This window comes from Furipterus horrens, unplaced genomic scaffold (genome assembly GCF_987537825.1).
Source record: "Furipterus horrens unplaced genomic scaffold, mFurHor1.1.pri manual_scaffold_2, whole genome shotgun sequence".
In the NCBI taxonomy this organism is placed as follows: domain Eukaryota; kingdom Metazoa; phylum Chordata; class Mammalia; order Chiroptera; family Furipteridae; genus Furipterus; species Furipterus horrens.
This window is the reverse complement of record NW_028327172.1, coordinates 40,109,390-40,181,478: the sequence shown is the minus strand read 5'-3', so window position 1 is coordinate 40,181,478 and position 72,089 is coordinate 40,109,390. Positions and strand designations below refer to the sequence as shown.

The following is a 72,089-nucleotide window of genomic DNA, read 5'->3' as shown; positions in this document are numbered from 1 at the left end:
AACATGCCCTACTGGTATGTCTTTCGGGTATAAACCACATCCTATGAAAGGAGGATTGACAAGTAAATGCAGAAGAATGAATAAACAGAAAAAAAGATATAAGCAAGTCAAAAAAAACTTATGGTAGAAGAGAAGAACAAAACTAATCCCAGTAATGGAATGCTTCCTCACAGTAAATATTTAATAAAGAAGTAAATAAAATTTACAAAAGGGCAGATACTGAGTCTCAAGAAGATGAAACAGACCATCATAATGACTATGCAAGTACAGAAAGTAAAGAAATAGTAAAAGCATAAGGTTCATACTAAATCAATGAAGAGATGAATACAGGTCAATTTACAGTGAAACTAACAAGGAAAATCACAGTGCCTATATCAGAGATTTATTGAAAGTATTAGTCAGTACATATAAAGCATATAGCATGTACTCAAAAATGTTAGCTATTATCATCATTATTATTATTTCATAACAATAAATTCCAGATTGAGTAAAGATTTAAGTTAAAACAATGACATCATAAAAGAAGTGGAAGACTACATACTGGTATTTATCTTAATTTTGCTGAGGGTAGAGTATTCTAAGAATGACACCACAGGTAAAAAAATTGTTTAAGGCTAATAAATTTCACTGCATTACATTGTTAAAAATGTTTATATGTGGAAAACAATAAAGTAAAAAGATAAATCACAAACTGAGGGAAATATATGTAGTGTATATACCATGAGTTAATATCCTTAATATTAAAATAATTGGTAAACTAAACTAAAATATGAAAATACATAAACACAAAAATCACAAAAGAAATATAAATTAAGTGGCATTAAACATATGAGAAAATATTAAATTTCAGTAGTAATCAAAGAAAGGCACATTAAAACAGCCATGCAATACCATTTTTATCTCATCAGATTTGCAAATACTTTCATTCCTTTTAGTTTGGCAGGATGGCTAAACTCAGGTTCTCTCACTCACTCTAGCGGAAGTGTACACAGGTTAAAGACCTTCTGGAGGGCAATTCGACTAAGCACATCAAAAGCCCTTGAAATGGTCACATCTTTCATCTGTCCATTTTACTTCCACAAATGTATCCTCCAAAAACAATCACGGAACGGCACTAAAATACAGACATAAGGAAGTTCATCACAGTGTTTTCACAATAGGAAAAAAAGGGGAAAAAACTAAATACAAATAATAAGATAAATATTTAGTATTTTTGTGAATGTATATTTGTTTGTTTTCCAGTGTTGGTATTTATTTTCGAATATATGTAAAACTTGGTCATCTCTGTATAGTGGGATTGTAGCCGATTTTTTCAGTTTGTTTCTGTTTCCTAATTTTTCTAGAAAGGACATGACTTGCTTGTGTAAAAATTCAACTAAGAAGGGAAATATGCCATCCATAGTCTCTTAAACATGATGAGGAGGAGAAAAACACTTCAGTAAGTTCGATAATAATCATGCCTCCAGAGTGCACAGAAGGGCCTGGCTCAGCCTGGAGCTGAGTCCTGAAGGATGAATTTGCCAGGGACTGAAGTCAGAAGGCCAAGAGAATATCAAGTACAAAAAGGCGGGGGTGGGGGGGGTTGGCTATTGTATTAATAACCAGCCATGCAATGTCACCAAGGCAGGAAGGGCAGGCTAGTGTGAAGGACTTGAAGTAAAAGCCAGATGACAAAGATTTTTGAATGTCAAATAAGTTGGGGCTTAACCTGTGAAAAAAGATTCATTAAAGAGATTTTGTGATTCATTTTATATGAAGATCAAGAAAAGGCACAACGGAAGGTAAACAAAGCATAGTTAAGGATAGGACTGCAGATACTACCTGGGAAGACACATAAGGCAACCTTCTGGGGTGCTGCCAATGTTCTATACCTTGATCTGAGTGGTGGTTACACAGGTGAATACCAATGATGAAATCCTTTAAGATCTATGCTTAATATTTTTGCACGTTACTGTATGTTATTCCTCTTAAAAAAAGGAAAAAATTACGGCCCTTGCCAGTACAGCTTGGTGGGTTGGAGCGTTGTCCCGTGACCAAAGGGTTGTGGTTTCAATTACCAGTAAAGGTACCTAACTAGGTTGCGAGTTCAATCCCTGGTCCGCACACTGCACATGTGCAGTGCAGGGTCAGAGGGGCACCAATTGATGTTTCTCTCTTACATCGATGTTTCTTTCTCTCCCTTCCTCTCTCTCTAACAATGCAAAAATAAAGGTCCTCGGATGAGGATAAAAAAATAAATAAAAAGAAAGAAGCACGATGGTTAAACTGCTCACTCTTGGGAGCAGCCTAGGAGATTGACTGAAGAACATGCAGGGGTGGACATGCTGACACATTAAAGCTGCATTCCAGGAAAACGATGGTCAAGGGCTTTCACTGGGTGGGAAGCAACAAGACAGTAAGGAGGACTTTGGGGCCATGAAACTGACAGGACTTCATGAGGGTGGTTACTGAGAGAGAAGGAGAAATCACAGATGACTCTGATATCCTTAAAGGAGCTGGTGAATAAAAGAGAAGAGAGAGCAACTTCACAGAGGTAAATATTGAACATGGAAGGTTTGAGGTGCCTGTGGATCATCCAGCTGTCCAACAGCAATACTTACATATACTAACAATATGCCAGGTCATCTTCTAAGTACTTTACATATATTAATTCATTTAACCTCACAAAGATCCTACGAGGTAGGCACTATTATTACCACATTTTACAGTTGAGGAAACTGATGCACAGAGAGGTTAAGCAATTTGTCCAGGATCACATATCCTGGTGAAAAAGGATTTAAATCTTGGCTCAAGAGATCACGCTCTTAAGATACAGGTGATGTATAAAGGAAATAGTTGAAGCTCTGGGGATATCTGAGGTCCCACAGGAAGAGAGTATACAAAAATAAAGAATACTAATGCGTGCTTCTCAGTGTTGTTGCAAGGATTAAATAAAATGACATGTATAAACCCCTTAGCAGTACACAGGTCACAGAGTCAACACTCAACAGTACCTATTACAGATAATTTTTCAACAAGACAGTATTGTACAAAAGGGACTGGATTGGATGAAATGCGGTTTAAGGGACATAACACCCAGATATATACATGGTTGTAGGTTCAATGTTGGTGTGGAAAAAAACAACAGTAAGGACACTTGGGGGAGGTCAATGGGAAATCTGAAATATGGTCTGAGTGTTAGTTACAATAAATATTAACTGAACTGAAAAAGTGGAGATAATTTTAAAATAAGATAGAATGAAAAACACTATGTATAGTATGATCCTGCTTTGGTAAGTAAAAGATTACAAATGTATGCATAGATATGACTAGAGAAGGAGCTAGAAGAGGGTGCACTGAGATATTAATTATGATCACTGATTGCTGGGTGTTGGGGAAGTGCAGCTTTCTACTCTTTATAAGTGTACTGTGATGCATAAATCAGAATTTTAAAAGAACCGATTTGAAGTTGAACATAATTTTATTTTTTGTAGTTTTCTACTAGAGGAGTTCACTGACACAAATAAAGCATAACAGACCTCAACCAGTGTACAAGCTTGTGCCAGGTGCCAAGCAATGGAGAGGGAAACAACCTCACTCCCGTCGGCAATCCAAAGGCTCAATGAAACACTCTCCTCTATATTGGTCTTCTTTCACTCTTTTGTTCTAAACAGCTCCCTTCCTAAATGATAGGAAAACTCACCCTGATTGCCTCCCTCTCATTTGTGTCATTCATTCTAAGAAAACAAGACACTGCAGCCTCCCAGTATCCCCGGAGAGAGCCAGGGAAGCAGGCAGAAGTGAAGAGCCAGAGGAATACAGATTACTGCATGCCCGACATCCATAGGGTAGGCAAAGCAACCTTCAGAGGAAAGAGGAAAGCTCTCATGGAGAACTCTTTGGGATTACACAATCAGGAGAGATTCTCCCAGAAAGGTTTCAAACTTAAATGTTTCATCAGGGAAGTGCTGCTCTAGTGGAACTTCCCAAACTTAATGCAAAGGAGCTAATTTTCATTTCTCTGAAATGTTAAGATAGAGCCCTAACTGGTGTGGCTCAGTGGGTTGGGCATCATCCCGCAAACCGAAAGGTCACCAGTTTGATTCCCGGGTCAGGGCACATGCCTGGGTTGTGGACCAGGTCCCCAGTTGAGGGCATGCAAAAGGCAACCGATTGATGTTTCGCTCCCTCTTTCTCTCTCCCTTCCCCTCTCTCTAAAAATAAAAAAATAAAATAAAGTCTTTTTAAAAAATTTTTTAAATGTAAAGATGGAGTTAGGGGACAGGGGTCAGGGCTCAGTGTGGGCAAAACAAGTAAAGGAGAATACATACATTACTGCTGACTTCACTCTCCTCTTGGCTAAACCAGAGAGCTGACACATATACCTGGTAGATTCCAATCACCAACTCTTACTCATCTTCAGAACAGCCTCGGCCTCAGTATATGATCTGATACACAGTGAACATTCAACAAGGGAATGCAAACCCAAGTCTGAACTGAGGATTTACGGATCAAGCTATATAACCTTTGGGGCCAAAAAACCTTAACATGGAAAAAAAACAAATGTTAATAATAATCTATTAACATTTGCTGCAATGCAATCAAAAGATTAAAGTTCCAATACTCAGCACAGTATCTGGTATTTAGTAGGTCCTGCTCTAAAATAAGCATTTGGTGAATGCTCCAGGTTTTTACTGCAACTCAACTTTCTGATCCACTGTAAGATATTTAAAGGTCCATGTTCTCACTCTCATGCTGACCTTTAGAGATTTTTCTTAGAGATGGAAAAAAATTCCTAAAGATGGAAACAACTTTCATACCTTGTACCAATTAACTGGTCTTGCAAGGGCTCTATCAATCTATTAGCATATGCACTGGTTGAAAACTTACATGGACCACACACATCAACTGCCCTGGCTTTAGCTCAACCCATCTATTCAAAGTATTTGTGGGCCTAGGAGACAGGTTTTACTTCCAGAGGCCTTGTGTAAAAAAAAAAAAAAAAAAAAAAAAAAGTCGGTGCATGATGACTAGGGTCCTGGATGCTTGACTCCCAACCACCATGCAGCTCCTGTGACAGAGAAGTCCTCTTTCAGAAGCTGCTCCCAGTCATTATCCACCTGTTCCACTGCCCTTCCCCAGCCCCTCCATCACTACTGTCACACTGGTATGGTGTTATCTTCTATCCTTACTTTCCTAACCTGCCTCAGGTTAGTAAAATCCAGGAACTAACATTTGGATACTAAAATGTCATTTGCAGAATTAAGGCAAAATACCAGTTCTACAGCTTCATACTCCAAAACTCTCTTAGAAATCTGGGTACACACAACTTACCAGAGAATTATATGTCATTTTTAAAACCAGCACAGATTTCTAAAAAACAAGCAAATGACACTAGCCCCCTAACTACATTAATATCTGGATTGTTACAAGGGCCTCCTAACTCCTCCAAAGCTCCAGTTTCTTCCTCAATTCTAATCCATTTTCTAAATTACTAATTATATGTCACCTTCACTGGAGAGAAAAGACAGAACAGTATTTCAAGCATTTCTACAGGCATCCCTGTCATTCCAAATTTAAAGTCTTTAAGATAACATTCAAGACCCTTCAGGATCTGGTCTTCACCTTATACAGCCTACTGTATCTACCATGGGTCTCTTCCATTAACCCGCTGATTCAATTAGGACAGCCTAGTTCCCATTCCAGTTTCTATAGCACACAAACCAACATCTTTTCTGCCTCTGGGCCTTGGCTCATGCTACTCCTAGTCACTTCCCACCTTGCAAAGTGGCCTCCTCGGTTCTGAAGGCAGCATTGTATTGAGGACAGAGAACTGACTTAGGAATCAAAAACCTTAATTCTAGACATGGTTCTGACAGAAACCAGTTGTGTGCCTTTGGACAAGTCCTTTGTCCCTCTAGGCTCAGTTTCCCCATCTATAAACGGAAAGACTGAACTCGACCATATTTTTTTTAAGTATATTTTATTGATTATGTTGCTACAATAGTTCCAATTTTTTCCCCTTTGCTCCCCTCCTCCCAGTACCCCCCTTCCCCCAGCAATCCCACTCCCCCTTAGTTCATGTCCATGGGTCAGGCATATACGCTCCTTGGCCTCACCCCTTCCTATATTATTCTTTTTTTAATTAATTAATTTTTTTATAACAATTCCCCCCTCTCAGACTTAAGACCCTTTATAATCTTATAAAGGACAATGGGCAAAGGTCTCGTGCTCCTCTAGCTGCTTCAAGCTGGTTGTCATCCTACCTACCTTTGGGTCCAGAAATCCCTAATGAACTAGACCATCTTAATAGTCCTTTTCCGGGTTAAAAAGAAATTACTCTCTGACTCCTATATGCCCAACAAATCCAATCTGTCCTTCAACATCTACAAGTCCTCCACAAATTTCCTCTAAACATTCCAGCCCAAAATCCTAGGTCTGGAAGCCTGAGCAAATCACATAGTGCATTTATTCAACTAAGATTTTCTGAACATTTTCTTGGCCAGATATTATGACAAATCTTTGGTAATAAACATAAAGCCAAGTAAGATCCACACCTGTATATATCACCTGTGTATCCATTTCATTTCCACTATTTTTATCCAAGTAAAGTCACGTGAAGCATGAACATCAGATGCAATAATATCATTTATTCATTTAACAAATATTTATGAAAACTTTCCAAGACTGTTCTAAGAAGTAAAGATGCCAATAAACAGATGGATCAACTCCTTAACCTTCATGGAGGAGAGAGGAAAAATGCACAAACATGTATACAATTTTAGCAAGAAAAAAAAGCAAGGATTAAAGACTGATGAAGGACAATAGTTTTACAAAGAATGGTTATGGAAAGCCATCCTGAGAAGGTGCACTTGAGCTTATACTTAAATGAAGTGAGGGTACAAACTAGCAAGAGTCAAGAAGAGCATCCCAGGCACAGGGCAAAGGCTCTGAGACAGAAGAGATTGGGACAAAGGTGGAGAGGTAAGAGCACTTAAGGACTAGGTAGTAAATCTGGATTCTAAGTATATGATGGGTGGGATTCCATGAGGATTAAAGTAGGCGACAGATGTAGAACTTTGGTTACTATGTGGAGAAGGGACTGTGAAGGGACAGGAGAAGAGGAGGCAGAACAAGTTAGAAGGCTATACAGAACCATTAGGAACTTGGCATCCAGTCTCCAACTGCCTATGTTCATATCCTGACTCTTCAGCTTATAAGCTATGTGATCCCAAGAAAGTTCATTTCTCTGTACATATTTCAATTTCCACATATTTAAGTAAGGATAATCATACCTAAATCATAAATTTGTCTGCAAGATTAAACTAGGGTACTAAAGCCCTGAGAACAGAGTCTGCCACAGAGTAAACACTCCGTGAATGCTAGTACTTTGAAACCATGAGATCGCCTACAGAAAGTGCAGACAGAAAAGAAAAAGGCTGAAGCCTGAACCCTGGGACACCCCAACACCTCCAAAGGCCTCCATTCATCCCAAGATTTTATCATAAGCCTGTATGTCCTAAGCCTTGACTGGGGCCCCAAACACCTTTTATGTAACTCACAGTTGAAAGCTTGATAACATAATACTTTATGTAGTTCTTTAGGCAACAATTATAGGTTCTAAGTTCAGGGTTTTTCTTCACATATTTGTCTTGTATATCTACCACCATGCTTGGCATAGAGTTAAACACACACGTGGGTGTTTGCAGACACGCACTGTGGACGTTTTGTAAATTTTTTCTAAAAACCAATGTAATGCACCATTATTTCTCTTAAGAAAAAATAAAATTATCTTCTCCTTTATGGAATCACATAAATTATAAAATATCCTCCGCACTTTCCCATCATGCAACTATCAGGCCCATCTTGGCAGAGTGTCACACTGGCCAAAGCCATTACACTACAAGCCACTTTTCCTTCTGACTTCCCAATCCTTATGCATTGCATATAACTTCTCTGTCTCTTCTTCCTGGAGACTTATCTAAATGCAAAAGTCTAATATCTGACAACATGTCACACACTCAGTCCCCCTCCGCCAGTCCCCGAAGCCCTAAAAGAATCTAAATACTGAAACCAGAATATTTCTTTAAAAAAAAAAAAAAAACAGCATCAAAACTTTGCAGGAAATGAGGGAAACAAAATGGGCATAACCCAAATACATATCCAGAGGATCATCTAGGAGGGCTCTTCCCACCACTGTACAGAAGTCTCAGTGCCTTCAGTTAGTTACTGTATTTATAAAAACAATATTGAGAGATAAGACTTTCCAACAGAACAAAGATCCAAGTCACTGAGGAAGGGAAAAAAAAAAAAAAAAGAGTTCTAGCTTTTTAATTCCTCTACTCAATTTCCACAGAACTAAATATCCTCGTTTTTTTGTTTTTCTTCCCTGCCCCACCCACCCATCTCCCACACCCCACCCCCAATCCTGGTGACGATAAACCACAGAAAATGATGCTGACCTACCAGGACCAGCTCTTGATGGGGCTTCTACCAAGTCTGAGCCTCATATCCTGAGATCTACCCCTAACCCTCCAGGGACCAGTAACAGTGACAAATATATGGGAAGTATGTAGGCGACTTGAATGTGGGTAGAACTGGGAAACTTGCGTTTCCCTTGGAACTGGTACTAGTATTAGGACCACTATGGCTTGTGTGGAAGCCCTTTGGGGCTAAGAACCTACAATCCACCCATCCCTGGCTCAAGTGACAACACCAGACTTTCAGGAAAAACTTCTCCAGGCAATCCTTACTACTAACCATGGAGTGCTTTCTAATGCTGGGGAAATTATGTTAAGTGGAGGTCTTGGCAACAATAAATGCAATCTAACACAACTAATAGGAAAAATAACTGACTGGGCTCTGTTCACTCATTAGAAAATAAATCTCCACATGTTGAGCCTTCTTATCAGGGGTTATTTCAGCACCTAGAGCAAAAGCCAGAGTGATGTATAAACAGCCACTTCCCAACAGCAGTACGTGAAACAGGTGGTATCCAACAGTCATATCCAAAAATCATTTTTCATTGAATTTTTTAACACTACTCATTAATTTGCCAAACACCTAATATTAAGTATGTTTACTAAAAAAAAAGTAGTACGAGAACAAATAGATGCTTAAAAGAACTAGCCCAGTTCTTTTTCCACAGCAGATATTCAATAAATGTTGCACAAGAAAGAAAGGAAGGCAGGAATAGTGTAAAAATAATAGAAATACAGAGTGCTTCCTTGGAGACTAGTGTCTAACAGAACATCTCAGGACACTGACTCCTTGATTAGAGGCACCTGCTACCCCACTCCAGTTAGCCTTAAGGAAGAGAAAGAATAGGGAGAAGGGGGAAAATATCCACAAATTTCTAGATTCAAATTTGTCCTTAGCTAAATTAACATCCAAGATCCCAACTTCACATCAAAGAAAGACAAAAAGCCACCAATAGTGACACTTGCCCATTCAAAGTAGTTTCCAGAATACTGACAACCAGGATATGCCTAACAAGCATACAAGTATTCTAACCACCATGGCCCTTTATCACGAGGCCCATTTATAAAGGTTTTTTTTCTTATGCTGTTAACAAGGGGTTAAGCAGACTATTTCTATCATATCTGCTTGGAGATCCTGAAGTCCAGTTTAAACAAATAATTCCCACACTTCTAGAAAGGCCTTAATTAGGCTAGACTGTTACTTTTAGAGCAATCTTGCAAAGGCTGGATTCTTTCTGTGCACTTAAAGCACTGGGAAAAATTCTTTCAATGACAATTTTTTTGGAAAAAAATCATCTCTGGAGTTTACATTTATTTCACAATTATTCATGCTGATTGGGGGAAGGGCTGTGGGGGAGTGTGCATATTTTATTTCCAAATGGATCCCTTCAATGTGAAAGCTCTAATTGCCAGCATATCTGATATTGACTTTCTGCATAAAACACAAAACAACAAGTATCATCACAAGTCTAAAAAGGAAGATTTATATAGAAAAACAGGTCTGTTTGTTTAGCCAGAGGCAGGGAAGGAAAGTACAGGAATGGAAAGGAACGATCTATATTTGTGGTGTAGCCACTGAGATCCAGGAAAAAGTTTGTTTACTCTGTGAACATCTGTGCATTGAGGAGGGATGGGAAAACAGTAAAAGAAAGAAATACTAAAAAAAACTTAGGATGACTACAAGGAGGTAATTTGTGATCATCAGTCTGCAAAACTCAGAAACTGTTTCTCAGGCAGGTTGTGAAATCTCTTGTGAGAGATTTAAGGATATCTGGAGGTGGAGTAGGTTCACATAGTCAAATGGTTCTACTACACTGGGAGATTACATCTAGCAAAAGTATATTCCAGTTCTATTTTTCAAAGCTATCTTTTTACTAACTTAGAAAATCAAAATCACTCCTTAATAAATCATAAAAGTGACAAATGCTTACCAAATATAAAAACATTAACAACTGTATGAGTAAGCAATGAGCCAAAAATTCAACCAAACATCTCTGACATTTAAGTAGAATTGTAGCCCTGGCTTGTGTGGGTCAGTAGATTGAGTGCTGGCCTGCAAACCAAAAGGTCTCTGGTTCGATTCCCAGTCAAGGGCACATACCTGGGTTGCAGGCCAGGTCTCTGGTCAGAGGTGTGTGAGAGGCAATTGATCAACGTATCTCTCACACACTGATGTTTCTCTCCCTCTCTCTCCCCTCCTTCCCCTCTCTCAAAAAAGTGAATAAATAAATAAGAGAATTGCAAAAGTCTCTTTCTGAGACACCCCCCTCCCCAACTCTCCAAACTAAACTTGAAAGCACTCTCATGGGAACTCATAACCAAAAGCTCACCAATGGGCCAATAACGAACTATGTCATTCTCTGGAGGAAACCCTAGACGGCTACAGATGAAACAAAACGGCTTTTAGGTGATACCACATACAAAATGGAAAAAGGAACCAGGGGACTAACCAAGGCATGAACCCATATGGTCCTAGTGGATTACCCTGACCTAGAAGAACTAGAAAAATTGAGCTAAAAAGAGTCCTCCAACATCGAACTCCAGAAACTTCTAAAGAAATGGCAAAAATGGAACTTTAACCTCTATCTTTGGACTCTTAAGTCCCTTACACTGAGAGGTCACATTCCTCAGAGGCCCAAAACCCAAACTGAATCATCCTGACACATTTAGAGGTGCTGGTGAGAATTTCACGTATCAAAGCACCATTCAATAGGGATAGCTCTCCAGTTAGTGGCTCTTAAGGGTAAAAAGGGGTGTGAAAAACTGGGGTCATATTTTGGTTGTGCATTTTTTTATTTTACCAAAAAAACCATTGTTGACTCTAACAGTAATTAAAATAAAAGCTCTCTAGTTGGTGCACTTGATTTTTATGCCTGTCCCCTTTTTGTGCAACTTTCTACTACCTGACATTCCTTGGCCTAAGAACCAAGTCTTCAGAGCTCTCACAAGTTCAGAGGAAAAGGCCTAGAGGCTGCACAAGGAAAAGCAAGAAATCTAGATTGTACACAAAGTGGGAGACAATTCTGGTAAAATGGCTCCACCCACTGCTGTCCTTCCTGAACTCATTATCTGCAGGGAATCAGAGAGCCTGGCTATAAACTTGGGTATTCAATGGTCCTGTAAGCTCTCTAGCTAAATATATATGTAACAACACAATTAACTGGTAAGATATGTAGAAAGGTAGAAAGAGCTTTGCACATCTCTAAATCCTGGCTTTCATATCCCAAATTCCCACATAGTAACTCCCTAAAGGCATCCATCCTATTGCTTGTCCATAACAAAAAATTAAATAAATGTACATTTTCTCCTAATTATTAAGAAAGGTAATCTCAATTATTTTTACCTTGCCAGTACCAAGTGTTCTTTTAATTTATCATTTTTAAGAAACAAGGGAATGTTGGGGGGAAAAAAGAGCACCTCAACTTAATGTTTAGGGCAGAGGCCCTGGTCTGAAGCTCAACTTTGCCACTTAGTAAAGACTCTTAAACAAATTATAACATTGATCGATTTCCCACAGGTCCCAGGGTAGTCATGAAAGGAAATCACTTTCACAGAAGCATTGTGAAACATGTGGGGAACATAAGGACAAACCACCAGTTGTGTGGCTCCACATACACATTCCACGTCCATGTCTGCCTGATCATGTCAGCTCTTTTCTAATCCCCAGTAGCGCTATGGTCAATGTGACTAGGTCTTACCCCATGAACCAAGCCACTGAAGGATAAATGGGGCAGGAATTTAAACATCTAGATATTTTGGCTACGTCACTTTTTCTTAAACCTCATTAAGAACTACATCTACCTGTGATGAATGTGTCACACTCCTGAACACAGATGTCACATTAATCTTCTAAAAACATTGCTTTGCCCATCACTCCTTCTCCCCAAAATCTTTAAAAACTAGACAATGTGTGTAGGATAAAGTTCCAGCTCCTGAGCCAGAATTCAAGCTGATCACAGTCTGCTTGCTTCAACTGAACCTCCCACTGCCTGTTGTGGAGGGCAGGCGAGGAAGGACAAGCTTGAGAGTCAGACCACAGGGAGCTGGAATTCTAGCTCTACCACTTACTACTTGTGTGATCTTGAGCAGGTTAGCGTGCCTTTCTGATCTCCTTTAAACCAAGAATTCCCTCTCTTTAAAACAAGAATAACAACGCCTACTTCACAACACTGGAAAATGAAAGAGAGAGCATGGTATGTGGCACAGAGTAGGTGCTCAGTAAGGATTACTTTCTCCCTCACTCTAATCCAAGTGGTCCACTCTTCTCCTGAAAACTCTTCCCAGCAGCTCTCCACTAGTTACAGAGAACCACACTTTGCTTCAAGGCCTAATCCCTTTTCTTCTACGAAGCCACCCTCACTCCTAAAAATTTTCTCCTCTGAGCTTATATAATCTAAAACTGTTATTCTTCTTTTATGTCATTCCTCTTTCCCCAATGAGTCCACAAACCCAAGAGCAAAATTTTCACTAATTATCAAGCCAATCACAACCTAAGTGTTCAATAAAAAAATTCTTTGAAGACAGAGTTGCCTCAGAGTTGTTTAGCTAGGGTGCAGAAAACCTTTAGTTCACTCCATGCATTCAACAAGCTCTTCTTGAGCTCTTGCTTTGTGCTGTCCTTAATTCAGCATGGAAGACAGATTATGCACAATTGGCCTCTACCTCTGATTAGCTTTCTGGAATCTAGACTATTTCTGATCCTTTAGAAGGCCCTACTTCTGAAAAATCCCATCAGTGAAGGGATTCACCTTCTGAGAGTATTACTTGGAGGGGAAAATAAATAATGCAACCACTCGGGTTTTAACCTTGTGGCCCTATCCTAAGATTGCCAGCTGAAGAGTGTGCATGTAAAAGATAGCTCAAAACAGTCCTGAAAACAGGATAATGACCTCCTCACCCTTCCAAAGACCCTGCAGTCCAAACAGCCGAAACACCTGCATGGGGATACCAGCAAAAGCTGAACTAACGCAGCAACAAGGCAGATTCTGTCACTTAGTGAAGTTGTTTTATTCATATTCAGGTAATATAAACCACATTCAGGTAAAGATCCCAGGAAATGCAACACTCTCTTTAGAAACACTTGAAAATGTTCAGTCTCTTGAACTCTACTAAATTGCTAAATTCTTGGATAAGGTAGCATAAACGCTGGCTAAATAAAGTGTGTTCCTTTGGTCTTGGGTCACTTAAAAATATATCTTTAATACTTAGCACACTTAAGAAGAAAGGCAAAAAAGGAAAGGTAATCATTCCCAATAAACACAGTTCAATTTGTTTAGAGTACAAGGTTAATTTTTCTTTGTTTGAGGTGTGTGTGTGTGTGTGTGTGTGTGTGTGTGTGTGTGTGTGTGTGTGTTGTGTTCTTTTAGGAGACTGCAGAGAGGCCACCATAGCCGCTGCTGCGGAGCAGCTTGGGCATGTCCATGTCTAGGGGACAAGGCGGCTTGCAGAGCCCACTTTCAGGGCCGCCACGACTGCAGTCATCTCTTCGCACACCATAGCTCTGCACTTCCCCAGACCCTCGTCTGATGTTCTCCACCGCCAACCGCAGCCCCAGCCCGCGAGAAAGCAGAGCTGCCCAGATCCCCAGGAGGGCAGTCCCCTCCAGCCCAAGGAGCTTCCCACCCGCCCTGTTCCTTGGTGCCTACAGAAGCCCCCAGAGTCTGGGCGCCAGGATGCAAATACTCACAGCGCTGGAACAACGCCGCCGCTGAATAGCGGGAAACCAGCTAGGGATGCAGCGGCAGGCAGGGCAGAGCCGGAACGGGCACCCCTCCGGTCCGCCCCCGGCAGGGAGCAAAGGCACTGGGAGAAGCAGGATACCTCCCTGCCGCTGGGCTGGCAGGCGGTGGGGAAAGCCGGCCAAGTACTCACCTCTGTGCTCCCCAGCCAGGCTGGAGGCTCGCGCTGACGGGGGCTTGACTGGAGCCTTGTGGAGCCCTGCAGCCCAGAGGAGGAGCTGCGTCTGGAGGGCGGGCAGGCGGCTGGCAGGCACCCGCGGCTGGGGGGAGAGCCCAGAGAGGGAGCGCGGACTTGAGTGAAGGGGCGTGGAAGAGGTGTGCCTCCTCCCCAGACAGAGAGGGTGGGCTGCCGGAGCCTGGCGGAGGGGTGCGCTCCGATGCAACCAGAAAGCCCGCGGAGCGCGCGAGGGGCGGAACCGGAGGGGTGGGGGGCACAGAAATGAAGAAGATGGGAGCTGGGAGTGGGCAGGATGAGAAGTTGGCCCTCCAACTGAACGGTCCTCACCTCGGCACCATCCATCCAAGAATTGAGTGGGCCTGGAGCAAAGCACAAGGGGGTCTAAAACTTTATGTCATTTTCTCACACACACGTGACCCCCCTGCAGTCCAGATGGTTTCAATCACTGGAGGAAAAAAGCGGCTCTGCCGGTATGCAAGAAAAGACGGAGCTGGGAGAGTCTGGGAAAAGTTGCCTGGACAGCCTGCTTGCCTTCAAACAACCCGATGAGCTCCTTCCGTTCCCCCAGCCCTCGGCCTCGGGGAGCCCTGCAAAACCCAAAAAGACATTGAAAGAAGCTTCCTTTGGTGCTGCAGCGGTAGCACAGGGATTCTGAAAGCTCCAGGGTCGCAAGGAGTCTGGTCTGGACCGAAAGTTCCAAGGACATTTGGACAATCTGTTTTAAATACTCCGTTAGCATGCAAAACCCAAAACTAGAAAAGGATGACACTAAATCATAAGCAAAAGAATACCTCATTGGGAGCAGTGAGAATCTGGGACTTATTAGTGGAATTATGACATTTTAACCCAGTATAAGAATCCACTCGAATAGAATACTACTAATCACTTAAATCTAAATCCACACATACTTAGTGGGATATTAGGAAGCCATGTAACCCAATTTCTCCTCCCATAAATCACTATAAATAGAACTTGATATTGAAATGTACAATATTGACTTTCACAAACCTAGCTACATTTTGAAGGAGCAAGTGTGTATGAATGAACATAAACTGGTTCTAAGGCCAAGACATGTTTAAAAGCCCAAGCCAATTCAATTGTTACATATCCTAATGAGGTACTTACTCAGCTGCAGGGCAAGCATCAAAAATAATGAGGAGTTTAAGATACATCCTAGAAATAACTTAACTTGTTTATGATCGAACAGAAGTAGTTGCAAGAACCAAACTGATAGTCTGTTGTTCCTTTGCCAAAAAAGGATATTAACATGAATTACTAGTATTAACTCTATCTCAATAATATTGATGCCAAAGGATGTTTGGTGTTTCTAGAAGACCTTACATACAGTGTGACACAGTGGTCTGTGTGTGAAAAATAAATCAATTCTTGGTAAAAGTGACTTGGTCTACATTAGGAAAACCCAACATTTCAGTTGCTGTTGAGGCACACTGGGAAACACAGAAGACAACATGAAACCAGGCAAATTAGAACAAGTTTTATTTCACATTCCAAAATCCAGCAGTTAGTTTCCACTCTAGTTCATTGAAATGCTTAAATCTTTCAGGAGACCGAGGCCATATTTGCATGGACTTAGCCTTCTCCAATCTTCTCCAATTTCAGGAGGGTTCTACCCTCCACACACAAGAGAACTTATGTACAAGAATCTTTAAGGGACACAAGCCACAGAATTTAACAATGCTCCAGGCAACTCCACCTGTAGCTCCCTAAGCTCTGCAGGGAGGTTCTTAAGTTTTTCATTTCCAAAACTATTAAAATTTCTATTAAAGTCCTGCTTTTCTTGTGAGTGGCATCTGCAAAGAAAACCAGCTCTAGAGAACACATCAAGATTTTCTCTGTTCAGACCCAGGACAGTAATTGTTTTCATCTCTGGCAGCTATAATGAGATACAAATAGTTCTTTTTGTTTGCCAATTCCATTGCAAATTATGCATGGAACTTTTTTAATTCCTAAAACAACAACAACAACAACAACAAAAAAAAAGAAACAGAAAAACCTTAATTAGATCTGCTCTTTCAGAAAATTAACATCCCTTTAGCTTGCTAAATATAGTCTTGAGTCCAAATTCCACTGATGTCTGTACTAATCTTAATACTAGTCAAAGATTTACTAGAGACACTGACATCTGAAATGTTTTTAACACTATTTTAAATGGTGCTAATTTAGCAATTTGCATTAACCTATTCCCACATCACTTGACAAATAAAGCCAGCTATGTATAAAATACTATGGGAGATGTAAGTTCTATGGGGATAGGGACTGGGTCTATCTTGCTAATAATTACAGCCTATGTGTTCAGCACAGTGCCCAGCATGAAATAGGTGTACCAAAATCTATGCCATCTGAGTAAATGAGAAATAAATAAAAACACTTCCCATAAGGTTATGACCCTGTGGGGGGCATGTGACTTGTAAGCAACAGGATGAACTAACAGCTTTAAGAAGGATACTAGCAACAACAAAAAAAAGAGTAAGGGATAATTAGCGTTAGATAGCTTTGGACTTTAATCACAATATATATTCAGAGATGTGTAGAAACTGCTGCAAATAAGAAGTGCTCATAGGAGGAATTTGATATATTTAGCACTGAATTTAGGGATCTCAGAGATATACTTTCCCATGTCCCCTCAACACAGAGCCAAGACAAGATTTGAGCATAAACATCCTGGCTCTAATTTGGATAGTATGAATACTGTTCCTTTCATCCTCTCTCATACATCTTCTCCACCCCCAGGCCATTTCCTCTGTACTGTCTTCTGTCAGCGTAATGAAAGTTTCCTAGTCTTTAGAAGCAGTAGCTTTGGTTCTCTTTGTGTGAAGAAGTACAATATACTCTGATTACATGGTTATTATTCCATACAGATGCCTAGCAACACATTTTATGGCTCAGGGTCTGTTTAGTATTTTAACTGTGAGGGACTTATAATTCAACTATTTTTTTATATACCAAAATAGCTCTTTACATCACAGAGATGGGCTTTACTTCCTTTTGCTATTTTAAATACTGCATTTAAGCGTGGTGAGTAGTTTGAGTTTTCTGATTCATGGATTTTCCTTTGCATGTTTTTTTTTCTTTGAGGGACAAAGGGGTTAAGTCTTTCAGGTTTGCAAGTCTAGTACTCATGAAGCAATCATTTCCTCCTAAGTACGCTGCCTATAATATTTTATGTCGTCATTTAAAGGGCTTATTTATGCCTCATGATCCAAATAACAAGACTTCTCTAAGGTGGGCAACAGACAGGGAAAGATGGTTGACCCAGATAACCCTTAAGTTTTATAGGTCACGCTTTTCCACATTTCAGGTTTTTTATTTTGTTTTTTTAAATATTTTATTTATTTTTAGAGAGAGGGGAAGGGAGAGAGAAAGAGAGGGAGAGAAACATCAATGTGTGGTAGCCTCTTACACACCCCCAGTTGGGGACCTGGCTCGCATTCCAGGCATGTGCCCTGACTGGGAATTGAACCAGCAACATTTTGGTTCACAAACCAGCACTCAACCCACAGAGCCACACCAGGCAGGGCCACATATCAGGTTTTTAAAAACATTTTTAATAAAAACAGTATGTTTTATTTAAACAGATAAACATAAATGATTAAGACTGAAATCATCCTAAAATGATTTTTAAAAATAATTAATAATCACTAATCCATAACTTCAACATGTACTATTAAATCCAATCCTGCTTTCCATTCCTTCTACAGCTTAGTAGAGCCTTGATTCTAAAGCAGCCCGTATTTACCCTCAAAGTTTTTTCATAAGCTTTAAGACTTTGACATACACAGCCTCTGATCTGTGACCTCCAGGAGCCCAGCGTACCCTGACAGGATCATCGTTTTACTCCTGAAATCACTATCAGAAGTGCAAAGGGATGGCTTTGTCACTCCTTTTGACTTAACTTTCCTCTTTTCCAAGGCCCTCAAAAAGCAAATGGGGCTTACATTCACACAGATGCAACTGAGTAGTGTGAATCCTTGTGACTCATTTTTACAGTCAGTAGAGCATGATATGTACTACATTACTAGTTCCTAAATCAAAATTCCTATTTCAGAATCTTCTAGGCAGCTTTCTGAAATACAAATTCTGGCCCCAATCCCAGACCCACTAAATTAAAATCTCCAAGGTTAAGAAACAGTACACTAAATTAATTCTATTATCTTTACTTTGTCAGTTCTACATATGCCAATTTTCCCTTGGAGGAAATCCCCACTATTGCCACACACTCACACAGGTTTCCCAAAAGGAATCAAGCAGATATATGAATTGAAATATAATGTAGTTCTTTCTTTCACCATACCCAATTTATCTGGGCATTTACAGCCTACCTCCAAAAGAAAAAAAAGAAAATCTTAAGTTGACTGTTCAAAAAAAATTGTCCTACTAACTAAAGTTTAAACAAAGTTTAATAAGATATTAAAATAGATCATTGAGGAACCAGCAATGTTTTGTTACACAAACATAATAGCACTAATAGACCCCTGAAACTAATGACTAAATTTCTATCTATTGTAATCAAGTAAAATAATCCATAATAACTGCCTAATTGTTATATTCTGTTATTCCTATAGTCTGTTAATATATCTTATAGTCTATTAAAAGTTAACTTAAAAATTTGTAGGGGGTAAAAAGTACAGAACCCAAAATGTACATGCAAATATTTTTGACATTGTGACTTAAAAACTATATATCTAAATATAAATATATATGTCATGTATTCCTGGTTAAAAACTTCAAAAACAATATAAAAGAATATACAAAGAAAAGGAAGTCTTCCTTCCCACTTCTGTTCTCTAGGTCCCCTCTCTTCAGGCAATCACTACGGTTTCTTTTATATTCTTCCAGAGATGTTCAAATGTAATGCAAACTTATTTATGTGCACATAATGCATTTTAGGGAAGAGAAGTCTATAGCCTGTAACAAATTCTCAAAGGGGTTAATGATCTCAAAAAGGTAAGCATCACCATTCTAGAACAAGGCTAAGGGTTCATGCCCTACCCCCAGTCCTTTGGTAGGATTAAGCAGAATTGTTATCTTGTTTGCTTATCAGTATTACTATGCACAATTCCAAACTAAAAAATAGCTTCAGTAAGCAATGTTGGTTAACAGGTACACGTGGTTATAAAATACCACATCTGTTTGTAAATAACTTTCTAATTTTTATGTTTTTTCTCAAGCAATCCCTCCAGTGAATAGTTCCTTGTTACTGTTTTGACTGACAATGAAAATCTGTAGGGAGGACTCTGGCCAAGATGGAGGCATAGACAGACACTCTGCATCTCCTTCCACAACTAAGAAGGAATACAACTACCTCAAAACTAGAAAAAAACAGAAGTTGCAGAAAACCAAACTACATGGAAGTCCAGCAAACAAAGATATAAAAAGGAAATACTCATCCAGACAGGTAGGAGGGGAGGAGCTGAAACGAAGAGGACATGGTGTGGTGGCGGCAGCAGCGGCAGGCCAGCAGAAAGTGCAGTTACACGTTTTAAAAAGTCGGGAGGCACACTTGAGGAGCCCTCGCAACTCACGGTTCCAGCACTGGGGAAAATGAAGCCTCATTGATTCTGACTGTGCAGACAAGTGGGGGTTGGGGCGGAGGCAGAAACTGCCCACCTCTCAGCAGAGTCCACTTGTTTAAAGGGCCCCCACGATCCTAGAACGTCCACAGACCCACCCACTCTGGGAACCACAGTCAGGGCAGCAGCTAGAGGGGCACCAGTCTGGTGCGGAAGTGGGAGAGGTGCCTGGAAAAGGAGTGAGTGCTGGGCAGGCAGCATTGTTCCCTCTCAGACCCCTCCCCCACATACAGTGCCACAACGTGGTGAAATAGGTCACCCTGCGCTGAAGAATTCCTAAGGCTCCGCCCCTTACAATGTAACAGGAGTGACGGCTCTATCTGGGACGTGGAGGCAAACAAACACAGAAGCCTGTCAGAATGAGGAGACAGAGAAATATGGCCCAAAAGGGGGAATGGATCAATGTCCCAGTGGGAGAACTAAGCGATGAGGAGATAGCTAACCTAAGAAGTGAGGAGATAGACAACCTAACAGACGTAGAATTCAAAACACTGGTGATAAAGATGCTCACAGGCTTGACAGATATGCTGGAGTATGGCAAACCCGTAAGAGAAGAAGTGAAAGCTATGCTAAGTGAAATGAAGGATTATCCACACAAAATCAATGGTGAAGGGAAGGAAACTGGGGTTCAGATCAATGATTTGGAACATAAGGAAGAAAAAAACAGTCAAGCAGTGCAGAATGAGGAAGCAAGAATTGAAAAAAATGAGGTAAACTTCCCAAATTTTGTGAAGGAGATGGACATACAGGTCCAGGGAGCACGGAGGGTCCCGGGCGAGCTGGACCCAGAGGGGACCACAACAGGATGCATCATGATTGAGATGCCAAAGGTGAAAGATAAAGAGAGAGTCCTGGGGGCAACAAGAGAGATGCGGAGAGTTGCCTACAGGGGGGGTGCCTATAGGACTATCAGCTGATTTCTCAGAGGACACTTTGCAGGCAGGAAGGAACTGGCAAGCAGTATTCAATGTGATGAAAGCCAACCTACAACCAAGATTACTCTATCTAGCAAAACTATCATTTAGAATGGAAGGGCAGATGAGGTGCTTCCCAGACAACGTAAAGCTAAAGGAGTTCATCATCACCAAGCCATTATTATATGAAATATCAAAGGGACTTACTTAAGGAAAAGGATCAAAACTATGAACACTAAAATGACAACAAACTCACAACTATCAACAACTGAATCTAAAAAATAAAAACAAAATCCAACTAAGCAAGCCAGAATAGGAAAGAATCATAGGTATGGGGATCATTTGGAGAGTTATCAGCTGGGAGTGGGGAGGGGGAGAAATGGGGAAAGGGTGAAGGGACTAAGAAGCATTATCAGTTGGTACAAAATGGACAGGGAGAAGTTAAGAATAATATAGGAAAGGGTGAAGCCAAAGAACTTTTATGCACGACCCATGGACATGAACTAAGGGCGGTGGGATTGCTGGAGGGGAGAAGGGTACTGGGCAGAGGGAAGCAAAGGGGAAACAAATTGGAACTACTGTAACAACATAATCAATAAAATATACTTAAAAAAAAAAAGAATCTACTCCAGATGCCAAGAACATAAGCAATGGAAGTCATGGCTGGAGTAGTTGGGCTTGGTTAAACCTATAAAAAAGAAGGGTCACTGAGTCGCTGTCATGTGATGGTGAAGAGAATAGCTTTGTCAGTTCTCACCAGCATTGCAAAATAAAACTCCACAAACAGAATAAAAAAGAAAAAGAAAAAAGAAAACCTGTAGGAAATTTCTGGCACGTACCTATTTATACATCAAGAAGGTAGATATTTTCTCTCACAACCCAAGAATGTTCTATTGGGATAAAAAATATTTTATTTATATCTACAAAGAATTTAAGGAGCAAAATTGACTTAATACTCTTGATAGATATAATTAACATAAGTTACAGGGTTATTAATAAACCTCTTAAGAACCATATACTTTAAAATATACATTAATTTTGTCAAGATGGTAAATCTCATTTGCACTTCAGGGATTATTAAGTGTTATAATTGTGATTTTAACAAAATTATAAATGTTGGTTTTAAAGAATAAGTGAACTGATACTGCTTCATTTATCCCCTTTTTCATAGTATTGTAGAATCTATTTCGTTTTCTGAATACTATGGAGTGCCTTTCACTCTCCTTTCCAAAGTGAGTGAAAGATACAACACATACAATCAAGATTCTTCTATAACCAGCTTAGAGAAGAGTTCAGTCTGACCTAGGTCCAGTTATTTTATTGCTCTGTAATGTTGTTTGGGATTTTATTCCCAATACCAGGCTACATATTATTTATTTAAAGAAAGTATGAGGATAGCTTGACTGATGATGCGAATGGGCTAGACTTGGGAGAACGTGAGATGCTAGGTGCTCTTTAAATGGACAGGAGACAAGAGTGGGCTCAGAAAGGTTCACTAAGCCTGGAAGTTCTCCTCACTTGTCCATCTTGCTGAATGGTTCTTTTTCCTTCTCTCATGGGCTTGAAGATAATTTTTGATTGGAAGAAACTAAAGTCTAAAAATTTGCTGATTTGAAACTAATTACCACTCATTGTTCCAATGATATCAGTCTTACATCTAATCAAATATCTCCAGATTAAAGAATGATTTATCCCTTTTCACTAAGTTCACTGTATTTTGCCCACGAATCCCTGAAATAAGAATTATGAAACTGTAGTATCTTCTAGTCATTTTCTAAATTGCAAAAACAAGAAATGAAGCTATAACAAATAAGAAAAATATGATTATATATCTGTAGCTATTAATTCATTTCTTTATCCACTATACAAGTACTTATTTTTAAATAATGTTTATTTTTCAATTATAGTTGACATACAATATTATATTAGTTTCAAGTACTTATTAAACATCTGTAAAAGAACTGTTTTTGACATCATTGGAAGTAAAAGAGAAATAAATCCCATAAGCAAATTTAAAATCTAGTGAGGAAGGTATACACAAACAACAAGTCAGAATAAAATAGGTGGTATAAAATGATAAAGAGGGGGAAATATAGGAATTTGCAGAAGTAGTAGAGATTCTTACTGAAAATTGAGGAAAAGAGAGTTGGAATAAAAAAAGTGATTGTTAGAATTTCTGTTTCAGGAGATAATTCAAAACCAAAGGAACTGCCTGAGTTATGAAAGTGAAATACTAGCTTTTCAACAAATGACTGGTCCTCGTTTGACTAGAGTAACAGAGGCTAAAAAGGTAGATTAGGTGGAAACCAGTTTGGCAGTTCCTCAAAAAGTGAAACACAGAATTACCATGTGACCCAGCAATTCTACTCCTAGGTACATACCCCAAAGATTGAAAACAGGTGTCAGATACTGTACGCGAATGCTCATTGTAGCACTACTCACAATAACCAAAATACAGAAACAACCCATTGTCTCTCAGCAGATGAATGGACAAACAAAATATAGTATATTTACATAAAGGAATATTATCTGGTCACAAAAGGGAATGACGTATTGATGCATGCTACAATGTGGACGAACACTGAAGGTATTATATAAGTGAAAGAAGCCAGACAAAGGTCAAATGCTGCATGATTCCATTGATATGAACTATCCAAAATGGGTCAATCTACACAGAAAGATTAGTAATGGCCAGAGGCCAGGGTGAGAAAGAACTGGGTATGAGATTTCCTTTGGGGGCAATGAAAATGTATTGGAACAACACAAAAGTGATAGTTGCACAATATTTTGAATGTAATTGAAGTCCCTAAATTGTACATTTTTAAATGACTTTTGTTATATGAATTTCACCTCAATTTTTTTTGAAAAAGGTAGAGTACAGGTCTGTGGTAGATACTACTAATGCTTGCTAATATCCTTCTCAGTCCCCAGAAGTTTCTATGTTCCAGTTGCCCTGCAGTTACAAAGGGCCAGGTGATTATTCTAGAAAACAGGTTGTGAGCAGAAGTGATACATGTCACTCCCTAGTCAAAGTATTGAAGAATGAGTGAGAGATGTCCATGCTTCTCTTCTCTGCCAACATGGATTCAAAGTTATGTGAGACAATGGAGCAGACTGTGTTCCTGAATAAATTAGCAGCTCCCTAATGACCCATGCTGGATATGCTGCATAAAAAACACACTTTTGTTGTCTTAAGCCACTGACATTTTAAAGGTTGTCACTGCAGTATAAGCTAAGCCTACTCTGACTGATATAGGGTCAGATCTAGAAAGGCCATGAGAGCAATATGAAGAAATTTGAATTTTATTCTGAAGGGCACGGAAAGAATATTTTTAAGGGGAAAAAAATGATATGATAAGCACTTGAGAAAACCTGGATGCAACATGCAGAGCAAATTAGAAACAAAGGTAGTCCTCAAACTTTGGTGCATATTAGAAATCACGTAAGAAGAACTGTAGTCATCTTCCAATTCCTTTATATTTCTGTGAATAAAATATTTGTCCTCTGGGGAAAAAGTCACTGATGAACTTTTCAAAATGTAATGCTCTCCTGGTCCAGTATATCTTTAGATATTATGGTCAGAATCTCTAGAGGTAGGGTCTAGGCACCTATAATTTTAAAAAACTCTATGGGAAGTTCTAGATTACAGGTTGGAGTCAAGGAGATGTCTAGTTCAGAGATGACCAAACTTACATGCTTAATAGATTCAAATAAACAGTAAAATAAAATAATTAATTTCTTCATAAATTCTTAGGGAATTGTTAAAATACTAAGTTATGAAAAGGTTATTCATGTTAACATATATATAGTCATAGCTATGACTTTAAAAATTTACATGCTAGTACAATGAGGGTGGCAGTTTGCATCCATCTATCTTACTGCTAAGTGGTAGCCTATCCTAACATTTCTGTTAGGCGTGGTTGACACACTAGAGTCAGAGGACAGAGCCATCCTCAGACCAAGCATTCCTAGCACTTACATCTATCTCATTTCCTTCTTTCTTTCCTCTTTTCTTTTCTTTCAGATACTAGGGTTCCATTCCGTCCTTAGTTCCTTCCCCCTATCTAATTCATCAGCCAACTTTCAATTCATCAAGACTTGAAAAGCCAAGATTCAAGGGTTCAAAAAGTCTAGCTTACAGGTACATTGGAAGCTGTCACTCTAAACTTTGTGTGTGTGTAGTTTTTACTACTAAATGTAATTTATTAAATGCAATTGCTAAGAGCCTCAGCTTTCCAGCATAGAGACTCTAACACCAAAAAGAAATAGATTCTTTGCTGATCGTAATTCAGTTTATATTGCAAACACAAATCTTCGGAGCATCTCAAGAAAAAGCTTTTCATCTCTGATAAATAGCACTGAAGTTGACTGACAGAAAAAAAGCACCTTTATCATTTCTGAAACTTTACTACAAGGTGCAAAAGAAATCAACAGGCTTCACTACAAACCTTCCCCTCCCAATACTGAATATTGTTCAACAATCCTTTTACTTATTCTTGGTGACTTAGATCCTTTTCTTGCTCCTCATAGCAACTATTCCAAGCCTATTTTCAATACTTAATTAATGTCGTCAGGTAACCACTGAGAAAACAGAGGTGTGACTCCCTCAAAGTACCTGTGATATCTCAAAATGCCTCTTCGTGAGGACAAGCTTATTGATTTTAGAGATGGGGGAAGTGAAGGAGGGAAACATCCATTAGCTGCTTCTCCTATGCAGGACCCTGAACCTGCAACCTAGGCATGTGCTCTGGCAGGGAACTGAACCCGTGAACTCTTGGCTCCAACCAACTGAGCCACACTGGCCAGGGCTGCATTTCAGCTCTTCTTTGTTTTTCTACCTTCTCATTTTTGTGAGTACCTCCTCCAGTCATTTTCTGAGAAAGGGTGCATAGCATGTGAACTTTTTGCTACTTTGCAAGGTTGAAAATTTCAAATTATGCACCCACTGAATTGACAAGAATGTCTGGGTAAAAAATTCTAAGGTAAAAAAAAATATTTTTGATTCAGAATTTAGAAAGCATTGCTCCACTGCTCATATACTTTCTAATAATGCAGCTGAGGAATATAATGTTTTTGTTTGTTTGTCTGTTTCTGGAAGCTTATAGGATCGTTTCTGAAATTTCATGATGTGCCTTGGTATGAGTACTTTTTCAAACACTAACCTAAGGCATATGGTGCTTCCTTTTAATCTGGAGGCTCATCTGCTTTAGTTCCAATAAATGCTCCTATAGTGTTTTTAAAATAAATTTCCTCTACTGCATTTTCTTTAATTTCTCTTTCTAGAGCTCCTATTATTTATATGTTGGACCCCCCTAGATTGATCTCCTTAACTGTTCATCTCATTATCTTTTTATTTTACTTTATGGGGAAATTTGTAAACTTTTTCTTCAAACTCTTCAATCATTTTTTTAATTTCAACTATTATATGTTTACTTTCCAAATGTTCTTTCTTGTTTTGGGTCTTCCTTTTTTCTATAGCATCTTGAGCTTCCTTCTTGACATTCTCTATAATCCCAGCATTACTATCAACTCCTTCTCCTACTTCTATACCACTCTTTTCCAGTGTCTTTCATTACTGCCTCTTCTTCTGCAGACCCTTAATTGGAAGGTTCTCCTCTTGGATCTTTTTTGCATATAGCCTCTCCCTAGGCATCTTATCTGTTTGCATGGTTTTAATGAAATATGTTGTTATTTCCAAACTATTATCTCCAGCTCCAACTTTTCTCTTGAGTTCTAGACCTGAACTTCCAACCATCTGGTGGATATTTGCACCGAGATGTATCAAAAATACCCCAAACTTTACATCTTATTGCTGCTTCAGGCAGTCTATGCTCCAATCTCATAAATAACTTGCCATTCCAAGAAAATATCAAGAAAGCTAACATCTTTGATAGATCCAACACAAATGTCACCTCTTCAGTAAAGCCTTCTGTGACTTCTTCCTACCCCTAGGCAGAATGAATTACTCCTCCTCTTTGCACTCAAGGCACAGTTCATAGTCCATAACACCTTTTCACAACTAGTGTTCACCAAGACCCAATCTGTTGACCCTGCTAGGATGTGTACTTCTTGAAGGTGTCTCCATCAACATCTAGCAAATGGCAGTTACTCAAGAGCTGTTGAATTACAGTAATTTCAAATAAATACATGGTATAAATATTTGACTGTGTAATAATTAAATGAGCAAAGAATCTAACCAGAAGCCTAGCTGACTAAAAAAAAATTACATGACTTTAAGAATGTACCTGTGGATATTTTTAATCTTAAAAGATTATTATTTTTAATCAAATAGTTCTAATCTTATGCAAAGACACATTCTCCTTAGTTAAACATGTGCAAATTTAGAATTTAAAAAGCTAATCACTTTAAAATTATCTCTTCACCCAAAAGGACACCTTACCAGTTTCCTTAGAATACTGAACACAGACTTCCAGCCAAGATGGAGGCCTAGAGAGACACACTGCATCTCTCTCCACAACTAAGAAGGAATACAACTATCTCAAAACTAGAGACAACCAGATGTTCCAGAGAACCGAGGTGCATGAAAGTCCAACAAACAAAGATATAAAGAAGAACTACTCCTCCAGACAGGAAGAAGGGGCAGAGCCAGGGTAAAGAGGACGTGGTGTGGTGGGAGCAGCAGTGACGGCAGCGGCAGCAGTAGCACATGTTATAAAAAGTGGGGAGGGACGCCTGGAGAGTACTCCCAGCACCAGACCAGACCACACAGCTCATGGTTCCAGCACTGGGGAAAATAAAGCCTCATTGCTTCTGACTGTGCAAATCAGTGGGGGTTGGGACAGTGGAAGAAACTGCTGGTCTCTCAGCAGAGTCCACTTGTTTAAAGAGCTCCCACAGTCCTAGAACGTCCACAGACCCATCCACTCTGGGATCGATGGCCAGAGCAACAGCTAGAGGTGCCAATCCCATATGGAAGTGAGAGAAGTGCCTAGAAAAGGGGGAAGTGCTGAACAAGCAGCATTGTTCCCTCTCAGACCCCTCTTCCAGATACAGCACCACAACGTGGTGAAAAGGGTCACCCATATCGACAAATACCTAAGGCTCCACCCCTTATAATGTAACAGGTGCAACAGCTCTACCTAAGACACAGCGGCAAACAAACACAGGAGCCTGTCAAGATGAGGAGACAGAGAAGTATGGCCCAAAAGGGGAAACGGATCAAGGTTCCAGTGGGAGAACTAAGCGACGAGGAGATAGCCAATCTAACAGATGTAGAGTTCAAAACACTGGTTATAAAGATGCTCACAGGCTTGACAGATACTCTTAAGTACAGCAAACGCATAAGGGAAGAAGTAAAGGCTATGCTAAATGAAACAAAGAAAAATCTACATAAAACCAATGGCAAAGGGAAGAAAACTGAGGTTCAAATCAATGATTTGGAACATAAGGAAGAATAAAACCAGTCAACCAGTACAGAATGAGGAAACAAGAATTGAAAAAATTGAGGAGAGGCTTAGGAACCTCTGGGACAACTTTAAACATGCCAACATCTGAACCACATGGGTGCCAGAAGGAGAAGAGGGAAAATAAGACACTGAAAGCTAATGTGAAAAAATAACAAAGGATAACTTCCCAATTTTGGCAAAGGAAATAGACATAGAAGTCCAGGAAGTATAGAGTCCCAAACAAGCTAGATCCAAAGAGGACTATACCAAGACACATCATAATTAAAATGCCAAAGTTTCAAGACAGAGAGAGAAACTTAAAAGCAGCAAGAGAAAAGAAGAGAGTTACCTACAAAGGGTAAGACTATCAGCTGATTTCTTAAAAGTAACTTTGCAGGCAAGAAGGGACTCGCAAGAAATATTCAATGTGATGAAAAGCAATGACCTACAACCAAGATTATTCTATCCAGCAAAGCTATCATTTAGAATGTAAGGGTAGATAAAGTGCTTCCCAGACAACGTAAAGCTAAAGGAGTTTATCATCACCAAGTCATTATTATAAGAAATGTTAAAGGGACTTTTTTAAGAAAAAGAAGATCAAAACTATGAACATTAAAATGACAACAAACTCACAACTATCAACTGAATCTAAAAAATAAAAACAAAATCCAACTAAGCAAACCAGAATAGGAACAGAATCACAGGTATGGGGATCATTTGGAGGGTTATCAGCTGGGAGTGGGGACAGGGAGGAATGGGGAAATGGTGCAGGGACAAAGAAGCATAATTGGTTGGTACAAAATAGACAGGGGAAGTTAAGAATAATATAGGAAAGGGTGAAGCCAAAGAACTTATATGCATGGCCCATGGACATGAACTAAGGGGGGTGGGGTTGCTGGAGGGAAGGGGGATACTGGGCAGAGGGGAGCAAAGGGGATAAAACTGGGACTACTGTAACAACATAATCAATAAAATATACTTTAAAAAGAAAAAAAATACTGAACACATTTTTTTGTTTGAAATAACTAAAAATAAAACAAAAAAAAAAGCAAAGAGATTTCTTTAGAATATATCACCCATATAAAAATGTTAGTAATGGGTAGCTGGCCCCTCTGGTAATTTTTCCAGAAATGTTAAATGATTAAAGAGTAAGGAAGAGACACTCATGAGCCCTAACTAGGGCACTGCTTACTGAGGGGGTTATAAGGAATAAAGAATGTTCATTTGTAGGGAGGGATTTAAGCATTTTTTTGTGGGCTTTTTGTTTACTTAGTTTGGGTTTGATTTTCTTTTTAAAACTATGCCCTAATGCCAAATCTTATGTGTTTTCTTTTCTTTTTCCTGTTGAACTGATGCTATGTTGAGATATAAGCACAAACGTCTCATAAGTGTTTTAAATCCATCCAATTGTTTGAGAAGGCATACGTGCTGGGCCAATGAAGCCCAAACATTAGAGCTAGGAATTTTGATGAAGATAATAATTGCTTACAGACCAGCTTGTTTTAACTTGCTGAACAAAGAACACAATTTTATACCACATTTTCATCACAGGCTTTTTCTCTGCATAATCACTACTGTAATGAGCACTTTAAAAGGGAGATTACCTACAGGTTAAACAGTAAGGAAGTTTTCAATTAGATTCCATCATCTTCAAAATTTCACTTACTCAAACTTTATGTTAATTTTAAAAAAGGTTTTTTTGCTGGCCTAAGTATTGTTTTAACTCTTTGCAAACTACTTGTCTAGTGTGCACAGCATAAATTTAGGAATGAAGATAACTCAGTTAATTTCCAGTGCTGCCCTGAATGATCCTCTAGCCTTAGATATGTCCGTAATTTCTTTATGCCTTAGTTTATGTTTAGGACATTCCTGTAGAGCAATACAGTTCCATCTTTCTCACATCTGAAAGCTGTATTCATGTTACAAAGCAAAAGGGGGTTCTTTCATGTGGAGCATTGGTGTAAAACCCAACAATTAATGTTGAGGAAAATGGGGTTTTATTTACAATATTCCAACCTGGGGAGGGCAGTGAGCACTTCAGCTCAGAGCCCTGTTCTCCCACTGAACCCAGCACTTCCCTTGCTCCCCAAAAGGCTGTAAGCCAAAAACATTCCCAGAAGTTCCCCATCCCGTATCTGTCAGCCGTCTCCTTCAGGATCTGGGGTACGATGTCATCAGCCTCCGTATAAAAGTCCAGGAAAACATGTGCCATGTTGCATGCACGCATGGTTCTCTCTCTGCCCTTTCAAAGCCACATGGATCTCTTCTTCTACTGTAAGAAACAAGGTCATAGTGACTCCCAAACCAGTAAAAAGTCATTAGTAACAAAGGGCAAATGTAATTAAAGGGTCTTAAGGGCAAATGTAATTAAAGGATCTCTGAGAAGGAAGTTGACAGCATTAGCATATCTACAAATCACAATAGGGGCATTTAAATGAATGGGTTAGATTGTTCCTCCAAAGTATCCAGTCATGGAGAAACGGGGAAGAAGGAGAGGGGAGAGGGAGCTAGTTGCGTTAGGGCGGGGAAGCTAATCGCTCTCACTTTAGGGTGGCAATTTTAGGGTGAGGAAGCCAAAACTATAAAACCAGGTTCGTTTGTCTACTTGGCGCGCACATTCTCCTGGCTGTGACGGTGCGCCTGGCTCTGCAGACTCGTGAATAAAGGCCTCACTTTACTGCTCAAGTCCTGTGTCCCGGTTTTTATTGTGAGCATTTCTCACACTACTGCCTTGCAAATCGTGTGAATCTCTCCTCTACCTCCTTACAAACTGTGTGGAACTCTACTCTCCCCTAAAATGGCTGCCACCTTATTTTTAAATCCCTGACCATGGCCTGTGACGTGGTGGGCAGGGTAACCAGTTCTGACTATTCACAGAATCTTGCGCAGGCCCTGTATGCTCCCATATGCTCTTTCCTCACCATTCAATGGTCAAAACCCCTCCAGCTTGAAGCAGCTAGAGGAGCATGAGACCTTTGCCCATTGTCCTTTATAAGATTATAAAGGGTCTTAAGTCTGAGAGGGGTGAATTATTTTTTATTGTTATAAAAAAATAATTAATTTTTAAAAATAAACCATCTTTTCTCAGAAAAAAATAAAATAAAATAAAAATCCTCCCACCTCTTTGGGGCCTTGGAAGAACCAAAGCCATCTGCATAACTAAGACCCTAGCTACCAGCCATAGATATGCAAAGGTATCCTGAAAGCTGTCCCCTCCCCCCATCCCCAACCACAGGCTCTGGGGATTTGGGGGGACCCCACTCAGTAACATTCAGGCTCTGAGCCTGTGTCAGGAGTTACTCGCTCACTCCTTCTCCCACTCAGTTGCTTCCATTTCTTACAGACCTCATAATTCAATATTCAACCAATATTTATTTAGGGCCTACTCCAGGCAATGCAGTGAGTGTGGGGATGAGTTCAACCCCTAAGAGGGCAGCAGTACTAGTTTCCTAACTAACAGAAAGGATTGTCTCAATTATTCTGCTTGTTTCACCCCAACTCTGGATTTTCTCTTTACTTCCTCTGGAATATGTAGCTGGAAGTCCTAAAAATTAAAGTGGTATAGATTCACAGGATTGTCACTCAGTGATCACATGTTATAGGACCAGGCAGTCTAGGAGTCAACATGGCTTTCAAGACAGAGATAAGCAATCATGGAGAGGGCCAAAGTCACCAATTCACAACATCAGGATAACTATGCATGGCACCAGTGGTGACCCTAGGTTTGCCGCATCTTTTTGCCCTTACAACTTCAGCCTCTAAGACAGAACTCGAGATGTCAGCAAGTTATACTGACTTCGGATTCCCTCAAGGCAAGGAGTCATTCACTTCAGTGCATAAGCCTTCAATGCCAGTGTGTGAAGGCATGATCACACCTTCCAATAAAGTCTGAGGCCTTGTCAATTACAGAGAGGCAAGGAGATCCTATAGACCAGTGGTTCTCAATCTTCCTAATCCCATGACCCTTTAATACAGTTCCTTATGTTGTGGTGACCCCCAACCATAAAATTATTTTTGTTGCTACTTCACAACTGTAACTTTGCTACTGTTATGAATCGTAATGTAAATATCTGATATGCAGGATATATTTTCATTGTTACAAATTGAACATAATTAAAACATAGTGATTAATCACAAAAACAATATGTAGTTATATATGTGTTTTCCGATGGTCTTAGGCGACCCCTGTGAAAGGGTCGTTCAACCCCCAAAGGGGTCACGACCCACAGGTTGAGAACCGCTGCTACAGACCTATATTGCACAGAGTATTAAGGGGCCAGACTCTAACAGCAGACCTTAAATTTGAGACTCTAAACTCTGAACATGTGCTCATCATTCCCCACCTACCCATCGCACTGGTGTTTGTAAGCCCATCTTCTGTATTCTTGGTCTCTGGTCTGCTGTTAGCTCTGATCCTTGCCATTCAGAGGTACTCTGGTCTGATCCATGGCTTTGTTCTGATCTTGGATCCTGGATATGCTCCCAATCTGAAACACTTACCTGGCTCCAGATCCCTGGCCCAGTCCTGATCACAAACTTTATTCTTTCCATTTGTACCTGTGCCATTTTTTCAGCTCATCACAGCTTCTAGTCCTGCTTCCCCATCCACTGCTGCCTATAGTTCTGCTGCTGGCTAGTATTTCAGAATCCCTTTTTAGCTCTCTGGCAGGACAAGGAAGTGTGTAATAACTAGTTTATTTAACAACAGTATTCAGAGAGCACATAACTTTACTCATGTCTAAATGTAGTATGTACATCAAGTTATTCTATCTTTGTGCATCTCAAGTTTCTTCCTATTATTTTTTATCCTCACCCAAGAACATTTTTTCATTGCTTTTAAAGAGAAAGGAAGGGAGGAAAAGGGAGAGAGAGAACCATCTGATTGGTTCGATCCTGACCAGGGATCGAACCTGCAACCTACGTTATGTGCCCTGACTGGTAATTGAACCCACAAACTTTTGGTACCAACTGAGCAACACCAGCCAGGGCTCATCTTTAAATTAATACATTGGCCACCACATTCACTCAAAGATACGTACTTAAAATAACACAAATTCTGGGATCAATAAAGCTATATAATGTTTCTGCATGCCTAAAACTCTGATTCCAAAAAACCTCCGCTGCCTTGTGGCATACCTCTTCAGGGGAAAGGCTAAGGGAGTAAACCCCGACAGAAAATCCGGAGCCGGAGTCCCTAAGGCGGTTTGACGTTGTAGTCAACACCGGCAACTCCCGCGGCGCACCTGAAGCCAAGCTGTATTGACTCCGTCTTTCCCTTGGATCCTTCAGCTGCGAAGAGAGGGGGGGTCTGCTGCATGGGCAACAGCATACCCTCCATATCACCCTGCCCAGGCTCTGTAGCTTCAGCTTCACTGGAGAGGACACTGCACAGCCATTCTCGGCGGTGCAGATAGACTCTTAAGAAGCTACACCATCGTCTCTCGAGACGGACGGCTGCCGAACCGAACGAACGAAATTTTAATGAGTTTTGAGTATTAAAAATTGCCTCCATAAAAGGAATAAAATGTTTGACTTATTTTTTAAAATTATAGTATCTATCTTACTTCACAAAATACTTCTGAAATGTTATGCAAAAAAGTATTATAAATCAATTAAGTAGATCATACTCTTTGAAAGACACTCAATGGTGGGCTCTTTTTCCTAGTGAAAAGGATTTTGGTAATGTTAACAATTATCCCATAATTAATAAGTTTTATATATTCAGATACAATTGCACTGAATTTTCTGAAAGAGACTTAACAGAAGAAAAATATTCTAAGTACATTTTATTGGGTTCATTTACTTTAAGGCTTCAATTTTTCTCCGTGAGAATTATACTACTAAAGCAGATGCATTCTTCTTTTAAAGACAAGAATTTTCATTGTACTAGGATAAAGAATAGATTCTAAAGTCTTATATAAAAGATGCTGCTAAAATGTAAAAGGGTTAAAGGGAACTCCTCATCTCAATTCCTAGGAGATACTGTAGGGAAAGGGTAAACAGAAGCAAACAGTTTCCTGAAATTGTGCCAAGGCTACATGTCAACTGCCTGGCAGGAAATGCTTTTGGAGGGCCTAGATAAACAGACTATCATCTTTAAAAAAAAAAAAAAAAAATCCCCTTTGGCTTCTTACAAAGAAAATGTACTGAGTTTAGCATCGTAAAAACAAAAAGGAGAAAAGGGCACACAAGATTTTTAAGTCATGATACCTATAGGTTCTATACGACAATTACATTATCTGTCCTTCACTTTTAACTCATATGAACCTTGCTGCTCAACAAGCATATATTCAATGCACGCATGTTGAAATTTGATGGTAAATTAAATCTTATTTTTCCATTAGTTTTCATCATGATTTTGGTTAAGCTTCATCTTATGACAAATTTTCAATTTGCAGCAGCTTTTAATATTTTAGCATTATATAATAATAATATTTTCCTGCATTTATATAGCAATGAATTTTCCAAAGTAATTTATATCCATTAACTTAATTTTTGTTGTTTATAAGGGCTACCTTAGCACCTAGCACTTACAAAATGAGATTTTAGTACAAAAATTAAGTCAAAGATTAAGTTAGAGAACCAGACCTAAAACTAATTAGTCTAAAATATTTTCTGGTACATTTCCTTCTATCCCTACAGTGTCATTAGATAATGGATTTAAAAAAAAATTAAAATAATCCTTCGACCTCATCTCACTTTTACTTTCTTAAACTGCAAAAAGGATGATGAGGATCTAGATGCTGACTCAGTGCACCTACTAAGAGCCAGAGAAATATTCTGCCTTGTGTAAAGCCTGGTCTGCCCTTTTTGTATGTCCTCTCTCCACCAGTCCACCTGTCCTATTTGCTACAATCCCAATTACTCATCATCTCTTCCTCCTTTCTCACAATGAAGGCATCCTCTGCCTCACTCACCTTATGCCCAATCTTGCCCATCCAAAATGGAAAGCAGAATTTCCCTGGCCCAAGGAACAAATACAAAAGATGGCATACCTCTCTACCTGCCACGCTTCATTCCATCATCAAGTCACCTCAGATAACAATTTGAGCCACTTCAACTCTGGGTCCTCCCCCATATTCCACCAGCCATTGCTTCCAATATCCACTCATCTGCTCCCTTCCTCCCAAACAGGACATCTTTGCCTTAGTTACTATTAGGTGACATAGGGGGGAAAAAGGAAAGAAACTTTGGATGTAAAACACTTTACGTTCTCTCCACAAAATGACTGGGAAAAATAGTCACAAATTTGAAGGATACAAATAGTTCAGTGCAAACAGTGTATTTTAAAAAGTATAACTACCCTGTTGTTTCTAAAATTTTTAAATTAATTTCTATTATTTCTTAAAATGGGGTTACCTATAATTACAATTATATAAATTTAGTACAGACCAGAAGATATGACTGACGTTTTCTCTGAAACTGGTATATTTCTACTCCTGGAAATCTGGCTTCCTACTTGAGTCCTTAGAGCTTCCTGAAGTGGAAATACACTCCTACACCAATACAGAATAAAGGCTTTTTGTTTGTTTTTAAGTATAATTTATTGATTATGTTGTTACAATAGTTTCAATTATTTTCCCCTTTGTTCCCTTTCTCCAGTACACCCGTTCCCTTCAGCAACCCCACCCCCCTTAGTTCATGTTCATGGGTCCTGCATGTAAGTTCTTTGGCTTCACTCTTTCCTATATTATTCTTAACTTCCTCCTGTCTATTTTGTACCAACCGATAATGCTTCTTAATCCCTGCACCCTTTCCCCATTTCTCCCCCTCCCCACTCCCAGCTGATAACTCTCCAAATGATCCCCATACCTATGATTCTTTCCTATTCTGGCTTGCTTAGTTGGATTTTGTTTTTATTTTTTAGATTCAGTTGTTGATAGTTGTGAGTTTGTTGTCATTTTAGTGTTCATAGTTTTGATCCTTTTCCTTAAGTAAGTCCCTTTGATATTTCATATAATAATGGCTAGGTGATGATGAACTCCTTTAGCTTTACGTTGTCTGGGAAGCACCTCATCTGCCCTTCCATTCTAAATGATAGTTTTGCTAGATAGAGTAATCTTGGTTGTAGGTTGGCTTTCATCACATTGAATACTGCTTGCCAGTCCCTTCCTGCCTGCAAAGTGTCCTCTGAGAAATCAGCTGATAGTCCTATAGGCACCCCCCTGTAGGCAACTCTCCGCATCTCTCTTGTTGCCCCCAGGACTCTCTCTTTATCTTTCACCTTTGGCATCTCAATCATGATGCGTCCTGTTGTGGTCCCCTCTGGGTCCAGCTCGCCCGGGACCCTCTGTGCTTCCTGAACCTGTATGTCCATCTCCTTTACAAATTTTGGGAAGTTTTCCTCATTTTTTTCAATTCTTGCTTCCTCATTCTGCACTGCTTGACTGTTTTTTTTTCTTCCATGTTCCAAATCATTGACTTGAACTTCAGTTTCCTTCCCTTCACCATTGGTTTTGTGTGGATTTTCCTTCATTTCACTTAGCATAGCTTTCACTTCTTCTCTTACGCATTTGCCATACTCAAACATATCTGTCAAGCCTGTGAGCATCTTTATCACCAGTGTCTTGAATTCTATGTCTGTTAGGTTGTCTATCTCCTCACTTGTTAGGTTGGCCATCTCCTCATCGCTTATTTCTCCCACTGAAACCTTGGTTCGTTCCCTCTTTTGGGCCAAACTTCTCTGTCTCCTCATTCTGACAGACTCCTGTGTTTGTTTGCCTCCATGTCCCAGGTAGATCTGTCCGCTCCTGTTACATTGTAAGGGGCAGAGCCTTAGAGATTCGTCAGTACAGGGCGACCTATTTCACCATGTTGTGGTGCTGTATGTGGGGGAGGGGTCCAAGAGGGAACAATGCCGCCTGCCCAGCACTCTCCCCTTTTCCAGCCACTTCTCCCACTTCTGTATGGGACTGGCACCCCACTAGCTGTTGCCCTGGCCGTCGTTCCCAGAGTGGGTGAGTCTGTGGATGTTTTAATTTGGTGGTGGCCCTTTAACCAAGCCAACTTCACTGAGAGACCAGCAGTTTTTTCCTCCACCCCAAACCCCACTGGTTTGCATAGTCAGAGGCAATAAGACTTGATTTTCACTGGTGCTGGGCCTATGAGCTGCGTGGTTTGATGAGGAGCCGGGAACACTCCCCAGGTGTCCCTTGTGACTTTTTAAAACATGTGACTATGCTTTCCGCCGACCTGCCACTGCTGCCGCCACCATACTGGGTCCTCTCTGCCCCGGCTCCGCCCCTCATACCTGTCTAGATGAGTATTTCTTCTTTATATCTTTGTTTGCTGGACTTCCATGCAGTTTGATTTTTCTGGAACTTCTGGTGGTTTCTAGTTTTAAGGTAGTTGTATTCCTTCTTAGTTGTGGAGGGAGACACAGCATGTCTGTCTACACCTCCATCTTGACCGGAAGTCCAGAATAAAGGTTTAATAAATGACCACTGAACAAGTAACAAAATATCAATGGAGGGAATACATATAAAAGTCATCCTAAAAGAATATATAAAAGTAAACCTTATAAAAAGGTTAGAATTGTGTTTTAAAATGTTAGGAGGGATATAAAATTGGAAGGGAACAAGAAGATCAATATATTAATTTTTTTTTAAAGCTGCTGGATCTGTTAGGATATATTGTATCAGTAGTTAGGACAATAAAACTCTACATAGGGAACCCTTCCAAAATGATGGCGTAAGGATGTTGGCAAACCATCTATTCAAAAAAGCCACAATAAAACTATACATAATTGTCAAAACAATCATTTCAGGATTTTGCCAGGTGGGGGTAGAGAATGACCAGAGGTATACAACAAATTTTTAAAAGAAACATTTATGAAAAACAAAGACAAAACTAAAAAAACTACCAAGCCTCTTTAAAAAAAAAAAAAGAAAGAAAAAGTGAGAAACTGGAGCTCTTCCCATTCCCTATCCCCATCCCCCAGCTCCACATGGAAGTCATTCTATCAGGACAGGACAAGCCATGAAAACCAGCAGCTCTGCAGCTGGAGGGTGATTGATGACTTAATTTGGTGACCAGGATATTGTCAGAAACAAATGACCTTAGAAAACAAGTGCTAAACAGTCAAGGGAAAATCAGTCTCAAAGCTGGCTGAGACTGCAGCACCAGTTGGGGTAAGTAACAGATCACCCAAAATATTAACAGTGAGCTCAATGGAACAAGACAGCCATGGTGGACATCGATAAGCTTTCACAGATCCTTGGTGATCTGGAAGGCGTGCACATGTCCAAGGTTATTCTCAGGCTGCATGTAATGCTTGGCACACACAGAATAAAAAAGTCTGAAGTCTGAATTGAACTTTAAATGTGTTCCCCAAGCCCTTACCAATGTAGCTCAGTTGGTTGGGCATCATCCCGCGAAGCAAAAGTCGCCAGTTTGATTCCTGGTAAGGGCACATGCCTAGATTACAGGCCAGCTCCCTGGTTGGGGGCACAGGAGAGGCAACTGATTGATGTTTCTCTTGCACATCAATGTTTCTTTCCCTCTCTTTCTCTCTCCTTTCCCTTCTCTCTAAAAAAATAATTTAAAAATAAATGTGTACCCCAACCCATACACGAACCAATCAGTAAAGGGTAGAAGTCTTACTAGGCTCAAAATATTTAAGTACAACCTCTTACTTATTAGCTGACCACTAAGTTATGCTGACAATTCCTAGGAAGTCAGGCTAAAAATAAAAACAAAAATTAAAAGAAAAAAAACAAGGAGAGACCTTGGTGACCACACGTTACAGGGAGGCAGACACTACAGAATTAGTCCAGGCAAATCACTAAACAAGTAAACTAACAAACAATCACAGTGGCAACAACCCCTGGGGAGCAGAGCAGATCAAAATCCAGAGTTACTATATTATCTAAAATAGAGGTCAACCAACTATAACCCATGACCTAGTTATGGTTATTGCCTATCTTTTAACAAAGTTTTATTGAGAGACATCTATACTCATTCATTTACATATTGTCTATGTCTGTTTTCATACAACAGCAGAATTAAGTAGTTACAACACAGACTATATGGCTTGCCAACTCTAAAATACTTATTATCTAGTCCTTAATAGAAAAAGTTTGTTGGTCCTTGATCTAAAAATATTTAGTTTTCAACAAAAAATCAGGAGACATACAAATAAATAGGAAAGTAGAACCCCTACAGAGAAAAAGATGGAGTTGATAGGAACTAGCTCTAAGGCTGCCCTAATGTTAGACTTAAGAAAGCTTTCAAGGCAGCTGTTATAAATATGTTCAAAGAATTGAAAAAATATTTTTTTTTAATTTAAGGAAAGTATGACAACTCAATAGAGAATATCAATAAAAAGATAGAGATTATAAAACAAAACACAGAAATGACAAAGTTTAAAAGTATAATAACTGAAATGAAAATTCACTAGAGGAGCTCAACAGCAGATCTGAGATTGCAGAAAAAAGAATTAGTGATCATGAAGAGAGAACAATAAAGATTATACAATTTAAAGAAAAGAAAGCAAAAAGAATTAAGAAAAGTGAACAAGCCTCTGAGACATGTGGGACACCATCAAGCATAGTAACGTATGTTTAAAGGGAATCCCAGAAGGAGAGAGAGAGAGAAAGAGAGAGAGAAAGCAAGCAGAAAAAATATTTAAAGAAAAAAATGGAGACTTCAGGCCAAGATAAAGGCCTAGACTGACACGCTCTAGCTCCCTTCACAACTAACAAGGAATACAACTACCGCAAAACCAGGAATAACCAGAAGTTCCAGAAAATAAATGGAAGTCCAACGTATGAAGTTATAAAGAAGTGGTGTTCCTCTGGATGGGTAGGAGGGGCGAAGCCGGGGCAGAGAGGTCAAGCTGTGCTGGCAGTGGCAGCAGCGGTAAGCACAGACACCCGTATTTAAGGGGAGGCGAGAAGTGCCTGGGGAACACCCCCGGCTTCAGACCAGACCCGTTAGCTTGCAATTCCAACGCCGAGGAAGGCAGACCCCCTTGCCTTGGACTGTGAGGCCCAGAGGGGGTGGGGACAGAGGAGGAGGCTCCCGGTCTCTCAGTGGAGAGTAAACAGCAGGAATCCATCTTGGACCCCCACCCCCACAGAAAATGCCACAGCATGGTGAGAAGGGTTGCCCGGTTGTGACGAGTGCATGGGGCTCTACCCCCTATAGCGTAGACGGTGTGACAGCCTCACCCAGGAAGCAAAGGTAAACACAAAACTGTCAGGATGGCACAGATCATGATAGAGATCCCGGTGATGCAGCTGACCAGACAGCAAATATCTAATCTAACGAAGCAGTAGATAGGAAATCTTTCTGAGGCACAGTTCAGAGCTTTGGTTATAAGAATGCTTACAGACCTAACAGCAGATCTTAACCAGGACGGGGAAGGAATGAAGGCTAGTCCTGCTGAAATGAACAAAAACACATATGAAACTAGTGGTGAAGGAAGGAAAACCAGGGATCAAATCAACAAATCGGAACATAGGGAAGGAACAAACAGTCAACCAGTGCAGAAAGAGGAAATGAAAAGTGAGGAAAATGAGGAGAGGCTCAGAAACCTATTAGACAGCTATAAGGGGGCCAACATCTGAATCACAGGGTTACCAGAAGGTGAAGAAAAAGAACTAGAAATTGAAAAATTATGTGAAAAAATAATGAAGCAGAACTTCTGTAACTTGGGGAAGGAAATAGACTTACAGGTCTAGGAAGCACAGAGAGTTCCAAAACAACTGGACCCAGGGAGAACCACACAAAGACACATTATAATCAAAATGTCAAAAATTAAGGATAAGGAGAGAATCTTAAAAGAAGCAAGAGAGAAAAAGAGAATTACATACAAAGGGGTCCCAATAAGACTCTCAGCTGATTTCTCAAAAGAAACTCTTCAGGCAAGAAGGGACTGGCAAGAAATATTCAAAGGAATGAAAAACAAAAACCTACAACTACGATTAATCTATCCAGAGAAGCTGTCATTCAGAATAGAAGGGCAGAGAAAGTGCTTCCAGGACAAAATAAAACTGAAGGAGTTCATCAGGTCCAAACCACTGTTATATGAAATGTTAAAGGGACTTGTTTAGGAGAAAGAGGATCAAAACTATGAACATTAAAATGAAAACTGTATCACAACAACCAACAACAGAAGCTAGGGAATTGAAACAAAGGCAAACTAAGTAGGCAACAAGAGTGGGAAAAGAATTATAGGTATGGGGAACTTTATGGGGCGAGGTCAGCAGGGAGGGGGAATGGGGGAAAGGGAGGGAGATGGTACAGGAATTAAGAAGCATAGTAGGAGGGAGTGGAGTAGACAGGAAGATGTTGAAAAGAACTATATGCACAACCAATGGGCATGGACTAAGGGGGGGGGAACAACTGGAGGGAGGGAGTCACTGGGTAGAGGGGAACAAAGGGGAAAGAAATTGGGACAACTGTAACAGCACAATCAATAAAGCATATTTTTTAAAAAATAAAGAAAAAATTAAAAAATAGCCTAAACTGTCCAAATTTGAGGGAAAAAATTAATCTAAACATTCCAGATGCACAATGAACTCCAAGTACAATAAACTCAAAAAAGTACAAAAAACTTACCAGTACTAGTAAATGAGTTTAGCAAGATCACAGGACACAAATCAATATGCAAAAACAACCACATTTCTACATGCTAGTACATAATATGAAAATGAAATTTTAAAAAAATTTTCAAAATAAAGTACTCACTAGATTCGTTAAAAGAAGTGCAAGATATACATTAATGAGAAACTAAAATAAAAGATATACCACATTCATGATTTTTAAAACTCAATGTTGTTAAGATTACAGCTCTACCCAAATTATTCTATAGATTCAGTGTGATCCCTATTAAAATCCTAATAATCATTATGCATCAGCTGAATTTAAATTTTATGAAAGTACAAATCACATAGAATACTAAAACAATTTTGAAAATTAAGAACACAGATGGTTGACTTATACTTCCCAATTTCCAAACTTAAGAGAAAACTATAATAATAAAAACTGTGTGGTGCTGGCATAGGACAAACATATAGATCAATAAAACATAATTAAAAGCCCAAAAATTAATCCTTATATTCACAATCAATTGATTTTTTTTTAATCCTTACCCAAGGATATGTTCATTGATTTTTTTTTTTTAGAAAGAGAGAGGAACAGGGAGAGGGAGAAACATCAATGTGAGAGAGAAAGATCAATCAGCTGTGTCCCATACGTGTCCAGAGTGGGGATCAAACCTATAACTTAGATATGTGCCCTTACGGGGAATTAAACTCGCCACCTTTTGGTGTACAGGATGATGCTCCAACCAACTGAGCCACCCACCCGGGGCAGATTTTTAACAAAAGTGCCAAGGCAACTTAATGGCAAAAGGATAGTCTTTCGACAAATGGTGCTGAGACAACTGAACATCTGCATATAAAGACATGAATTAAGACCCTTATAACACACAGAAGTAAATGCAAAATGGCATTAATCTAAATGTAAAAGTAAAAAAAAAAACTTTTAGAAGAAAACATAGGGAAAAAAATCTTTGGGTTAATCAAAGATTTCTTATATATGGCACCCAAAGCACAATCCATTAAAAAAAATTAATTGGACTTCATAAAAATTTAAGATGTTTGCCCTTCCAAAGACACCAGTAAGAAAATAAAAGACATGACATAAACTGGGGGCAATACTTATTATATACATGATAAAGAAATCTTGTTCAGAGTTAAGAACTCTCATAATTCGGTAATTAAAAAAACAAGCCAATTTAAAAACAAGCAAAAGGTTTGAATAGATATTTAACAGAAGAAGGAATAGGAATGGCTAATAACAGGAAAAGGTAATCAACATCATTAGTCATTAAGAAAATGCAAATTAAAATCACAATGAGATACTATTTCACACTCACTAGAATGACTGTAACTTAAAAAAACAAGTATTGAGGATACAGAAAAACAGAAAAACTGGACTCTTCATACATCACTTGTGGAAATATAAAATGGTAGTCACTTTGGAAAACTGTTTGATAGTTTCTTAAAATGTTAAACATAAATTTACCATGCAAGCATTTCCACTCCTAAGTATCTCCCCTAGAGAAGTGAAAACATGTATCCACACTAAGTCTTGTATCCAATCTTTCATAGCAGCATTAGTCATAATAGCCCCAAACCGGAAACAATAAAAATGGCCAACAACTGGTGCGTGGATAAAAAAGATGTAGTAGTCATACAATGAAATACTGTACTATTCAGCCATAAAAAGGAATGAAGTACTGATACATACTACCACATGGATGAGACCCAAAAATATTACACTATGTGAAAGAAGTCAAACAAAGAAGTCACATAGTCATTCATATGATACATTAATATGACTTACCCAGAAAAGGCAAATTTATACAGACAGCAAGCAGAATACTGGTTGTCTGGGTCTAGTGGAGGAGCTGAGGCTGACTACATATGGTGGACACCAGGGATCTTTCTCAGCTAATAAAACTGTTTCAAAACTGCACTGGGGTGATGTTTGCACAATTCTGTAAATGTACTAAAAATTATTAAATTGTATACTTGACACAGATAAATTTTATATGTAAATTATACCTCAATAAAATGGTTTTTTAAAAAATTCTACATGGATTCTAACTATATCTTTCAAAATTACTATTCCTTCAAGTCTCTGATAGCTTTTAAAATGACAAAATTTTTTCCTAATCATTCCTGCTCTGCAACCAACTTTTTAACTTCCAGTAAATTTTAAAAGGTTATAAAAGTTAATTCTCAGAAATTTGATTCATTTTCTTTAATCTATATAATCAAGATGGCAATTTTGATAATGAGTTTCTTTCATTCCCCAATAACCCAATGAGTTGATGTAATCAAGCAAAATGAATGATCTAATGATTCATATATAATACTACTTTACAAAGCTGTAATAATCCTAAAGCTCCTAAGTCTTCTGAAGAAATAAAAATACCACCTGTCAAATGAAATGATTTATACATTCTCTGGTATGTACAGTATAAATCATTGTCTAACTCAGGCACGATGCCCACTTTTGCATCCTAAGTTTTTAACTCTTTTTTGCTCCCTTCACATAAGAGAAGAAAAGAATTTACATTGCTCTTCACTAGGCTTGGTTTTTCTCCTTAAAATGTCCCCATAATATATAGCACCAATCTCTTTCCTCAGATCTTAGGAGTAAAGACTTCCTCCAACTCATCTATTCCCCAAAACATATAACCTAGACAAATAACTTCTATGTGTTCTCTGTAATGAATCTACCCTCGTGAACAGATAAATCATGAAAGACATACCAACAGTTGCTCTCTCTGCTGATGCCCAGGCACACTCCTGAGTACTTGCCCTTCCATCACTTTCTGCTCCATTTCCCAGCCTCATTGGCAGCTTTCTCAAGTACCTGCTTTGGGCTGCGTTTGACCCACAAAGGCCCTGATGGTAGGTCATGGCCCATCATTCTTATTTCCTTTCAACTTTTAAAAAGAGAAAAAGAGTTCTCTCAAACAGAGGGTTACAGTAGAAATCCTGAAGTTATAAAAGATGTCTGTATATGTAAATATATTTATAAATATAAAAATAAATGCAAAGATTTCATTTAGTACCAGTCTTTAGTCTTAGTTTCATTCTTCCATATATTTCTAAATGTTAAATTCTGGGAAAATTAGTTATAACTGAATATTCATTACTTCTTTAAAGTGCATATAGGTAGTTTTTTTTTATATATATCCAACTCTTATTTGGCTTAACAGGGGTCAATTTAAATTAAAAATTAAGTCAATCTGTTGAATACTCACTACTTAACAGGTCCTGGATATTTAGGAACAAATACATAAGGTACATTTCCTGCCTTCAAGGAGTTCATAAGCTGGTGGGAGACAATGAACTACAATTACATATAATTTATTTCAGATAGAAGTAAGTACATATATTTTTTAAAAGCTATGAAAACAGAGGTTGCAACTCGGGAATAACTGAAGATTTTGAAGAGCTGACTTGACAAAAAGAAAGTAATGCTTCAACTGAACCAAAATGGGGAAAGTAGGTAGCAATAGACTACTGGGAAAGAGTCAAGTGAGGAGGTGTGACTCTAGAATCAGGTGAGGACATATTGGGTGACCAGTCTGATCATTGAGCACTTACTTTGTGGCATACTGTTAAAAGCTTTTTACATGTATTAACTTATTTGATCCTCACAACAACTCTATGAGGAATTTACTATCATTCCCATTTTATAGATGACAGAACTGAAGTATAGGTCAGTTGCATAACCTGTTCATGGTTACATAGACACAGCTAAATATTATGGAGCCAGGGTCTTGAAGTCTGTAAGTAACAAAAGACTAAATTCTCTACCCCTAACCACACTCATTACAAAAGCAATTAACAGGTAACCTAATTACCCCTTTCTCATTAACTCCTAGGCCATCCTTCAAGGTCTAGCTGAAATGATTTTTTCTCTACAAAGCCTTCTTTGATCCCCACAATTAAACATAATCTCTTTCTCCTCTAAGCTACATACTTCATGTTTCAATCTTATGACAAGTCATATTTTGTTCCTGACATTACAGATTTCATGTCACTCTTTTTTATTTTCCTTTAGTCTGATCTGCTTTCTATTCTCCACAACTTCTAAGGCAGTGCCTGGCACATCGTCGGCAGCCGTCCGTCTCGAGAGACGATGGTGTAGCTTCTTAAGAGTCTATCTACACCGCCGAGAATGGCTGTGCAGTCCAACTCAGGAGTGACACGGTATCTGTCTCCTCCCGTGTTGAATCGACATCTTGCGATGACGCTGAAGCTACAGAGCCTGGGCAGGGTAATATGGAGGGTCTGCTGTTGCCCATGCAGCAGACCCCACCTCTCTTCGCAGCTGAAGGGTCCAAGGGAAAGACGGAGTCAATACAGCTTGGCTTCAGGTGCGCCGCAGGAGTTGCCGGTGTTGACTACAACGTCAAACCGCCTTAGGGACTCCGGCTCCGGATTTTCTGTCGGGGTTTACTCCCTTAGCCTTTCCCCTGAAGAGGTATGCCGCAAAGCAACGGAGGTTTTTTTTTTGGAGTCAGAGTTTTCCTTCTCTGATGTGCCCTGGCACATAATGCTAACTAAATCTATGGAGCACTTATTCTGTGCAAGGCATTGTGCTAAGCATTTTACAAGAATTATTTCACAAAATTCTTACAACAACCCAATTCACAATAGCTATTTTTAGCCCATTCTGTGATAGATAAAATACTAGATGCACCTTAAATTCAGTAAACAAGACAGATGTGGCCCCTGCAAGAAGCTTATGGTCTAGGGAGGTTGGTACTATTGGTATCCCCAAGTACAGAGATAAAAGTGAGGCCCAAAGGATTTAAGTAATTTGTCCAGAATCACACAGCAAAAAAGTGGCAGAGCCAGAATTTAAACCCATTCTCAACTTTCTGAGAGGAAAGCAAGAAATGAGCAAAAATGCATATGTATCTTAATACGTAGGTGGTAGCTCGAAACTGCTAATCAAGTCATCTGTTGAGGAGTCTCGGCGAGTATTTGATTTCCCTGTGTCTCTAAAAGTGGTCCCTCCTGAGCATCAATGCTTTGTTGCACGGAAGGTGATATAAAGGAGTCAATAATTAGCAGCAAGACCTTGGGTTACATCTATTAAATATCCGAATGGAATGGGGTGAAAAGGTAAGAATGCACAATTCCTTACTTAAACGGTGGGTTCAGCTCACACAAATGTGAGTCCGTAATTTCCAGTGGAGTGGTGAAGAAACTGCCACTAGAGGATTACATTACCCTACATACAACTCAAGCACCCGTCTGGCCCTGTGGACCAGAAATACCTGCCTTCTGGCTGAACGTCCCACCGTCCCCAGCCTGCTGGCCAGATAAGACTCCCTTCTCCAATCGCCACCTTGGCAGCCGCAATGTGTGGCCTATCCTAGCCATCTCCTCAAATATCAAGTAGCGATATCCCAAAATATTGACCAGGCAGAAAGATGCGCCTGGACGCACGAATCTGATTCCCATAATTTCTACAATTTCTTATCCCAACAGGAGACCACCTGTCTTCGCATCAAGTTCATCACGTTAGGCAGTGGAGACGACCTCCAAGGGCCAGGACCCAGACCCTTGGGCTCCTCTGACAGAACGCACTGGCCGCCTTTGCTGCGTGTTAGACAGACATCCGAACCCCGCACGTAAGGACACAACCACCCACCCTAAGCGATCGAGCTTTTGCTCAGCTGCCCGCACGCAGAAGATGCGGACGGTGCGCAGGAGGCGTATCCGACGCAGAACGCGCGCCCCGCCTCCCTCTACCCGCCAATTACCTGCGCCCCACAGCCCCGCCCCGCCCCGCCCCGCCTCCCTCCAGCCTCCTGCTGCGCCGGCTGAGCGCATGCGCCTTGACAGATGGGCTGGGTGAGGGCTCCCTATGGAGGGCAGGAGGAGGCGGAAATGGAAGGGATCAGCGCACTCTAGAGCGCCCCTGCACATGTAGCCGCTGGATAGCGTGTTGGGGGCGGAGACGGGGGCGCTGATAGCTGGGGAGGTGGAGGTCCGGGCTTCGACCCGAAACTGGAGCAGGGGTGCTGCCCCCAGCCGACCCGCCCTTGTTTCTGTGTACGTTCTCGCTTAGGCAGACATGGAGAACTGCTTGGTGGCCGCGGCGCTGAACGGCGTGGACCGGCGTTCTCTGCAGCGCTCGGCTAGGCTGGGTCAGGAAGTGCTGGAGCGGGCTAAGAGGAGGGCGGTGGACTGGCATTCTCTGGAGCTTCCCAAAAGCAGCGTGAGGGTAATTTCCCAGGAGCGGCCCTACCGAGAAAGAGGGCCCGCGGCCGGCCCCCAGCGCCTTCTCCCGGGAAAGGTGAGGGCCCCTGGGCCGGGGGACCAGCCCATTCATTCGCCCCGTGGTGGCCTGCTGGGCACCAGGGCCCGGGCGGCGGAAGCTGTGAAGTGTCAAGAAAGTGAACAGAAAAGCCCTTTGAAAACTCGCGACATTTACAGGTCATTATTGGGTAGCTTTAGGATACTGCTAGTGCTCGGCCCTGGTTGGTTACTTTAAAAAAAAAAAATTCTTACATACTACCGTCTGATATTAGAGGAAAGCCCATAAACCAGTCTTTGTCTTGGGTAAATTGCTTGTCAATATATTCCTTTTAGAACTGGAGTTCTTTCTCAGTAAGATCTTTTTCAGTGACTTAACCTTTCAGAGATTTTCGAAAAGTGAAAAGGAAGCTATTCCCCAAATGACTTCATTCTCCAGTAGGGAATACCAGATCTCACCTGTGACTTGCCATTTATTCAAATAGAGAGAAGAAAGACTCCCAACCCTCAGTGCTTCCTTCAGAACAGTGGCTGAATTCATGGACTATACTTCAAGTCAGTGTGGGGTAAGTTGGTGTGATCTGAAGCCATGCCCCTAATATGCCTGGTGATGGATCACAAAGTGGACCTTTGTGGACTTTAGGGAGAATCTCTAGACCAGTTCACCCTGCCCTGTCTTCATGGGTGGATTGTAATCACTCAAGGATTTAAACCAGGTGATAAATACAAGCTATTGTAGAATTCATTCAACAAATATTTATTGAAAGCCTAATTCAGTAGATACTATTGAGGATACAGCAGTGAACAAGTCAGAAAAGGTCTCTGCCCTCATATTTTTTGCTGAATTCCAAAACAGTCAAGTCCAAATATTTCGAGTTTTTTAAACTCTGAACTGATGGGAATTTTTTAAAAAAATCAGTAGCGTCACTCTAAACTGGAACCGAGCCTCTCTGTTTTCAAAATGTATTGAAACAAAAATTGAAACAAAATCCCTACATTAAAATTTAACCTCTTTTTCAAGTCCCTGATAATGTAGTTTTTAAGTATGTCCCTGTGGGTTCATATTGCTTGATGGACATAAAGGTGGTTCTGTGGAACAGGAGCAGTCTCCAGGAATCAGACCATGTTCTGCCACATACTGGCTATAATGCTTTAAGCCAGTTAGTCTCTCTTACTCTTACCTTCCCCGTTGAAAAAATGAAGATCTCTGAAATCCTTTCCAGCCTTTCCAGCCTGTTTCTTTGGTTTCCACTGAAAGATGAACATCAGAAAATTATCGTAAACTATAGCATGAAGACTTGTGGTACCATTTTTGGTGCCATTTACTGAAATGGGTGAACAAAGGTTTTAAAGACCCTCTTCTCAAAACTATATATTAAAATCATCTTTAAGTACTTCAAGGGAAATGTTGATGGCAAGCCAGCCAACGTTCAAGAAAGTCACCTGCATGGAAGGTACTCTTTATCTTCTAAGAATTACAACAGACTCTGGGTCTCTTCCAGCCTTAACTTTTTGTGATTCTTATATGGTCATAAGGATGCTGGTCTATAAGGGAGAAGAAAGAAAATGTCATGTTTCTGTCCTGCTTTTCAATTTTATATATTAAGACTTAAAAAAATCTCAGAATGTTTTTATGTTCTTACTCTGTTAAGTGGTTTTAGAAAAATTCATAACTTGGGCTCTACTGCAAAGTGATCAACTTAAAAGGAATATTTGTCTTTGGTTTGAGGTTCAGCAAATTGGCATTCTTCATTCTGGTTTTCAGTTCAGGTCTCAGTTACGGAACAGAGCCTGGAGCCCTTTGTCTTTCTGAGATAGAATTAAAAACAGTATTCTGAGTTTGCTGTCACAATTTTGAAGCAGCCCCTAAGATACATCATTAGATCCATGTCTTGAAGTGCTTTCCCCAGCTTCTCATTCTTTTGGTCTCATGCCTTAAATACTGTCCCTACACTGTGTTCAAAATAAGCATGCTGGTAATGTCCCCATCATTAGTCATAAGCAAGGGCAAATCTAAGGTTAACTTCAAGGGGAAGGAAGGAAGCAGACAAGAAAAATATAACGGCTTTCTGACCCTTTGGATTATTGTCCTTCAATTGGAGACTTCTCCCTTTCCCTCCCCTTCTCCACAGGGGTGAACATAGCTATTGGTTTATGTTATATTTCCTGTTGTATTTCCATGTCTCAAGGAGATAACACCCCTCTCTTCCCTTGTCCTTGTCTGAGATTGAGACAATAAACGTGGAACTGTTGTTCATCAGAACTTGTCACGAGAGGAGATGGAAAGGCATGTGTATTTGACATAGGGGTGCAGATAGGAAAATTGTTTAACCTGGCAAAGAGGATGGTCCTGCACAACTTTCGTTGGACAGAGTTCTTGCTGTATGGAGGCAGCAGATGGCAGCAAAGTAATGCCAAATGCATTTGCCATCTCTGCAACCACCTTACATGGGCTAAGATATGTTAGATGACTTAACAGGCCTGTCAAGTGGGTAGGTAATTTACCTTTGCTCTTTTGCCTCCCTTCTTACCTTATTTTGCCCAAGTAACAGAGTTTTTGTTTTTGTTTTAAATTTAACCACATCTTTCACATTACTTCTCTAGAAATATTATTCATCTGTGCCAGAGGAAGAAGGGGCAACCCATGTCTATCGATATCACAGAGGGAAATCGCAGCTGCGCTTGTGCTCAGATCTAGCAAGTGGTCAGGTATGTATCCTCAACTGTCCCGTGCTGTGCGCTGAGCCTCCTAAGACTCGAGGCCCTATGTTTGGGAGCTCCTGCTGGATCTGGATTGTTGGATGCCTGCGTGACTCAGCATTCCACTGCTCAACAGACATGTATCGACCCCCATCTCAGAGAACTTAGAGCAGTGAACGTGAAAGAGAGTTTGTCTAAAATATAATATTGGTGCCACTGTAGGACCTTCCCTTGAACCTGCAGTCCTGGGCCATGGGATTCTTGGGCAGGCTTAAAGAGAATAGCTTCAAATATTCTCTTCTACATCTAGGGATAGGACAGATATTTTTTTCATAATCACATATTTTACTCTAAAAGAAAATGCAAAAAGAGGGTCTCGTTAACAAACCACCTTTCCTAAAAATAACAACGACAGGCCTCTCACTACAAACTAACCTGTTTTTTACAACGTGTATCATTCTGGGGAAGATAGATTCTGCTTGCTGAACTGATCCAACAGAAACCCTTTGTTGTTGAGGAGAGTAGGTGTTTTTGTCTTTGTTTTTAAACTCCCTTAGTTGTACTCAAAACTAGCAAACGTAAATCCAGAGTCTGATCCACGAGGCGGGTGTGTGACCTCTCGGGCCTGTGGGTTAAGGGAAGGGAAGCGTGGCCACAGGGACGAGAGTGTGGGCTGGATGCACACGGGACGTCCCCCTTGTTCCCTGGCCTGGGCTCCGAGGAGCGGCACCAGAACCCAAACCCTGGCCTCCCTTTTCTGGCCTGACGCTGAGGGGTTACATATGAGCGAGAGTCATTCCCTCCCATGCTTCCCTGTAAAATATAAGTTGATGCCTCTCAGGGAAAATTACCAGTTCAGCCTGTTCCCCACTCCTAGGACAAGTACAGAAGACAGTTCTATTTTCTGAGAGCCTGTTAAGTATCAGTCACTTCTACACTTTCTCTCCCCTACAATCTTCCCTACAATCTTGTATCCCCGTGTTATAGACTAGGAAAGCGAGGCTTAGAGAAATGAATCCCTCTCAGTAAATAGGAGACATAGTTTCAAACTCAAGTTTATCTGACTCCAAAGCCCATGACGAATAAAAAGTAATCATGGTGAACATCTGACTAAAAACATCTCACAGAATTCACTAAAAGCTTTAATAATTTAGGTGAAAACTTAGAAAAAAATTGACAACAATTATTAGTTCCTAATGAAGTAGGAGAAAATTTTTTTTTGTAATACAGAGGGAGAGCTTGGGCACTCAACGGTGTTTCTACATGTTTTTTCAGAGAAAAGCAACATCCCTTGGTTTTGGAGGCAGCCATCAAGCCCCAGAGTGTGCTCCAGAGCCGTCCAAGCCTGTGAGTACAGAGTCCTGGTGTCCCTGCACTGGGCTTCACCACCATGGCAACTTCATCAACCAGCTGACCTGGTTATTTCAGGGTTCTTTGTACTGGATCGGTAGTATTTTTATGTCGGGATGTTTTTATCCTTTTGGAGAGTGCACAACATTGTGATTCAGTGTAAAATTCTCATTTCTCGGTATCCTCCCTTCACTTGAAGCTTTAGGGATGCTCTGTGCCTGAACTCATAGCTGTGGTTGGAAAGAATGTGAAGTATTCCCATCTCAGTTCCTACCGCTCAGCTGGGCTGGCCTGGGTCCCGCTGAAATCCCACCATCTGTTCAAGCAGCAGGAGGGGCCGACCCTTGTGCTTACAAAGTGAATACCGTTGCTGAGATTCTGAAATGTATGCATTTGGTGAGATCAGGTTCCAAAACATGTGAAGGAATTTGTTCCCATTTTCCGCTAATGTTTCTCTGTAAAAAACGTATAGGGATAAGTTTCTCATTAGGGTGAAGTACTCGTTAGTTTATAAACTCAGAAAATCTTTTGGAACTTGGAAGGGTTGGAATTCTGAGGAAAGGAACTCCAGCATGTTGCTGCAATAATTTGCTTAGTTTTTGTTTGTATATAACGTGCTAGCCAAGATTCAGAATATGTTGGATTGGCCAAAAAGTCCATTTAGTTTTTTCCATAAAATAAAAGACATGTTTTTCTTTTTCACCAATAACTATTGATTTGGATATTTAAGTAAGTCAGTTATCTCCCACGTGGTATAACATTGACTGTTCTCAATTAATATCTTGATTTGATCGCTATTAACTTCAACTGGTCTACCCGACTGTGGAGCACTGTCCAGCACAAACCACTTTTGACATGTTCGATCAGTCACCGCACCCTCTCCATACACTGCACACATCTCTTTTGTGTTTCAGTTGTTTTACCTTTCTTGAAATAATAAAGCATAATATGCCAAAAATGTTGCTTATTTTCTTCCATCTTCAATATTAAAATGGCTACAGAAAAATTTACCAATTCTGAATTTTTTTTCAAATGCACGCTGTTGTCAGCTGTCACAATACAGTCTAACAGAATTGTTTCAGATGAAGTTAAAGACATCTAAGCACTTCTAGAGCCATCTTACAGAAAAAAATCTTTTTGGCCAACCCTATACTAGAGTTAATGGCAACTAAGAATGTTATGCTTCTACTACAAATATAAGCGTTAGGCTTAGGTGCCTCCAACGCTTGCAGGATTGTGTAATGCTAACCTTCCGGATGAGCGCAGTGTCGGAAGCACACATGCCAGTCTTACCTTCTGTGTGCCCTTTTGTTCAGACAAACGAAGCATCCTTGGCTTTCTGAAATTCTGATACAGCTGTATTTTCTGAACCTACATTTGTTTATTTACATAATTGATGAGTAATAAAGTACTTGTGTCATTGTCACATGCATTCACATCAGTTAAATGATGCCAGACCTCTGATTTTGCAGTAACTGCAGTGTAGCATGAAAGGATATAACATAAAGGAGGTTTGGAAAAAAATTGGCTTCGAATCTGTCAGGTGGAGGGGGAGGAAGTTTCTTAAAAGTACTATCATTCATTCTCCTAGTGGACTTTGCTGGCCATTGATTTTTTTCCCCTCCCTGGGTGTGGTGGTGGAAATGACAACTTCTCCATCTGATCGCTGAGTATGCATGAGTGGTGTCCCAGCTGTGGAAAAAGAGCCTTGGCTCTAAATGACAGGCTCTTTTCTGGTTTGCGACTTTGCACTTTTGCCATCTAAAGTAAGACCCACTCTTCTGCCTGCACACCAGCCATGACCCACTCCCCTACCACGTGTGAAGTCTGTCCTTGGAGGTTTGTGCTCAGCTCAGCTCTAAATGTCACTCTTTCCATTTACCCCAGTTTCCAGTGTTTTGCACTAATGGAGAACCAGTCCGCCAAGGGAGGGCTTTTGCCAGCCGGCTGTCTCACTGCGTGACAGGACGGAATCTGCTCATAGGATTCGCAGCTTTAGGAGAAATGTTTCATCATCCTAATGAGTTTAGCAGCACAGTGAAAAAGAATGATTCTCATTATTCCAAGGTGCTAATCTGTGCTAACAAGTGCCACTGTCTGCTTTTGATCCCAAAACGGTGTCCTTAGCCTTTCCCTCCACCTAATTCTTATACTTCTACTCCAGCTAGAGTGTTCCACTAATGATCATTTGTGTTCCTATAATACTTGGGCATGTACAGTGTTCTCACATGTGAAGTAGGTATTATCACAGTCTTAGAAATAAGGAAACAAGCATAAGGAGATGCTGGGATTTACCTAAAGGATAGTCCTAGTAAGTGGCTGAGACTTGAAAACAGCACCTTCATCCCCAACATTACTGCTTCATCCCATCTGGCACACAGAGGTAGCCTGGTAGAGGTGCCCTGGGCATTGGGATATAAAATCCCTAAACTGCTAATATTTGCTTTCCTTCCAGGCTGACAACATCTCTAAGGACCTCTACATAGAAGTGTATCCAGGGACCTACTCGGTCACTGTGGGTGCAAATGACTTAAGCAAGAAGACTCAAGTGGTGGCAGTTGATTCGGGACAAAGTGTGGACTTGGTTTTCCCCGTATGATGCTGACCATCGTGTTACCCTTTTTTAAAGTAGCAAGGAGAATAAAGCCACCATATGATTCTCTTAATATTTATACATCAGTCCTGCTTTTGGGGCTGACTGTAAAGGTCCAGCCTTACTGGGAATTGGAACTTCTCTCCTTCAGTGCCCATTTGAAAGTGTAGAAGTTCTCTCACCCTGTTTTGCCTGAAGTAATAATGATGCTGTCTGAATAGTTTTTACTGCTTGCTTTCCAAGGTTAATTATGATAATAAAAGGAGACTCAATTTGGAAACAAATACCTTTTTATTGGTACTAAGAGCAACAAAATGTCATTCACGGTAATATATATAGGCTTTATGAAAAGATCGCAGAGGGGCTGTGGAGACATTTGCCCAAAGCGGGCTGGCCACAGCCTGTAACTTCTGTGGAACAGCATCCTCAAGCTGACCTCACCAGGCAGGGAGCCCTAGCTCGGGCTGTGACCACTCTCGTGCCTCTTACGACAAGTGCCTCCTGCTGCCCACCTGCAGGGACCTCTTAATGGGGCGAAGATGCTGCTGCTTATTCAGCTGTCATCTGGCTGGCAAGCTCCCTCCTTCTCCTGAAGGCTTTGCCAGCCACTTTGTAACTCTTCCTCAGGTATTTACTCTCTTTAGCTTCCTATAAAAGAAGAAAATCTTAGTAGTCTTAGGCCGACTATAATTTTAAGGACCAAAAGCCACTGATTTTAAAAGTCATAGATGAGTCCTTAACTTTTAAGCTACCGCACCAATAGTATTGTTGCACTCCCAGGTTAGTTGCCTAGTTATTCATCTCATTTGGAACATAACAAGTCTTTCCTCAGGGGAAAGATACTAGCACTTTATATGATGATAACGAAGTTATAAGTAGAGCTATACTAGCAATCCTAGTGAGGAACAGACTCCTAGTCAAGCAGACCCATGCCCATCACCAAATAGGGGGTCATTTAAATGGGAAGGAACCCTTGCTCCCCCAAGAAGCTTATGATGACATTTGGGGGTGCTGCAAGCCTTTTGAAATGATATGCAAAATTGTGGGTATGTGGATTTTATGGAAAGAGGAAGTATAGGTTTTAATTTCAAAGGGGGGTGTGACCCCAAAAGATCCAAGAACCATAGGAGTCCTTAAGAAGCCCCTTCCAAAGGGATTCAGAAGGAAAAACAAGGTAGTTACAAAACAGTCACGGGGATATGAAGTACAGCAGAGGGAATGTAGTCAATGATATTGTAATAATTATGTGTGGTGCCAGGTGGGTAGTGGAAATATCAGGGGGACACTTTGTAAACTATATGATTGTCTAACCACTATGCTGTATACCTGAAACAATAAAATAACATTGAATGTCAAATGTCATTGGGAAAAAAAAAGTCTTTTCCCAGCCAGGCTACTTTACCTACATCCTCAGGGCTTTTAGTCCCAGAACTTCTGGCCTCTCCGACAGGCCGCAGCAGTGCCCTGACTCCTCTGCCTGTCTTCAGCTTTCTCTGGCAGGATCTGCGGTGGCTTCAGGTTAGTTGCTTCCAGGACCAGCTCCTTGGTGTCCCCCACTACTCCAGTTTGTTCTCTTTGTTGCTTGTTGCCCTTCACTTCTTTCTGGATGTCAGAACATCTTTTTCTTAAACCTAAAATTCAGTGAGGTCTGTTGAATATGCCACTGTTTTGATGGGATGCATCGTGATGACTTAAGTACAACTATGCCAAGGACCACAGAATCTCTTCACTACATGCAAGCTCCTAACCCTTCTCTCTTTTTAAAGAAGAAATAAATTTTGTTAATCATTTCTGGCTACTGTGCTTTTGAGGAAGGTTGTATCTAATCAGCCATATTTTTCCAAACAGCCATTAGGGGCAGCAAAGGTAACCAACCACCGCCAGTTAAAGGAGCTTATAAATCACACTGATTGCAAAGAAGAGATCATACACTGATAGAAAACCAAGTTTTCACAGGTCAAATGAGGCCAAAAACAAAAGGGGGGGGGTGATTGCTGAGGAATAGGGCAATATCCAAAAAGGGAGGAATACTTTAAAAGAAGTCCATCACCTCCCTGACTTAAAAACTGCAGGTTGAATCCTGTTCCAGCCATGAGCAAGGGAGGAGAGCAATGTGGCTGGGGCAGCCAACAGCCTGGCCTTTTCCAGGATCGCTGTTTTAGGATCAGATGGTACCTGCACTGCCTGTTAAAGCAACAAAAATGGGGGGTGGGGGGTGGAGGGACCCATATAGGGGTATTGCTAAGAGGCAGAGCCTGAGACTAACTGTCAAGCATCAGTACTTGATGGCCACCAAGCACAGCTAGGAGACGCAAAACAGCACATTTCCCTTAAAGAATACAAAACCTGGAGGGGAGGAAGAAAAGCTCTGGTGTGTGCCTTTGTTTCCAGCCCTGGGCACAGAGTTTATGTCATCATCACTAGTTTACTGTGGCATATAGTACCGCACCTGTGACAAGGGCTGGCGATGGTCCCTTTCTCAACACCCCATCTCAGGCATGTTCTCCATAGTTTTTGGTGCAGAGTTGGGACCTAGTAGAAGACAGGTCCACTGATTCTCATGGCTCAGCTCCAAGAGCTACCAATTGCCTGGAGCAACAAATGATGCACTCTCTAAAGGAGAGCCAGGCAAAGTGCCCAAAGATACTAGATTTCTCTTTATGTAGACAATTATTATCATTTATTTTGGGAAGTAAAACTTTGCAGTGGATTTGTTTAAATATGGTGATGGGGGGAGAGAAACCGAATGTAGGATTAGGTGGCTGGGCAGCAGTGATAAAAGCAGTGCATGCTTAGGGCCAGGGACTTACCCAGGGACAGTCTAGACAATGCTACGGAGCGGCCACAGCAGTAGGAGTGCGCGGTACCTGAGGCGCATCTGACCGCCACAACCACTCTGGTTGCCACACTGGCACTCCTCCGCGAGGCGGGGCCTGGGGCGGTCTCAGTTGCTCCCCACAGACTTCTTACTACTGTGCTGAAGCAGGAAGCAGTAGAAGCTATAGAGAATTTAGCATGAAAACTCTAGATTTGGGCACCATTTTCTTTATATTATCACCTGTTGGGAGGGCACATCTAGTAAAAAAAGCAGATTCTAAATAGCTTTGCCAGGGCCCCCTGGTGTTTCCCTCTGCGAGATCGGAGTGACCCATTTCACAGAACACAGGAACCTTCCCTCAGCCTTTGCACAGGGTGGGCAAAAGTAGGTTTTCAGTTGTAATACAAATAATAATATGATGATAATAATACAGGAATAACTTTCTTGTACTCACAACTGTAAACCTACTTTTGCCCACCCCTATTTCTACTACAGTTCCTCTCAGGTAGGGGAGGAAGAGCTCAGCTGGTCATGGCAGGATTCCCATCCTTTTACTATTTCCCTCTCAGAGGTGGGGAAAAGATCCCACACTTTCGAGAGCCAAGGGAGGCCTGGGACCCTCTTATAAAGCACTACAGCAGTGACTTACATTCATCCCTACCCACGCCAAAGCCCAGGTGTCCGATGGAGACAACCAAGAAAGTTTCTCATTGTAGAAGCAATTTCTCCATCTAAAACTGGGGACTAGGACAAAGCTTATCCTGGGCAAGACTGAAATCCTCGTGGGCTAAGAGGTCCTTCTCGCTGAGCAGCTGTCCTGGAAATAGGGTAATGGCTTCAAACAGGGACCCTTATGGGTCCCAAAGTGGGTGCTGTCTAGATACCCTCTAGCTTTTAGCAGTGGGATTCTTTAACCCACACAGCATCCCTGTCCCAGACTGAATGATCATTTAGTTCATTGAATGTTAAATTAGTGACTGCAGGACCCCAGGAATCTCATCTAGGACTGGGCTGATCCAAGCCACCCCTATCATATAGCTTGGCCGGCTGACAGGCTTCTGCTCCTCTGGAGCACCTTTGGGAATTTCAAGAAGGTGGGCATGAGGCACATCAGTGATCTACAACTCCTAAACCTGTGAGGGCATATCACACAGTTCTGAGCTCAAGATAAAGAAGTTTGGTGAGGGCCCTGACCAGTGTGGCTCAGTTGGTTGGGCAAAGCTAAAGGTTGCTGATTTGGTTCCTGGTCAGGGCACATGCCTGGATTGTGGGTTTGGTTCCTGTCAGGGCACACGAGAGGCAACCGCTCAATGTTTCTCTTCCTCTAGTTTTCCTTCCCTTCCTCTCACTCTAAAAATAAATAAATAATTTTTTAAAAAAAAAGAAGTTTGGGGATGGCTACAGATTGCCAACAATAACATTGCCTCCTCCTGAGCTGTAAAGAATGAGCAGCACAATGTAATGCCTGCTTCTGACTTATTTAGGGGCCCCTAAATAAAGAAGATGAGCCCATCCTTTCTTGCTGAGCTTTATTGCTTAAATGCAAACCTACCATTTCCGGGGGTTTCAGTCAAGACGGCAGTTTAGGCAGACATGGCTCGCCTCCTCCCACAACTACGGCAAAATTACAACTAAAATATAGAACCACCATCACTCAGAACCATCAGAAATCAAGCTGAATGGAAGTCTGAAAACTACTGAATTAAAGAAACCACATCCATCCAGACTAGTAAGAGGGGTGCAGACATGGAACAGGCTAGTCCCACACCCATGTGCAGTGGATAAAAATTTGGGACAGATATCTCAGGAGTGAGGAATCCTAGTCCCACACCAGGTCCCCCAGCCCAGGGTTCCAGTGCCAGGAAGATAATCCCCACAACTTCTGGCTGTAAAAACCAGCAGGGATTGAATCAGTGGAAGAAACTGCTGGAGCCCCAAGTAGTTCCTCTTAAAGAACCCACACAGACTCAACTATTCAGGTTCACTCCCTCTGAGCTCCAGCACTGGGGTAGCAGCTTGAAAGGCACCAGTGGCATACAGGGAGGAACTGAAGTGTCTGGCATCAAGGTGAGCAGAGGCCATTGTCCCTTTTCTGAACCCTCCCCCCCTACAGAGCGGGCAAGCTGGTGTCATATCTGAGCCTCTATCCACCTGGCTAACACTGTCCAGGAGATCCCTAGAGACTCTACCCCACCCAACTTAAGGGCCCACCCAAGCTGCTTTTCCGTATGAATGGCTGGTCTTGGTTCATGCTGCACAACTTCCTAAGTCCTGTCAAGCAAGCAACAGCTGGCCTCAGTGAGCCCCAGGCCTGGCATTAGCAGCAGCCAGCCTAGATTGACAGCTTGGCTTCCTCAGGGAATCTCCAGGCCCAGCACAAGTAGCAGCCATCTCAGATTGCTTTATAGCTCAGGCAGGGTGGCCCCAGGCAGAACATAAGTGGAGACTGATCTTGGCCTGCACTACCCAGGAAACCACAGAGCCTGTGCACTCAGTGGACAGCTACAGATAGGTCAGAGCACCACCACCCTGCCCCTGCACAGCTGATCCTCCATGGAGATCAAGAGATTGGTGGTTAGTGGTCACAGCCAGTCCTTGCAGCTGACTGACCTGGGTAAATTCCTCCCATTGACCTGCCAACAGCAACCAAGGCTCAACTATAAGAGAAGGGTGTATTCAGCCCACACAGAGGGCACATCTCGAGTACCCAGCTCAAGGGGGGGGGGGGGCGTGCTGTGCCACTGGACCCCACAGGACACCTACTATATTAGGCCACACTACCAAGACATGAAGTCGAAGCAGCTCTACCTAATACATAGAAACAAACACAGGGAGGTTGCCAAAATGAGGAGACAAAGAAACATGACCCAAATGAAAGGATAGATCAGAACTCCAGAAAAAGAGCTAAATGAAATAAAGATAAGCAATCTATCAGATGCAGAGTTCAAAACCCTGGTTATAAGGATATTCAAGGAACTTAGTGAGGACCTCAGCAGAATAAAAAAGATCCAGTCAGAAATAAAGGATACACTAATTGAAATAAAGAACAATTTACAGGGAAACAACAGTAGAGTGGATGAAGCTAAGTATCAAATCAATGATTTGGAACATAAGGAAGCAAAAAATAACCAATTAGAACAGGAAGAAAAAAAAATCCAAAAAAAAAAATAATAAGGGTAATATAAACAGCCTCTGGGACAACTTCAAAAGGTCCAACATTCACATCATAGGGGTGCCAGAAGGAAAAGAGAAAGAGTAAGAAATTGGAAATCTATTTGAAAACATAATGAAAGAAAACTTTCCTAATTTGTTGAAGGAAATAGACATGCAAGTCCAGGAAGCACAGAGTACCAAACAAGATGGATGCAAAGAGGCCCACTCCAAGGCACATCATAATTAAAATGCCAAAGGTTAAAACTAAAGAGAGAATCTTAAAAGCATCAGGAGAAAAGAAGTTAGTTACCTACTGGGGAGTTCCTGTAAGACTGTCAGCTGATTTCTCAAGAGACTTTGCAAGCTAGAAGGGATTGATAATAAATATTCAAAGTCATGAAAAGCAGGGACCTACAGCCAAGACTGCTCTACCCAACAAAGCTATCATTTAGAATCAAAAGGCAGATAAAGAGCTTCCCAGACAAGAAAAAAACAAAAGAGTTCATCATCACCAAACCATTATTATATGAAAGGTTAAAGGGGCTTATTTAATAAAAAGATGAAAACTACAAACACTAAAATAGCAATAAATACATATCTACCAACAACTGAATCTAAAAACCAAACTAAACAAACAAGAAGAACAGAGACAGAATCATGGATACGGAGAGTGTTTTGATGGTTGCCAGATGGGGTGGGGTGGGGGGGATGGGTGAAGAGGTGAGGGGATTAAAAGTACAAACAGGCAGTTACAGAATAGCCATGGGGATGTAAAGTACAGTATAGGAAATGGAGTAGCCAAAGAACTTATATGCATGACCCATGGACATGAACAATGGTGGGGGGATTGCCTGAGGGAGTGGGGGGTTGCTGGGTGGAGGGGGGCAAAGAGGGAAGAATCAGGACAACTGTAATAGCATAATCAATAGGATATGATTTAAAAAAAGAAAGAAACCTACCATTGCCCTCTTATCACAGACTTGCCTTCAACATGACCACACTCCTAAGTATTATGTCCAGTCCCAGCTTAGGGGCCACATGGCTCCAATTCCCAAGAGACACATGGGAGAGAAGCGAACAAGGGCCTCAGCCCTGCCTGAGAAGAAGGTATACCTGGCCTCCTTCCAGGCTGCGGCTCAGGCCCGTTTCTCCTCCAGTACCTCCACTCAGGCTGGCGGAGGCCTCCCGGGCTCCTCGGAGTCTTCTCAGGAGGGACGGGGTCTGTGTTGACTGCGCTGTCCACCACCAGGCTCTGAGGGGGGCCCATCTCCAGGCCTTTCTCCAAATCCTCTTCAGAAGAGGAGGAGACAACTGTGGGAGCTTGCACTGCCACTTCCTCTTCAGGAGCCTCCAGGAGCAACAGCTGTCCTGTGGGCTTCAGCTCTGCTTCTGGATGTTCCCTGGCTGTGACCCCCAAGGTCCTGGTTAGAGGCCACCAGTTGGATCTGGGCAAAGGGCAACCGAGGCAGCCCCGGCACAGCAGCTGGCAGTGGGCGTGGGGGTGGCAGGGAGGGCACAGGAGCGAGGGGCCCAGCGGAGGCCCGTAGGTGACACAGCCAGTGCCCGGCCCCAGCAGAGAGCAGCAAGGGGCCCTGAGGAGAGCGCTGGGGTGCTTCCTGGTCAAAGGCCAGTGCAGCCTCTCCACAGCCTTCTTCCAGACAGCGGGGGGCACCCACCTGACCCCGCCCAGAGGCACTGTAGCTGTCTTGCCATTCCAGAAGTGAACAGTAATTTCTTTTTTCGATGCTACATAACAGAAAATGGCAATATTTTGTTACTACCTCCTCTGTATCATGGGATAAGGGTCCTCCTATCCCCAGAGCAGCCCTTCTGCTCTGCCTGCACACATACTTCTCCTGAAGAGCCTGCCAGGAACATGCCCTCACCTGCTCCATATTTACCACCTCACTTCCGGTGCACCTGCGTGTGCCTCCCTGCTTCAGTTTCCATATCAAACCAAAATACTTCCTCAGGTGGGGGAAGGGAAGAAGGAACCTTCTGTCATTCTCTGAATTACAGTGATGTTGACTGATCAGCCATGCAGAAGGGGACTGTCCCAGTCTCTGGGCAACTTGGTGGGGGACAGGCCATGAGCACTGGAGTAACCCCAGGATAACCCACCACACCATAGGTCAGCTAACTAACACAGGCATAATAGTTTTAGGCTCTTTTACCCTAATGAAAAATATTTTTTAATCTGAAAGATATGATTTATATATCTGTTGCCACACCCTGGAATTAGCTGAAAGTGAGGGCATAAGGGTGTTTTGTTTTGTTTTTTATGCCTCTAAGACCCCTAAGCTGTAGATACCCCCTTTGCTCTCTCCTCTGGCCTGACAACCAGCCTGGCTCCCTCTGGGCACTGGCAGATCAGAGCAGCCTCCCTTACCTCTGTGGGCATCTCTCGCCTCCATGCCCAAGACAGTGGCAGGGCCATACCGTTGTCTGTCTGGCTCCCAGGGGGCCAGCACCTTGTCCCCAGGTTGCAGTGAGTATTCCATGGATGGCAAGAACGGAATGACATCTTCTCCTAAAACCACGCTCTGCCGCTGGGCTGGCAGCTCTGGGCCTGTGACAAGGGGAGCCTCAAATTCCACAAGCAGGGCCCCCTGCCTCTCCAGCTGTGGAGAAGAAAGCACCAAGAATAAGATCTGGGGTTAGGAAGTGCCACAGGGAGCACCATGGCCCCCTGGAGCCAGGCCCAGGGCTCCCTCACAAACATTGAGAGCCATTCAGAGAAGGGGCAGGGACAGGGCTGCTTAGAGCCCATTGTAGCACAGATGGGCAGGCTGTGGAAAGGATGCTCTTCCCTCTGCCCCTCCTCGCAGTGGGCAACTCTTGTTCATCATGTCCTGCCTTCCCCTTCCCATTCTCCTTCTTTTCCCGTTTTTCTTTTCTATTTCTGTTTTTGTCCTACGAACCCTGACTCCTCTGAGTCTTTCCCCAGTGCACTTCCCCTGCTCCCAGCACTTCCAAGAAGTGTCCCTGTGTCCAGGAGCAGCCAGCGATGATGTCTTCATCCACAGCCCACAGGGCCAGGAGTGGCTGGGGTTGTAGGGCAGCCCTCAGCACTGTGTCACACCAGTGAGAAAAGGGCAGGAGACGTACTAAAGCTAATTAAAGGTATAAGCTTTTCTGAGCCCTGGCTGGTGTGGCTCAGTGGATTGAGCACCAACCTGCGAACCAAAGGGTCACCGGTTTGATTGTGGGCCAGGTCGCCAGTTGGGGGCAGTGCGTGAGAGGCGACCACACACTGATGTTTCTCTCCCTCTCTCTCTCTCCCTTCCCCTCGCTCTAAAATAAATAAATAAATAAGATCTTAAAGAATAAAAGTATAAGCTTTTCTGAGAGCTCAGTATGATTTTGAAAAGATAAGTTCTGGCTAATGAATCACTAGACAGAACCTATATTTGAGCGTATATAGCTGATATTTCATTTGAATTCACATATTAGTTACTTGAAAATGACAAAATGACTTTTGATTGGAAATTTTATAATTCATATATACATTTTAGAATTCACACTAGTCTTTCCTCCATGGATCACTATTCCCAAAGTCTGGCTCTATAAAAAAAGAGAAAAATCCTGAAGCAAGCAGCCACTGACGTGAAAGCTGGGCCTGGCTCCTGAGTGTGGGACCCATGGGCACACACGTTTGCTCTTGCTTCCCTTAGACCGATGCCCAGAATGCCACACTGAATTTTTCCGAACAAAGTACTCTTACAATAAATTTCTGTTGCTGTTTAAGCCATTCTGTTTGTGCTTCCTTACACAGCCCTAGCAAACTAATACACTCACTGACATTCCATTTCCGCTTGCACAGCCTGGCAATGGGAGATCTGTGCTTACCCAAAAAACTGAACTTTGAGTCACACACATACACAGCTGAGGACTATTGGATATGACAGGGCCACCCAGAGGAGTGTGCCAGGGAGACGGGGACAGTGAGGAACTTGCCTCTGGAGCAGTCTTGATCTGAGCCCGGTAATAAAAGCCATCCAGTTCCCTTTTTGCCAGGACCCATGAGTCAGCAGCGTCTCTAGCCCTCCCTAGCCAGCCGGGCCCCTGCCATGCTGGGTCAGCAATGTGGTGGAGATATGGTTGATAAGATGCACATCTGGGAAAAAGCAAAGGAAATTAGAGAGTAGAAAAGACCAAGCCCTAAAAACATCCAGGAACATGTTTCACAGATAGATTTGAGCAGCACCATGGCATGTGTACGACATGCAAAATGGTGTGTGTATGACACACAAAGCTACATAGAACAGAAAGAAGACCACACAGAGAGTGCCATCTTTGACTCCCAGTGAGATAAACTGTGGGAAGGGTCAGAAGGAGGGGAACCATTGTTTGAGGATTGGAAATTGTTTCAAGGTAATCAAAATGGGATTAGCCTTGATGTTTTCAAATTCATTAATGCTGGTTCTGAGATTAGATAGCAGACCAGAAGAGAATCGTCGGCAGCCGTCCGTCTCGAGAGACGATGGTGTAGCTTCTTAAGAGTCTATCTGCACCGCCGAGAATGGTTGTGCAGTCCGACTCGGGAGTGACACGGTATCTGTCTCCTCCCGTGTTGAATCGACATCTTGCGATGACGCTGGAGTGTCCTCTCCAGTGAAGCTGAAGCTACAGAGCCTGGGCAGGGTGATATGGAGGGTCTGCTGTTGCCCATGCAGCAGACACCCCCTCTCTTCGCAGCTGAAGGATCCAAGGGAAAGACGGAGTCAATACAGCTTGGCTTCAGGTGCGCCGCAGGAGTTGCCGGTGTTGACTACAACGTCAAACCGCCTTAGGGACTCCGGCTCCGGATTTTCTGTCGGGGTTTACTCCCTTAGCCTTTCCCCTGAAGAGGTATGCCGCAAGGCAGCGGAGGTTTTTTGGAGTCAGAGTTTTCCTTCTCTGATGTGCCCTGACTGGAAGATCGAACCAGCGACACTTAGCTCGCAGGCCGACGCTCAATCCACTGAGCCAAACCAGCCAGGGCTACCAGAAGAGAATAGCACAAAGGTAAACCCTAGGCAGGTGTGTGGGATTCCAGGACCAGGTGTGGCAGCTTGGACGGTAATGGCAAAGGAGTAAATGTGTAAGAATGCTTGGTGCTGTGGAGCAGAGGGAGGAGTACGTGCTTGGATAGGGGAAGCACAGAGGAGCTGAATAAGCACAGAGGAGCTCGGGACAGAAAAGAGGAGAAGCTGGCTCTGAAAATTTGGTGGACACAGCTGAACCAGAGAGGGAAGGATTGTTGAGTCAGGGCTTGGGTTTCTGAAGAAGCTGCTTACTTTTGTGGGCAAGCCTGGAAACAGGGATGCTCAACTCTGGCTTTGAATGAGAAGGCCCACATAGGAAAATCAAGAAAGTGGCCATTAAGTGTCCAAGCTGCCATGTCCGTAACCAGGGCAGACTGAACTGAGCAGCAATCCCTGGGACTTATACAGCTAGTATGTGCTTAATAGGCGCAGGTGCCTTTCCCCTTTTGGAGGCACACTTCAGACAGCTGGCTGAGGATACTATTCAGGAAAAGCCAGGATAACTGAGGGATACTGAGAGAATCTGGGCAGGGACCTGGAGACCTCACCTGAGCTCTTGGTTGCAGAAGCCCTAATTTCTCACATAGCGCCAGGACAAGTCCCATAGTCTATGGTAAATTGATCCAGAAACCTTATGCCTGGAGATGGCCGACTGCCTTCTCTCACACGACCCCACTCTGACATGTGCCGCTCTGCTATAGGGTGGGACAAAAACCAGGCAACCCTCGAGGTCACTGGGAGCACAGTTTACATTGGGGTCATGGAATGCCTTAAGCAAACCACAGCCCACACAGTAAAGAACACTTTCCGCCTTCCCAGGAAGCAAGTTCTCTCCCTCAGGGTACTCTGTCTAGAACCAAAGAACAGAGAAGAACAAGGGAGGTGCACACCACCTCCCCCAGAGGGGCAGGGACCAGTACCTGGCGAGAGGGTTGTGCCAAGTGAGCCAGGGTGCTTGGAAGGCAAAGGGGCAGGTGAAGGCGAGGTCCCAGGGAGGAGCAGTGCTGACCCAGGCAGGGACCTCCAGGGTCGTGGCCACGCTGCAGTATTTGGGCAAAGGCATCCCAGGCTCTGCAGAGGATTCCATGGCCTTTGGAGAAACTGCCTGAGAACAAGCACCACCGTGATCTGAGCTGCAGCCCAGCAGAGGGCCCCGGGCTCAGCTCTGTGGTTAGCAGCCTCTCTGGGGCCCCACTTACTCCCACAGACACTCGGGTGTCCTCTGAACCTCCTGCCTCTGCACCTCAGTTCAGGAAAGGGTAGAGAGAGCAAGAGCTGTGATTTTAGAGAAATCCACTTTAAATCCTTCACAGCCTGCGGGCTGCGAGCTCACTTCTCTGCGCTTCCGCTTCCGTTATCACGTGGGAGGTATTATAATATATGGGAAGCACCTGGCATATAAGTAGCTCAATATACACGTTTGTTTTCTCCTCCTTCCTCCTCCCCAGTTGAAGGACTCCCGGGGTGGGGGGCGGGGGCAGTAAGACCATACTTCCGTTCACAAATCCGAACCCTGATGACGAACTCACCCCTAGCCCAAGTCACAGGCTACACTCCTAAGCAGTCATCTACAGGACCAACTCGGGCCAGGCCCAGCTGAGGTCCCAGGGCTGTGGCTTCCACAGAATGTTCAGAGGCAACAGCTGCGACCCAGGGCCCAAGATCACACCCTGCTGCCCCAGCTCCCCAGGGCCCTGTTAGGGTCTGCCCATCCCAAGTCCACAGGCCTGAACCCAAGGTCACTTACCCACAGCGCCAGCCTTCTCCACCCACACCCCAGTCCCTTTTGACAGTTGGGGCTCAGGGCCTCAGGGCAACTGACTCCTGGTTGCCAAGCAGGTTGCCATGGGTGTGAGCCAGAAGGAACACTGCGGGCTGAGTGTACTGAGCATGTGCAGAGGGGTGGCAGGGGGGCCTTGGGAGGCATGGTGGGGTGAGGGGGCAGGGGGTTATCCTCTATCTTTAAAAAGGGGGATATTGGAGAGAAAGGTCATGGCAGCTTCAGTTCCCAAAAGCTCGGGCTTTCTCACTGCCGGAAGATGCAGTCATGGTGGGAAGCCCTCACAGATCCCAGGGGAGCCGTAAAGACTCAGGACTATTGATCTGCCTCCACCCTGAGCAAGCAGGCGGCTGGAGTAAGGGGAGCCACTGGCTGGACCAGGGACTCAAACAGAATTTGTTAGTAGTTTAAAACAAAATAACAAAAGGTGTGGACGTGTTTGTAACAGGCAGGACTCTGCTGAGAAGCAGAGGTGTGGTAACCATATGGGGCGGTGGCAGTGGACAGTGGGGACCAAAGGAACAGAAGTCTAGGTTCTGCTCTCATTTGAACATCCGTGGGAGAGGCTGGTATTTTGAAGCATCTGACAGTCACTGTGCACCAGTTGTGTGCCCGGCAGGAAAAGAGCAAAACAGTACACAGTGATATTTGCAGGTGTCTCTCCCATATTACTATTCCCCTGCACCACCAGTTCTTGTTTCTATTTGAGGATCCATGTGGTTAGGAGAGGCTGAAGGGGACCCCCAGCCCCACAGGTGGACCATGTGCCAGTTGGTACATTGCACCCCCCTGGTTGCAGAGATTGGTTAGAACATGTACCCGAGGTGCTCCAGCTTTTGTTGGGAATCCTGGGCTATAGACTTTCTCTTTCCTCCTATCTGTAATAGGAAAGTATGTGGTTCCAGGACCTTCTGACAGCCTTTTCAGGACTCTAAAACTATTCCCAGAGGAAGATACAGAGGGTAGACCTAAAGAAAACAGGTTCTTGGTAACAGTGTTGAGCCCTGTGAAGGCAGCCCTACTGCTAGATGCTTCAGTTAAGTGAGCCTTTATTGATTATACCAATTTGGATTGGATTTTCTCTTACAACCAAAAGCCCCTCCCCTGATGACTGCTCTCACAGAGCCTGGCTTTATAGTCAGAAGGGCTGTTGCCCAGGACTACATACCTAAAGGCTGAGTTTTTTGCTGCACAAAGTTAAGAGTCCAAGAAAAACCAGTGACGTCTCTGGCAGTGAGAGAAGGATTCCTGAATAAGACAGGAAGGATTTCAAGAGTAGAGGGGAAAAGGAGAACATTCCAGTTTAAGTAGGAAGCAAGAGCTAAGAGAGAATGATACATTTGCAAGACTACATTTCTTTTTTGGGAGGGAAAGTGTGTTTCATGGGAATTAAGGCATGGATTGGGAAGGGGCCAGGTTGGTGGGAGCTTTGCAAACCAAGCAGATACATGTAAACAACGTGGTAGTCAAAAGGTAGTCATCATGGGGTTTGAGCAACAAAGGGGCAGGCAATGCTTTAAGAAGGAACCCCAGCGTGAGGATGGAGTCAGTTGAGGACAGTCTGGGAGGCCAGGGAGGAGACTGTCAGCAGTTACCCAGGTGACAGGACTGGAAAATAGTGACACCAATAGTTACTGAGAACACCTACCTGACCAGAGGCTCTTTGCTCGGGGCTAAGAGTACAGGATGAATAAGACTGGTCCCTGTCTTCAAGGAGCTCACAGTCTACTGAAGAAGACAGAGAGAAGCGTGTAATACCACGTGTAAAGATAGCAGCACAGAAACTCCGTAAAAATATGCACACAAAACAAAGAAGCAAGTCATGGCTGGGGCGGGAAGACATCCCAGACAAATGACAGTGGAGGTGAGTGTGACAGTGTATTGGAAGTTCTCACTGAGCCTGGTGACAGACAGCACCCGGGAGTTAAGGGAGGAGGAAGAGCTGAAGTGAGTTACAGGAACAGACATAGACATTTTGAAGGCAGACTCCAAGATACGGGCCAGTGAGCCAGTGACCGTCCCTCCAGGGGTGAAGGTGGCTGCAGGCTTTCTGGCTTAGGAGCCTGGAGAGTGATGATACTATGGACGAAACAAGGGAAGGATAATAACAATGAAGGTTATAAATACTTCTGCACCGGGACTATTAATCTGTTAATCCTCCTAATGAAAATACAGGGGAGTTGCTATTCTTATTATTCTCATCTGTGGATGAGGAAGTGAGACATGGGGAGGAAGTAGCAGCGTCATAGTTTAAAGAGAGGCGGTTTGATCCCAGAGCTCGCCCTCTTTAACTCTATACTAAGCTGCCTAAGGAAGTCTTCTGTATGCAGAAAAACGATGACTGAAATAATTTCAAATGACAACAAGGTCTTGTTAACTACTTTGCCTCAGCTCTAAGACACCTTCCCATCATGACTTGGGTTAGGTATAGATTTACTGTCAATCCCAAATAATAAAAAACACCAAACTTTGACAAATCAAGGGAGGTTCATTGTGTTTGCTTCGCATGAGGTGCCTGCAAAGTGCATGACAAGCATTCAGTAACCATTAGTCATGCACTACTTTTTGTGAGAGTTCCTTACAGCCGAGACTCTGGTGAAGGGTGTGAGGAATAGAGAATCCTGGGACTCCTGCTCCCCTGAAGCTCTTGAAAGAAATCACCGAAGCTTAAAAAACATCCTCTCAATCTACAGAAGATAATGTCTGAAATGCAGGTAATACATATCCACCATAGCTTAGCATCTGAGCTACAGTGTGCCCACACAGAAATTACATTTAGGAAAAACTATTGCATGCTATAAGAAACCCCATTTTGTGATATTATTTGCTTCTATTTGGAAACACTGAATCAAATGATTCTAAAAATGGGATCAGTGTGGCGGCTGGTGGTTACTATTATGGTGGAATCTTTCCGAGGGTCTCAGCCTTATCAGGATACAGAAGAGACTGCAGGTAATTAATGTACTTGATTGCAGCTCTGAGGGTTTCCACTTTGCTGAGTCGTTTCTCCAAGTACTCCTCTGGCAGATGATGTCGGAGCTGGGCATAGCCGTCGTTGACACATTTTACGCGCTGCCTTTCCCGTTCGTTCCTTTTCCGGATAAAGGCGGGCCCGTAGGAGTATTCACACCTTCTGTAACTTGTATAAGGCATTGGGAAGGGGAAGGGGCAGGGTTCACTGTAATTTTCCATGATGAGGGAATCACTGGAAAAGGGCAGCAATGGCAGGTCTTCAGAGTAAGGGGATGGCACCGGGGCCTCAGGGTACAGGTGGAAAGTGACCATGGGGTCCAGGTAGAAGGACCTGGTCAGTGGCAAGTGGGCAGAATCAGAGAAGACAGGCAGTTTTTCTGGCAGATTAGAGCAGCTTCTATTGTCCATCATTTCCTCGTTAGCCTGGAAACACAACCAAGTTTGTTAATTTGGCCAAATCAAAGGAGAGCAGATATCGATTTTCTCAGAGATCAATGTTTTAAAGACTTTTCTGCTTTGATGTTTAGTTTCCGAGCTCAGATTGGATAGGGTTACAATCTTCTGTGGGTAGTAAGAGAGAGGATGTTTGATGATACACAGAAAGAGCCTTAAATAACATTGATTCACCTTTTGAGAAAATTACTGTCTTTCAATTCTCTTTCAATTCCAACAATTATAAAGACATAGCTTTAGTCTGGTGAGAGTGTGTCTTGTGCACAACTAGAATGCTTTCTAATCCTCAGATGGAAGCCTTCAACAAGCAATACTATCTAGCTAGAATTTAATAGTTTTATTCTTAATTTCTATATATTGTGAATTAAACTGATTTCACATTTATAGTATGATACAAAGTTTATTTTAGAAATAAAATCCACTTGAGTAAAGAACATGAATTGAAGAAAAATGGTAAGTCACTAATGGTATAGGTGGAACACAGATAATGATGACTGTGAAGGTATGTGCCATGACAAAAGTTTTGGAAACACTGCAATACCACAATATTTAAATACACGTTGGAGAAATTACCAACTAGTTAATGCCCATGTAACCTCACAGGCATAGCCTTCTTAAATAATACCTGATATGCCAGAGGCAATTCTGAAAATAAAAATAAGAATCATTTACTCTTAAAAAAATTTACTGAGCCCTTTAAATGAAAAACTCTAACACATTTAAAACACACATTTACATATTTTTACTTACACAGAACTTTAAGAATGTTGAGTGAAGTGCATCTGTAATTAAGGTTTTTTTAAAGTGGAACAGAAGGATCAAGCATTATACTCCACGAGGTCCCACACCAACACATTTCCCCTACCTGAATAGGTCTGCATCCATCTCATTTATTAAACCACCATTACTTTTGCCTTTAACTCAAACAATGTAACCACAACAGTTTTGACAGGGATATTGCAGTTTAACCAGCTAACCAGAAGCCAGGGTAATATAGGAAAAGAGTGTTTCTCTTTCAGTTATAACACTCTCAGGTTTCCATCTTGGCTTTGCCCCTTCCTTGCTGTGTGTCCTTAGACAAGTTTTGTAATCTCGCTGGGCTTCAGCCTTTTTCTATTACCAACTGAGATACTAACAATTCTGCAGAGTGATTA

General features: G+C 41.9%; 3 protein-coding genes across 5 annotated transcripts; 1 reads left to right on the top strand and 2 right to left on the bottom strand.

Annotated features, from left to right (window-relative positions):
• Positions 1 to 47,656: 47,656 nt before the first annotated feature.
• AKIP1 (A-kinase interacting protein 1) lies at positions 47,657 to 56,088 on the top strand. 3 transcript variants are annotated; one of them, XM_090264177.1, is made up of 7 exons: positions 47,657 to 47,683; positions 47,901 to 48,128; positions 48,574 to 48,654; positions 50,693 to 50,797; positions 52,064 to 52,135; positions 54,026 to 54,205; positions 54,594 to 56,088. In XM_090264177.1, the coding sequence occupies exons 1-7, from the start codon at positions 47,675 to 47,677 to the stop codon at positions 54,735 to 54,737; spliced, it is 819 nt and encodes a 272-aa protein (XP_090120303.1). In that variant the 5' UTR covers positions 47,657 to 47,674; the 3' UTR covers positions 54,738 to 56,088. The 3 variants fall into 3 exon arrangements, with proteins under 3 accessions (XP_090120303.1, XP_090120310.1, XP_090120320.1); XM_090264184.1 differs by having other exon boundaries at positions 47,661 to 47,758; XM_090264194.1 differs by lacking the exon at positions 54,026 to 54,205 and having other exon boundaries at positions 47,667 to 47,683.
• Positions 55,780 to 67,010, bottom strand: CUNH11orf16 (chromosome unknown C11orf16 homolog). The gene is given in 6 exon segments (XM_090264209.1): positions 55,780 to 56,170; positions 56,172 to 56,362; positions 61,816 to 62,448; positions 63,092 to 63,323; positions 64,660 to 64,819; positions 66,650 to 67,010. Coding segments are annotated over 6 exon segments (1,470 nt in total). The 5' UTR covers positions 66,817 to 67,010; the 3' UTR covers positions 55,780 to 56,083.
• A 2,891-nt stretch (positions 67,011 to 69,901) lies between these two features.
• On the bottom strand, positions 69,902 to 70,899 carry ASCL3 (achaete-scute family bHLH transcription factor 3). The gene is given in 2 exon segments (XM_090267657.1): positions 69,902 to 70,428; positions 70,431 to 70,899. Coding segments are annotated over 2 exon segments (534 nt in total). The 5' UTR covers positions 70,894 to 70,899; the 3' UTR covers positions 69,902 to 70,357.
• Between the last annotated feature and the right edge of the window lie 1,190 nt (positions 70,900 to 72,089).

Coding starts and splice junctions, on each gene's coding strand:
- AKIP1 (XM_090264177.1), top strand. Junction 50,798..52,063: donor CAGATCTAGCAAGTGGTCAG/GTATGTATCCTC, acceptor ATGTTTTTTCAG/AGAAAAGCAACATCCCTTGG. Junction 54,206..54,593: donor ATGATTCTCATTATTCCAAG/GTGCTAATCTGT, acceptor CTTTCCTTCCAG/GCTGACAACATCTCTAAGGA.